We start from the raw sequence: 72,089 nt of genomic DNA, 5'->3' as shown, positions 1-72,089 counted from the left end.
TGTACCATTGAGAATAAACATCCCTCCTCTGTGGGGGTGGCTGGGCGTGAAATCAAGCTTTGAGCATCACTAGAAGCTTAGGCCCTAATTTCTGCCATGCAAGATGTTCTAAATTCTCAAGTCTATTAATGAGCTTCAATATCCCGGAATCTTTTTGAAATTGTATATAAAAGGAAAATATATGATTATGGGGTGTGTGTCTGTGTGTGTGTGTGTGTGTGTGTGTGTGTGTGTGTTTATTTAAGGAGATGTTTTATAGTCTTCCTCAGATTATCAAAGTAAAAACTTGAACTCAAAAAATAATACAAATGACTGAGCCAAGAGAAAGCAGACTGAAACCAGGAAGCATACTAATTAGGTTGTCTGACTCAGAAAACTAATTCCATGCTTTAAAAACCTCTGAGATTGACTCAGCAGGTAGGCCTCTTTGCCGCCGCCTGACTCTATCCCCAGCCCTGCTGAGTGAGTGCCGATCAGAAAGGTGCAAAGATCTGCAGGGACCACGCACCCTGTGGTGCCAGCGCATGACCCAGCAGATAGGCCTCGCCGCCAACACCCAACTCCATCCCTAGTCTCACCAAGTGTGAGCTGATCAAAGAGGTGCTCAGCTGGAGAAGCCCGAGATCTGCGGAGAACATGAGCTCTGCGGTACCAGTGTGTGACCCAGCAGGTAGGCCTCACTGCTGCCACCTGACTCCATCCCAGTCCCACCGAGTGCACACTGATCAGAGAGGCATATATCCTCGAACACTACCTGCCCTATGGTGCCAGCATGCAACCCAGCAGGTAGGCCTTGACACCACTGCCCAAGTCCATCTCAAGCCTGGCCGAGTGAGTGCCGACCAAAGAGGCACCTCCCCTAAGAGGCCTAAGATATGAGGTGGCCATGCACCCAAGGAATTAGTGGACAACCGAGCAGACACTGAAGCAGCCATACAAAATTGGCAGCCCCAGCAGCATCCTAGCCAGACAATAGTGTCAAACCAGTGGACTGTGAAATCCACTGCCACAATGACTAAACATCAAAGGAAAGATACCAGAAATATGAAAAATCAAGAAAGTACACGACCAAAGGGTAATAATTCTCAAGATCTAGATCCTATAGTACAAGAAGCCCTTGAAATGTCTGACAAGGAATTTCGAGTGATAATTCTAAGGAAACTGAATGAGATACAAGAAAACTCAGCCAGACAACACAATGAAATGAGGGAAAGTATACAGGACCTCAAAGAAGAAATGTACAAGGAAATCAATGCCCTGAAAAAGAAAGTAGCAGAGCTTGCTGAGCTGAAGAATTCATTCAACCAAATAAAAACACAACAGAGAGTTTAGCCAGCAGGCTTGCAGAAGAGGAAGAGAGAACTTCTGACCTTGAAGATGGGCTGTGTGAAATAACACAGGCAGACAAAAAAAAAAAAGAATAAAGAATAAAAACATTGAAGAAAATCTAAGAGAGATATCAGACAACCTTAAACACTCAAATATCTGAATCATGGGTATTCCAGAAAGGGAGGAAAAAGGAGGTTCCATTGAAAGCATATTCAACAAAATAGTGGCAGAAAACTTCCCAGGTATAGGAAAAGACACAGATCTTCAGATTCAGGAAGCTCAAAGATCACCAAACATATTCAACCCAAAAAGGTCTTCTCGAAGACATGTTATAGTCAAATTGGCAAAACTCAAAGACAAAGAGAGAATCTTAAAAGCTGCAAGAGTGAAGCATCAAATCACCTATAAGGGAGCCCCAATCAGACTAACAAAAGACTTTTCATCACAAACCTTAAAAGCCAGAAAGGAATCAGATGATCCAAGAATACTCTGCCATGCAAGGCTATACTTCTAAAATGAAGGGTAAATAGTATATTTCTCAAACAAACAAAAACTGTGGGAGTTCACTACCACACAACCACCCTTACAGGAAATTCTCAAGGGAGTACTGAGTTTGGTACCTGAAAAATAACTACCACTGCTATAAAAATTCAAGAAAAATCAAAACCCACTAGTAAAATAAAAATGGCAACAATGAAGAGGAAGAAAAAGTTTATCTACAACCCAAGAAACCAACAAATACAGAAGACAAATAGTAGTATATCAGAAAAAAAGGAACAAAAGACACTTAAGATGTACAAACAAAAATCAATAAAATGCTAGGAGTAAATCAACACTTTTCAATAACATCTCTTAATGTAAAAGTATTAAATTCCCCAATCAAAAGACACAGACTGACTGACTGGATTAAAAAGGAGGACACAACTACATTCTGCCTTCAAGAGACCCACCTCACCTAAAAGACTCACATAGACTAAGAATGAAAGAATGGAAAAAGATTTAGCATGCAAGCAGAAATGAAAAATGAGCTGGAGTAGCTGTTCTTATATCTGATGAAATAGACTTTAAACTAAAAACCATAAAAAGAGATAATGAGGGCCACTACATAATGATAAAAGGATTGATCCAGCAAGAAGATATAACAATCATAAATATATATGCACCCAATGTTGGAGCAGCCAGATTTATAAAATAAACGCTATTAGACCTAAAGAAGGAAATAGACACTAGTACCATAATAGCAGGGGATCTGAACACCCCACTGTCAATATTGGACAGATCATTTAGGCAAAGAATCAGCAGAGAAACACAAGATCTAAACAATACTCTAGACCAATAGGACTTGGCAGATATCTACAGAACATTCCATCCAACAACCACAGAATACTCATTCTTCTCATCAGCACATGGAACATTCTCCAGGATAGATCACATATTGGGTCACAAATCAAGTCTCAACAAGTTCAAAAAAATTGGAATTATGTCATGTATTTTCTCAGACCACAATGGATTAAAATTAGAAATCAATAACAAATGAAATTCTGGAAACTATACAAACACATGGAAATTAACCAGCATTCTACTTAATGACATATGGGCCTAAGAAGAAATCAAATACGAAATCAAAAAATTTATTGAAACTAATGAAAATAATGATACATCATACCAAAACCTGTGGGATACTGCAAAAGCAGTACTAAGCGGGAAATTTATTGCGTTAAATGCTCACTTCAGAAGAATGGAAAGATGGCAAGTGAACAACCTAACACTTCACCCTAAAGAACTAGAAAAACAAGAACAATCCAAACCCAAAGTTAGCAGATGGAAAGAAATCATTAAGATCAGAGCAGAACTTAATGAATTTGAAACCAAAAAACAATGCAAAAGATCAATGAATCAAAAAGTTGTTTTTTGGGAAAGATAAATAAAATTGACAAACCATTAGTACATCTAACTAAAAAAAGAAGAGAGAAGATACAAATAACAAAAATTAGAAATGAAAAAGGCAATATTATAACTGATACATCTCAAAAACAAGGAATCATTTGAGACTACTATAAACAACTATATGCCAATAAATTTGAAAATCTGGAGGAAATGGATAAATTTCTGGACACACACAAACTACTAAAACTGAACCAAGAAGATGTAGAAAATCTGAACAGACCAATAACAATAAAAGAGATTGAAGCTGTTATCAGAAGGCTCCCAACAAAGAAAAGCCCAGGACCAGATGGATTCACAGCAGAATTTTATCAAAAATTCAGAGGAATTGACACCACTTCTCTACAAACTATTCCAAAAGATTGAAACAGAGGCAAATCTCCCAAACTCATTCTATGAAGCAAACATCACCCTGGTACCAAAACCAGGTAAAGATACAATTAAACAAGAAAACTACAGGCCAATATCCTTGATGAATATAGATGCAAAAATCCTCAATAAAATACTAGCTAACAGAATACAGCAACACATATGCAAAATTATACACCATGATCAAGTGGGATTCATCCCAGGGATGCAAGGTTGGTTCAACATACACAAATCAATGAATGTGATACACCATATCAATAAAATCAAACACAAGGACCATATCATCATCTCTATAGATGCTGAAAAAGCATTTGATAAAATTCAACACTCATTCATGATAAAGACTCTTCTATAAGTTAAGTATATATGGAAAATATCTCAACATAATTAAAGCCATATATGATAAACCCACCACCAATATCATCTTGAATGGGGAAAAGCTGAAAGCTTTTCCTTTAAGAACAGGAACTAGACAAGGATGCCCACTCTCCCCACTCCTATTTAACATAGTGCTGGAAGTACTAGCCAGAGCAATCAGAGAAGAGAAGGAAATAAAGGGCATCCACATTGGAAAAGATGAAATCAAACTGTCCCTCTTTGCGGATAGCATGATCCTATATATCAAACAGCCTAAAGCCTCTACAAAAAAACTCTTAGAGTTCATAAATGATTTCAGCAAAGTAGCAGGATACAAAATCAACACACAAAAATCAGTAGCATTTCTATTCTGTAATAGAGAACATGCAGAAAGAGAAACCAAGAAAGCTGGCCCATTTACAATAGCCACCAAAAAAATAAAATACTGATAAATAAAATTAACCAAGGATGTGAAAAATCTCTACAGAGAGAACTACAAACCACTGCTGAGAGAAATTAAAGAGGACACAAGAAGATGGAAAGATATCCCATGCTCTTGGATTGGAAGAATCAACATTGTGAAATGTCCATACTACCCAAAGTGATCTACAAATTCAATGCAATCCCCATCAAAACTCCAATGACATTTTTCTCAGAAATAGAAAAAACTACTATAACAGTTATATGAAATAACAAAAGACCATAAATAGCCAAAGTAATTCTGAGCAAAAATAAATAAATAAATAAAGCTGGATACATAACACTACCTGACTTTAAACTGTACTACAAAGCTATAATACCAAAACAGCATGGTACTGGCACAAGAACAGACACACTGATCAATGGAATAGAATAGAGAATCCAGAAATCAACCCACACACCTACAGCCATCTGATCTTTGACAAAGACACCAAGCCTATGCACTGGGGAAGAGACTGCCTCTTCAGCAAATGGTGCTGGGATTACTGGATATCCATATGCAGGAGAATGAAACTAGACCCATACCTCTCACCATATACTAAAATCAAGTCAAAATGGATTTAAGAATTAAATATATACCCTGAAACAATAAAACTTTGTAAAAAAAAAAACCATAGGCGAAACACTTCAGGAAGTAGGACTGGGCACAGACTTCATGAATATGACACCCAAAGCATGGGCAACTAAAGGAAAAACAAACAAATGGGATTATATCAAACTAAAAAGCTTCTGCACAGCAAAAGTAACAAATAACAGAGTTAAAAGACATCCAACAGAGTGGGAGAAAATATTTGAAAATATACATCTGACAAAGACTAAATATCCAGAATATACAAGGAACTGAAACAACTTTATAACATGTAACCCACTTAAAAAATGGGCAAAAGAGCTAAATAGGCATTTCTCAAAGGAAGATATACAAATGGCCAAAAGACACATGAAAAAATGCTCAACATCACTCAGCACTAGGGAAATACAAATCAAAACCACACCGATATACCATCTCACCCCAGTTACGATGGCTAATATCCAAATGACCGTGAATGATAAATGTTAGCGAGGTTGTGGAGAAAAAGGAACTCTCATACATTGTTGGTGGGACTGCAAAATGGTGCAGCCTCTATGGAAAATGGTATGGAGGTTCCTCAAACAATTGCAGATAGATCTACCATATGACCCAGCTACATATAGTACCCTGCATTTCCTCCTCCATGTCTACCTCACATACTCCCATGCCCACCATCTGACAAAGAGGAAGGAAAAACTATGCATGCACACATGCACTCACACACACAAAGGCTCAAGTATAAAGTCTTTGACATCAAGGTTACCATTGCATCATCAGTTAATTACTCCTGGGACTATCCATCTGTAGGAGACAACAAGCAAATCATATCACTAACTTACAGTTGATCATAACAAAGATAAGAATCACTTTGTTATACATGAAATGGAAATAGAATTTAGTGTTGAGATTCTCATTTGCCTTACAAGTATGTTTTTGAATAACATATTAATGAGGACAAATCTTTAAAAATCAAAAATCTTAACTATGTTAAAATACTTTTATCACAGCTCTGTTTACAATAGCCAAGACATGGAATCAATCTAAATGTCCATCTATGGATGATTGGATAAGGAAACTGTGGTATATATATAGCTTCGAATACTACTTTTCCGTAAAAAAGAATGAAATTCTCCCATTTTCAACAACATGGATGAGCCTGGAGAAACTCATGTTGAGTGAAATAAGCAAACACAGAGGGATAAATACCACATGCGCTCACGCATATTTTGGAGCTAAGAGAGAAAGAAGGAAGGAAAGGAAGACCACAGTAGTGCATTGGACTTGCAGAGGGAGAGAACAGTCCTTGAGCTACAAAGTGGAGTGGAGGGGAAAGGGGGAGGGAGAGGGAGGTTGGGGTAATTGGATGGGGGACACGGGGTACAAATGCAATTTGTGGTAATGGTAATGTTTCCAGTATGAATCTGGCCTTCCCATCATGGGCATGAGGGATGACAATCAGCTTTGTATCTCATGAATATTCATAACCAACAGAAAAGATAGAAAAAAATACTTTTAACGCACTGTTTCTACATATGTGCTTATTAAAAGAAGATTGAGTTTTTTCTACTAAATTACTTAAAAGATTTTTTAAATATTAAATATTTCGTACAAACATTCATTAAGTGTAGAATTGTAGAACCATTCTAGTTATTCTTGCTGTTTATCTTTCCCTACTGGGATGAGGAAAATCTATGCATAGATTTTTGAACCATTTATTAATTGTTTAGGGGGGAGTGGATTAGGGGCAGGAAGAAGGAAGTAAAATATTAACCCAAAAATAGTGCTCCCATTTTTTAAGCTCTATTCCAGTACAATTATAGCTTATAAAGCCCTCATTTCAGAAGAGTTAGATACTCTGCAGGGATAACAAATAAAAATGATTTCAAGACAGGCACAGTCCCCATAATGTTTACATTGCATAAAAATGAAAAATACTAAACTTGAAGAAAATGAGACCTAGAAAAATGGGACACAGAACAAATGAGTACAACAGCCTACAGAGAGGGACAGAAAGGAAAAGAGATAGAGACAGAGACAAAGTGAAAAAGACAGAGGTTTTTCAATATGTGCCTTGAGATTTTCAAATACAGTCATGTGTCATTTATGATGGGGATATGGCCTGAGAATGCATCACTAGGTGATTTTGTCTTTGTGCAAACATCATAGAGAGTATACTTACCCAAATCTAGATGGTACAGCCTCCTATGTAATAGGTATATGGGTATAGCCATTATAATCTTATAGGACCACCATTGTATATGTGGTCCATCCGTCGCTGCCTGAAACGTCTTTATGCACTAATGACTATACAGTGCATTATAACATAAATTGGATTGAGAACTTGGTTTGGAAGGCAAAAAGAGGATAAATAGCTCAGATAATCCACCTCTTTACCCTCACCAATACCCAGCCACACCCTGCCCTCATTATCCCTTTATTGGGATAAAGATTCTTCTACTTTTTTAGGGTAGACAGCATAATATGGAATTAAATTTTAGCACAGCTCTCCACTAACTAGCTGATAATTATCAAACATGCATTGTTGTACAACTTCTATATGCCAGGACTCTGGAAGGAATTAGAGCAACACAGTCAGGGTCCCTATTCTATGAAATCTCACAGTGCATTTATTTAAGAAATACTTACGTACACCCTCATCATAGCAGTCTCCCAGGTACGTAAATATATAATGGCCAATAAGGTAGACATTGCCTCTGATCCCATGCAGATAACTTTTTAATCCAGAATACAGACTTTAAGAAACTTACTACACACTTGCTTGTTACAAATGTGCTGAAATTCAGCACACATACTGACTACCCTGATCTCATTTGGAAAATTAAAAGTTTTGTTTTTCTTTTTATTGTAACACAGTTGATTGTACATTTCTGTGGCATACAGAGTTGAATATCGTTACTTGTGTGCAATACGTGGTGCTCAAATCAGGATAGTTAGCATATTCAACATTATACAATGTGATTGATTTTCATGGCCTGTTATCAATTCCTCCCTTACCCCCATCCTTCTCCCCCTTTCCCACATCTGGTAACCTCAGTTCAATTCTCTCCTTTTGAAAGTTCAACATATTATTGTGACTGTTGTATCTTTCTTTCCTTTTTTCTTTCTTTTTAAACATTTATTCATTTATTTTTTAGTTCCCACTTAATGAGTGAGGACATGTAATATTTCTCTTTCTGTGCCTAGCTTATTTCACTTAACATGATTTTCTCTAAGTTCATACATGTTGCTGTGAATGGCAGAATTTCATTCTTTTTAATAGCAGAGTAGTATTTCATTGTGTATATATACCATTTTTTCCCTATCATCCAGTCATCTGACAATGGACATTTAGGTTGGTTCCACTCTTGGCTGTTGTAAATAGAGTTGTGATAAACACAGGGGTGCAGATATCCCTTCGACATGATGATTTCCACTCTTTTGAGTATATACCAGCAGTGGCATTGCTGGATCTTATGACAGTTCTATCTGTAGTTGTTTGAGGAAACTCCATGCTATTTTCTATAATGACTGCACTGATTTACAGTCCCAATAGCATAGGAAAGTTTCCCTTTCTCTGCATTATCTCCAGCATTTGTTATTCTAAGTCTTTTTGATAATAGGCAGCATAATTAGAGTGAGATGATACCTCAATGTGATTTCAATTTGCATTTCCCTGATGCTGAATGATGTCAAGCATTTTTTCATGTGTCTGTTGGCCATTTGTATATCTTCCTTTAAGAAATGCCTATTCAGTTCCTTTGCCTATTTTTTATTTGGATTATTGGTTTTGTACGGTTAAGATGCTTGATATCCTTGTATATTCTGAATATTAATCCTTTGTCAGTTGCATAGTTTGCAAATATTTTCTCTCACACTGTAGGTTGGCGTTTCACTCTGTTAATTTTTTTCTTTTGTTGTGCAGAAACTTTTTAGCTTGATATAATCCCATTTGTTCATTTTTCATTTTGTTGCCTGTGCTTTGGGGGTCTTATTCATAAAGTCTTTACCCAGTCTTACTTCCTGAAGTGTTTCCTCTATGTTTCCTTTTAGGAGTTTTATACTTTAAGGTCCTATATTTAAGTTTTTAAACCATTTTGAATTATTTTAGGTATATGGCAAGAGGTATGGGTCTAGTCTCATTCTTCTACATATGGATGTCGTTTTCCCAGCATAATTTTTTGAAAGGGCAGTCTTTTCCTCAATGTATGTTCTTGGTGCCTTTGTCAAAGATTAGTAGGCTGTAAGTACCTGGGTTGATTTCCAGATTCTCTATTCTGTTCCATTGATCTGAGTGTCTGTTTTTCTTTCACAGTATCATGCTGTTTTAGGTTACGATAGCTTTGTAGTATAATTTGAAGTCAGGTACTACTGAGCCTCCAGCTTTATTTATTTATTTATTTCCTAAGAATTGTTTTAGCTATTTTGGGGTCTTTTATTTTTCCATACAAATGTTAGGATTATTTGTTCTATTTCTATGAAGAATGTGAAAGTTGTTGGTATTTTCATGGGGATTGCATTGAATCTTAGATCTATTTGTGTAGTATGGATATTTTCACAGTGTTAATTCTTCCAACTGAAGAACATAGAATGTCTTTCCATCTCATTGTGTCCTCCTTAATTTATTTCAACAGTGATTTGTCATTCTCATTGTAGAGATTGTTCATCTCCTTGGTTAGATTGATTCCTAGGTATTTTATTTTGGGGGGCGACTATTGTAAATGGATTAGCTTTCTTAATTTCTTTTTCTGCTAGTTAATTGTTGGAGTATAAAAACGCTACTGATTTTTGCACATTGATATTGTTTCCTTCAACTTTACTGAAATCATTTACCAGCTCTAAGAGATTTTTTTATAGAGTCTTCTATATATAGGATGATGTCATATACAAACAGGGACATTTTGACTTCATCTTTTCCAATCTGGATGCCCTTTATTTCTTTCTCTTTCCTGATTACTCTGGCCAGTACTTCCAATACCATGTTAATAGGAGTGTTGAAAGTGGGCATCCTTGTCTCGTTCCAGTTCTTAAAGGAAAGGTTTCAGCTTTTCCCCATTCAGGATAATACTGGCAGTGGGTTTGTTGTATGTGGCTTTTATTGTGTTGAAATACTTTCCTTCTATACCTAATTTGCTGAGAGTCTTTATCATGAAGGGATATCGAATTTTGTTAAATGTGTTTTCTGCATGTACTAACATAATCATATGATTTTTGTCCTTGTTTTTTTGATGTGGTTTACTGACTTGCATATGTTAAACCATCCTTTCATCCTTGGGATGAGTCCCATTTGATCATGGTGCATCATTTTTTTTTTTTTTTTGATGTGCTGCTGTATTCTGTTTGCTAATATTATATGGAGGATTTTTGTGTGTATGTTCATCAGTGATATTGGCCTATAGGTGACTTTTTTTGTTATATCTTTGTCTGGTTTTGGTATCAGGGTGAGACTGGCCTTATAGGATGAGTTTGGGAGGGTGGCCTCTGTTTCAATTTTCTGGAATAGTTTGAAAAGAATTGGTATCAATTCCTCTTTGATGGTTTGTAGAATTCAGCAGTAAAGTCATATGGCGCTGGGCTTTTCTTTGTTGGGAGACTGCTATTTAATGCTTCAACCTCATTGCTTGTTATTTGTCTGTTGAGGTTTTCTATTTCTTCTTGGTTCAGTTTAGTAGTTTGTATGTGTCCATATATATATTCATTTCCTCCAGGTTTTAAAATTTGTTGGCATACATTTGTTTTTAATAGTCTCTAATGATTCTTTGTATTTCTGTGGTATTATTTATAAACGTCTACTTTTTCATTTCTAATTTTGGTTTCTTGGGCCTTCTCTCTTCTTTTTCTAGTTAGCCCAGCTGATGGTTTGTCTATTTTGTTTATCTTCTCAAAAAATCACTTTTTGTTTCATTGATCTTTTGTATCAGTTTTGGGGTTTCTATTTCATTTAGTTCTGCTCTGATCTTAATTATTTCTTTATATCTACTATTTGGGATTGGACTGTTCTTGTTTTTCTGGTTCTTTGAGGAGTAGCATTAGGTTGTTTATTTGAGATCTTTCTATTCTTTTGATGTAAGCACTTATTGCAATAAACTTCCCTCTTAGAACTGCTTTTGCAGCATCCCACAGGCTTTGGTGAGATATGTCTTTATTTTCATTAGTTTAAAGAATTTTTTTTTTTTCTGTTTAATTTCTCCTTATGACCCATATGTCAGTTGGGGGCTTGTTGTTTAATTTCCAGAGTTTCATTTGTTATTGATTTCTATAGTGTTTGTATAGTTTCCAGAGTTTCACTTGTTTTTGATTTCTAGTTTTAATCTGTTGTGGTCTGAAATGATAACTGAAGTGATTTCAAAATTTTTAAATTTGTTGAAGCTTGTTTGTGACTTGACATGTGGTTTATCCTGGAGAATGTTCCATGCATTGATGAGAAGAATGAACATTCTGCAGTTGTTGGATGAAATGTTTTGTCAAAATCTTCCAAGTCCAATTGGTCTAAAGCATGATTTAAATCTTGTGTTTCTCTGGTGATTTGTTGCCTAGATAATCTTTTAAATGCTGAGAGAGGTGTGTTCAGGTCCCCAACTAATATTTTATTGGTGTCTATCTCTTTCTTTAGGTCTAATAGTGTTTGCTTTATGTATCTGGGTACTCCAGTATTGGGCTCATATATATTTATGATTGTTATATCTTCTTGCTGAATAGATCCCTTTTCATTATATAATGGCTTTCTTTGTCTCTTTTTAAGGTTTTTGGTTTAAAATCCACTTTATCCAATATAAGAACAGCTACTCCTACTCATTTCTGATTTCCATTTGTGTGGTGTATCTTTTTCCATTGCTTCATTCTTAGACTGTGTGTCTTTACAGGTGAGGTGAGTGTCTTGTAGACAGCTTATAGTTGGGTCTAGCTTTTTAATCCAATCAGTCAATCTGTGTCTGTTGAGTGGAGAATTTAATCCATTTACATTTAGGGTTGTTATTAAAAGGTATTGTCTTACTTCTGACACTTTATCAATTTTCATTTGGATGTTTTAAGTATCTTTTGTTTCTTTCTTTCTCTTTTATTGTTTGTCCTCAGTGTTTTTTTGGTTTTTGGAGGTGGTAAGATACAGTTTCTTTCTCTTTCTTGTTTGTGTTTTTGTTCTACCAGTGGGTTTTGTTCTTCTGTATTCATGGTAATAATTATTGTTTTTTGAATTCCAGATGTAGGCCTCCCTTTAGGATTTCTTTCAGGGCTGGTCATGTGGTGGGGAATCCCAAAGTTTTCATTTGTCTGGGAAATACACCATTTCTCCTTCATTTCTGAGGTATAGGCTTGCTAGGTACAGTATTCCTGGCTGGCAGGTTTTTTTTTTTTTAGTATTTTGAATGTATCATCCCATTCACTTCTGAACTGTAGAGTTTTTGTTGAGAAGTCTGCTGTTAGTCTAATGGAGACTCCCTCATAGGTGACTTGAGGCTTTTCTCTTGCTGTTTTTAGGAGTCTCTCTTTGTCTTTGAGTTTTGCCATTTTGATTATACTGTGCCTCACAGAGGACCTTTCTAGATTGAATCTGTTGGGGATCTTTGAGCCTCCTGAATCTAAAGGTTTTTGTCTCTGTCTATACCCAGGAAGTTTTCTGCTATTATTTCTTTGAATATGTTCTCAATGCCTTTTCCTTTCTTCTTTTCAGGAATGCCCATGATTTGGATGTTTGTGCATTTAAGGTTGTCTGCTATCTCTCTTAGATTTTCTTCATTTTTTATAATTCTTTTCTCATTTTTCTTTTTGTCTGCTGATTTATTTCAAACAAACTGTCTTCAAGATCAGAAAACTCTTTATTCTGCTTGCTTTAGTCTGCTGCTTAAGCTCTCACCTGTTTTGCTGAATAAATCCTTCAGTTCCATGAGTTCTGTTACTTTCTTTTTAAAGTATTAATTGCTCTGTAACTTTCTTCCTTCATATCCAAGGTAGTTTTGCTCAATTCATTGTGTTGTTGAACTGCATCTTCTTGTTACTCACTGTTTTTGCAAGATGTTATTCAGAATTCCCTTTAGGTCATATCAAGGGTTTCCTGGTCTATGGGGTCTGGTACTTAAGAGTTATTGTATACCTTTGGTGGACTCATATTTTCTTGGTATTTCCTTCCCCCCCCACACTTATTGATAGTACCTCTTTGTTGATGTCTGGTCATCTCATAGAGCAGTTGCTTCTTCCATTACTCTCCTTCCCTGGGCTCCACTGGTGACTCTCCTTGAGCCAATGCAGTCTAGTTGTTGGTGGTTTGCCTGCACAGTGGCAGTGGCTGCTGCAGCTGCTGCTGTGGTTGCAGGCTGTCCTTGCAGTGCTTGTCGTGGTAGAAGTGGCTTTGGCAGGCTGCCCACATGACAGTGGTCACTCCCATATCAGTAGGCAGCTCACATGATAATGGTTGGCTGCCTGGAAGCACCAGTGGTGACAACAACTGTAGCAGTAGTGGTTGCAGCAGCTGTCCACTTGTCCGCAGTATCCACAGTGACAGCCAATGCAGCTACAGTGTCTGTAGCAGCAGCAGCAACAGCAGGGTTATCCCACTGCATTGGCAGCAGTATCAGTAACTGCAACTGTCTTCCTGGCATCTGTGGTATTGGCAGCAGCTGTGGGGTTACCTAGTGGGGGCAGCAGGTGTGCTGGTGTTGCAACTGCCTTCCTCACATCTGGGGTGTCTGCAGTGGCAGCAGTGTTACCTAGTAAGGGCAATAGCTGCAGTGGCGCCACCAGATGCACTCATGTGCCTCACATCTACAATGTCCTTGGTATCAGTGGGGTTAACTTGCAGCAGCGGCAATGGCAATGGTGGTTGTAACTGCCTCCCTCACATCTGCAGAGTCTGCAGTTGCAGTGACAGACAACTCACAGGACTGTTGCTCTGCAGGGAACTGCTCTGTGATGGGCAATGGTTCTGGGACTGAACAATGGCTCCATTGACTATGGTGGCAGTGGTTGTGGGCCACTATTTTGTTTCTTAATAATAGTCTAAACTTTAGAGGTTTTCTCCACCTCCAAGCTCAAATCTAATCTCTAATTATTCTAGCCTTATAACCTTGAACAATTCATTTAACTTCTGTAACTCCTCTGAATACCTCGATTTCTTAACTGGAGGAACAAAGATAATAATAGAACATTATTTGTAGGCTTATGGTGAGACTTAAATAAGTTAATATATGTAAAGTGCTTAGGACAGTGTCTAGCACATAATAAAGCTCAGAAAAATGTTAGCCGTGATTACATTTATCAAAAAGATGTGGAGTAAGGGAGAAGAATGGGAAAAGAAAGGAGGAGAAGAATGGGTAATTTCATACAACAGGAAAAACACATGCAAAGAAAACATAGTACATTTGAGAAACTAAGGAAATTAAAAAGGAAAATAGTGCAGGATTGGCCAAGAGAGGTAGGCAGGGCCCAGATCTAACAAGTCCTTGAAGGACCTCAAAGGTTGTAGACATTAATATAATTGGATGTTGTTAAGGTTAAGTTTTAAGTGTGGGAGTGACATGGTTATATTTTTATTTCAAATAAAACAATATTTAATACAAAGAATCTAGTATAAGGAAAAAATAAAAGAGGAAACTTAAGGGGCTAAACTTCAATTGCAATGAAATATGATGGTGGCTTAGCTTTGAGAGCCATTGGTGGAGATGAAGATGTATTTAGAATGAAGAGGCAACAAATGGATGAAGATAAAATGAATGCTGTAATATGTGCATTTTGAGGGAGTGAAGAAGTATATTTAGTAAATTCCACTTATATTTTCCCTGGGACAATGGCGAGAAGTTATTCACTGGGTGGAGAAGATCAAAGAAAAGAAGAAGGGCTCAGGAACTTGAGAAACGTGGCACAGCTAGGTATGGATAAAGGATCAATGGGCAGGTCTGAGGGCCTAGCTCAAAGTGAAACCCTAAATCCTTACTGCCCCTATCTACACAGCATTTTCTGCAGCAAAATTTGTTGATCACTACAAATACAAAGGTAACTAGGGCACAGTTCCCTCTGGTCACTTACTCAGTTGGAGGAAACAGCAAGTAAATAACTTTTGCAGCTCAATGTCCTTTAGGAGAGTGATGAACAAGGTGCTGTGTATGAACAACTAACTTTGGATGTTAGAGAAAGATTCACAGAGGGCATGACACTTTATTTAGGATTTGAAGGGGAAAGTTTTCTAAGGGGACAGGAAAGGAAAATTTCTAATTACAGATACTGTGTATGGAAATCATGGAATTATAAAAAGACTTGGCGATTTCAGGATATGGTGCAAAACTTATGTGGTTTCATGACAAGGTGAGGAGGGGAAAGGTTAGAAATTGTTCCCGAAAGGTAAAACTAGAGGTTGCAGTATATTATTTCTCAGTTTTCTAATAGTTTTTCTTTAATGGTTTTGTGATTTTAGTTATGTAGGAGTGCCATAGGAAAAGAGGACTTGCTGTTATCATGAAATACTATAAATTTTTAATCCAATAGTAGAACACATTCAAAGGGAAAGGTAGAAAAGAGGCACTCTACCATTGCATTGCCTATAGTCAACTCTTCAGGACACATCAATAGCTAGATGGCTGATACAGATGGAAAGATAGGTAGATAGATATTGATACATATACTTCCTAACCTGAAACTTCTGTCATTTCTTTGTTTCCTCTTTGGAAATCACAGTTAAGACCATATTGCAGAGTCATCAGTTGAAAAGAAAAAGAAAATATTTCCTTTGGCTAAACATGGGAAGATATTTATGTTGATCCAGAAGAGACTCATTTGCAGATAATGGCACACCAGATGGCAGCAAGTAGTCTGCACGATAATCTATCATTGTTTGATACCCATGAAGTGTTACAGTGATGCTTCTTCCATGGTGCATCATTGGAGTGAAAAAATGAAAAGAGACTGTCTGAGAACACTATGCTGAAAAAAAATGCAAGAATGGATTTCAGCCTTATAGATTTAGAGATATAAAATATTCAAGAAAAGAGATCTCTGAACCCCCTCTGTTAATCTGTCAAGGTTCTAATTAAGGCTTCACCCTCTGGGAGTTGCACTGTAATCCTAATCTGAACAACCCCTTCTGCAACATCAGTTTATTTTATTCTACTCTATCAAGAAAAAGTACCTTGCCACCTCTACACTTGTTTTCTTTCTTTCTTTTTTTTTTTTTTACTTCAGATATGTGGACAAGTTTCCTAGATCACCATTTTGATTTACAAAAATGAAACTAGCTAATCTCAGGTCTCATGCTTTCTTATTTTGAATTCTCACAGCAGATATTCCCAGACTAAATGCAGAATTTATTTTAACAGTCTATCAGTTACAAATGCTATAAAAAAAAAAAAATCCGCCAAAACTTAGTGCTTAAAATGACCATCTTATTTAGTTCAACAAGGATTCTGTGCCTAGAAAATTTGGGAAGCATACAACATCTCTGGCTCCTCTGTGCTCCACTATAACTGGTGTGTCAGCTGGAAAGAACCGAATGACTAGGACTGGCTAGAGAGCTTGGGGTGGAGTCAACTAGAAGTGTCTTCTCCCACACATCTGAGGGCTGGGCTGGAGCTGTTGACAGGAGCACAGCCTCTCCTTTCGGCCTGGGATTCCTCACAACATGGCAGTCTCAGTGTACTCAGACTTTTTATATGTGAGCATGTCTTTTTACGACCTAGCTTTCTAAGTCACACAGCATCACGTCCACTAAATTCTATTAGTTACAACTGATTCACTAAGGCCAGCCCAACTTCTCCATGAGAGGAATGTCAAAGAATCTGCCAACATATTTTTAATCACCACAAATAGCAAGTAAATAATTAAGCTCATAATTTAAACTGAACTCTTCAAAATAAAGAAAAATATTTGCAATACAAAAAACATTTTAAGCTTTTTTTAAGGCAATCTGAGCATTACATATAAAATTCTTATTTATTCTGAATAAACAGGCAGTGATGTTCTGAATTTATTTGAATGTCAATTAAACATTCTCAAAGAATTCACATGTAATAAAATGTATTCAACACTACATATAAAACAAAATCTACAGTTGTATTTATTGAAAAAACATTAAGAAAAAAAAATTAGGACAATGTCCATAGTGTCATTGAGAGTTGTTCATATAGTAGTATAATGTTAGGAATTCCTTTAAGAATTTAGTATCAATGGAAAGTTTGTGTGCTTTATAGAATTTGTACGCATCCTCCGTTTTGATGAGTTGTGTAAGTGCTTTTCATTGACAACTTGAATGCAAGATTTATGTTAATGTGTAGAATTTAACATATGAAATTCCTTCATTTCATCATTTTCTGATTTTTCTGAATTCCATTTGTTCTTATTTTATTCATGTTAAGGTATATGCCCTATTATTATAAGGCACTTCAATTTTAAAAAAAAAGAAAGAAATAGGATGTACTAAAATTGAGTGTACATACTTATCATTAAAGTTATTCTGAACATAATGTAATATTTCAATGATAACTCTAAAGATTTTAACAGCTTATAATATCTTGGGGTCAGTGCAATGAGTATCTATTTTCTTTTAAAGTAGGTTAAAAGGCTGGAAGGGCTTAGGCTAAATCTGTACTAACCGTATGACTTACCTTGAATGTTGCTTCTTTTTAAAAGTTCCTTATATCTGTTATGCATTTTTCAACTGTTTTTCTCATAAAAACAATTAGAAGGCTGGAAACCTGAGATCTAGTCTCTTTACCACCATTCATCAGACAAAAACACTGATGAATTTACTTCTCTGGACCTCAGTTATTGCCGTGAGCCATCCTTCTATAGGGAACGGCATGGGAGCCTGAGGGATACCCCTTGTTCTACAGGCTACAAGGGGGTTCCATGTGTGTGGTACGGCTCCATGGAAGTCCTTGTTTGTTCACCTTTGGTTGCTTGACAAGGCTTCCCGGAATTAAACAGCCTAACCTTTTGACTTAGTATGGCTTTGGGAAATTCCCTGGAGTTTCTCAAAGGACATGTTAAAATACATCAAAATTAATTGGTTTATTTAAAAAGGCATTGTCAGTACTAAAGGTGTTTTTGATGCATGTTCCTGGTATGAGTTGGCTCCATTTAATTTTGTTATTAATCTTCCTTGTTAGTGATATGTGCATGGACCCATTGTGTCGTGGTCATGCTCTTGTACGTGTGGAATGAAGTTACTATGCTAGATTTCTATCTACATTCCCCCAGGGAGACGGTGGGTCTGGGTGCAGTAATGTTTATAACTAATTGATCATCAACCAGTTACAGATTTCTTTGTTTCTCCCCACTCCCACAGTTTCACTTGATTTACCAAGAACGTTTTTTCCTTAGTAATAATAAGAATGATATAGTGTGTTTTTGTTAGTTTGAGTTGGATCATTTAACTTTTCACTTTGTCCCCTGTGCTGTTCCTGGAGTCTATTGGCAGGGAAATAAAAGGAATAAACATTGTGATTTTGATTATAAATTAAAATGATCAATATAGGGTATAAGCAATATTAACTGGTTAACCACAACTAATCAATGTTATTAAAATTAAGACTAGTAAGTATAAGTAAGATTAAAAAAAGGTTAAATTTTAAGTTAAGAAGGTTAAGAATTATAGTTTAAACTAAAAGTCTGACGCTCTTTAATGCCAAGCATGCTGCTATTGTATAGTTTCCTGGCCACAAGCCACAGGCTTTGGGGTGAGCTAATGAGGCATGAGTGGGTGCTTTTATCACAACATAATTGCTTTGGAACATTCTGTTTTTTCTTTTTCTATTGAGATGAAATAATAAATGTTTTGATTAAAAGCTAAATCATCATGTAAAAGGTTAAGTAAAAAATATAAATAAAGCAAGATTTTTGTGGTTGTTGTCCACACTTGCACTAGACATCTGTGGTCCGTCTCTTCCTTTTCACCGAATCCACACCATCTGTTCAGGTCCAACGAATCCTGTGGAGCTGGTCTCTGGCAAGTTATCTCATTTGTGAAGACAGAAAGTGGAAAGGAAAATTAGGGACTATTCTAATCTTTAAATCTTTTGGATTTCAGATAAGTGAGATGGTGGGGTAAAAGGAGGCATTGATTGACAATGTGAAGGAGTGTTTTAACCTTATCTTCGACTCCACAAACAAATTAATACTTTAAGGAAAGAAAATAGGATTAGTCTTTCTAAATGATGAAGAAACACCGTATTTAAACATATACTTTGTGAATTATAGTTTTTAGAATTGAATTCAATTATTAGTGCTTAGTTAAAAATACAAGGTTTATATTTCTTTATCATTTTGGGTTATTTTATACGTAGACATTTCAAAAACTCTCATATGCTTGCTTTCTATACAATTGACTAATTAGATTAAAATATCAAAGTGAATTTTAAAATTTTTAGTATTTTAAAATAGATGGATTTTCCTTAATCTATATCAAACTAAGTCAGGTGATTATTTTATAATTTTAATGACCATTCAGCAATATGAAATGTGTAGGTTTTTTTTATTTATGTGTATATTATAGGTACATGAATATATTTCCATCTGTATTCTCTTTTACATATAATAGAATAAGAATAGTAGTAATATTCTTGCTTTGGGAGAAGCCCTGTTCTATTTTACATACACACATTAACTCATCTAATTTTGGGAGGGATGATTTAGCATTTATATACATACTGTTCCCTTTTAGGGAAGCAGAATTTTGCTAATGTCCCCCTTGTGACTCAGAAATCTAGAAGACTTATTTCCTGAGCTTTGTTACTCTACGACAGTACTTATAAATATGGTTTTGGGGGTTATATATGCTTAAATCTCAATATTTATGCATTTTCCACCCATCCAGCAGATTCACAAGTATATATGTTTTATGATTTATATTTGTACATGGGACATTGATCCAAATAAAGCAAGCAAAGAGTGAGTTATTTTTGCTTTCTCTGCTAAAAAACATTCCAGTCTTTTCTATGCTAGTTTTAACAGACATATAGAGACTCCTGAAATCATTTTAGCCAAAAAGTTTTCTAAAACATCTGGAATTGTCTTCCAGGTCTCTTGTTCCCTCCTTAAGTGTTGCAATGTAAAATATACTGAACATAATAAGCAATTATGAACCCAAAATCCATTTCATTGTTGAAGCATTGAGCAAACAAATCCAGCAATTCTTATTCAACCAGTCATAAAATCAATATCAGACCTTTGGGAAACTACCAAGGATGGTAAACCTTGCTTATTAGCTGTCAGAGCAAAGTCTACCGTTGCTATCAAATATATTTGTAGTCTATGCTGGAATGCAGTGATGAAGAACACAAGTTCTGATTAGACACAGACAGGCCTAGAGCAAATCCTGGCTCTGCCTCTGGGCATCTGGGTAGCCATGTACATGATATTTAGCCTCTGCTATCTTGGTTTATTACAGTGAAATGCAAAGGATAAACTCTACTTCATAGACTGGTTTTCAGGACCAAGTGAGAAAATGCATGAAAGTGCCTACAACAGTGTATGGCATATAGGATTGTGTTCCATACAGAATTTTTATACCTATCAACATGGCATAAAACTATTATACTATTTCTGCTTTCCTAATTCATATCTAATGTAAAAAAAGATCACGCCCATGGTATTGTACGGTGAAATCACTGAATGACACCAGCTGAACGGATTGACAACAAATGTCAGTTAATTTTTAAAGGCCTTAAAAGCCTTAAAGAGAAAAGAAATGCCATAACAGCCTTCACTCTCAGCTCTCTCTTCCTTTTTCTTAAATCATCTTACAGAGGAGATCTTTGAAATCTACTGGCATTTTAGTAGCATCACACTTGTTAAATAAGAAATATGTAACTCCTAAACTATCGCCTACTCCAAAATTCCAACAGCCATACGTCAAATACTGCAGGCTTAACAATTTTGGCCACAGTGGTCAATTACATCTTGAAACTTGGGGGCAAGCTCTGCTGAATTTCAGGGTAAGAACTATGTGATTTCAGGACCAACATGGAAGGGTCCCAGCCCCAAAGACTACCTACCTGACTCCTAATCTGCACAGATGCCTAAAATTCCTTGAACAGTAGCCAACATTGTTTTTTATAGTTAGCAATGAGACTTAGATTCCTTTTGAGAGGTAACATTTATGGAGCACTCACCATGTGACAACACTCTTGTGGATTTCATATTTTAACACATTTAACCAAAACCACAAACCTCTAAGGCAGAAGCTGCTATTATTTTATTTTCCACAGAAAAAAAAATGAGGCACAGAGAGACTAAGTTACAAACACAACATTACAACACTGTAAGTAGTAGATCTGGGATTTGAATCCAGACAATCTAGCTTGTGAATCTGCTTTTAACTACTATGCTAAATAAGGGGCAAAGATTGACAGAGAGGTTTTCCTCAGGTTTTATTGAAGTTGGGGGGGGGGACCTAAAATTTCTGAAACAAGGAACAGCAAATACTACGGAAAGGAGAAAATGACACAGTAAAAAGGCTGGAGGTACCAAGTCAACACCTCAATGACTTCACAGTTTCGTCAAGGGACTATACTAGACACAGGATCTTCTTGGAGCCATTTTGGTAGACTTCTACCCACTCCGCCTTCCCCCAGGGGGAAGTCCAAGTGTATGAAAAAGACCACCTGGCATCTCGCCTCAGGATTTCGTCCTCATCAGCAGAGCTAGCACTTCACTTAAAACTCATTTTAGGCTAACTACCATCCTTTCCTGATAATTTATTAGTCTGTAACATAATCCATTTTAGAAAGTGCTAAATAAATATAGTATAATCATTTTTTTATATAAATTTTCTGTTATCTCTGTTAAAGACTGTAGTTACGACTAATGAACATTTATTACATTCTGCTATCCTCACATATGTAAATTTTAAGTGCTACCTAAATGTCCTATTTTTTCCTAAGGTAAATGCCAGTTTGTTGACAAATGCTTTATTAGAAATAAGCTATACATGGAATCCAAGAATGTTTTACTTTCTCTTCAACTAAGAGGAGCTATTTCAAGCTGGATTCTAATGAGCAGTGTGGCTTTCCTAAGTGGTTTACAAATCTTGGAGCTGCATAAATCAACACCAGAAACTCACTAGGCTACATATCCCACGACTTAAGAGCCTCCTTTATTAAAAAAAAGAGGCATATTATCCAGAAGGAGACCAGGAGTCAACTACATCTTTGACAGATGTTCAGTCCCAGTAAAGATCAACACAGGGCATGCTGGTCTCAAATCATGATATGAGCCAGTGTCAATGACAGCCTTATTATTACCCTTCATTGATAATGTTTTCTATAACCAGACGAGGTGACCAGAAGTAAAAAAACATGCTATTAACAGTCTCAGCCATCTTACCAATTTTGAGTTCACTTATCAGTGACTGGTTGATTGAGTAGAGAATGGTGAATGTAATGCCAAGCCCATGAGCTGTATACATTTATGGGTCAATTTTCTTACTTCCCAAACTTACACTATACTGAAACCCTAATCAAACCACTTTGGTGTTTTCCTTTGGTGACAGTGAAACCCAGACAAAAGTTGTTGTTATGATTGTTTCCTATGATTCCATCTTACACACATTCTACCAATTCTAAATTAGAAGCAGTGTTATGGTTATATGACAAGAGCATCATTTCTTAATCATGCATTCACTCAACATTATCTAATTAATGCAAGGCACAGTTCTATGTTATATAAGGAAATGAGCAGGATAAACTCCCTGCCTTCATCAGTTTTATATTTTAGAAGGAGGAGGCAGACAGCAATCATATACACACAAATGATATAACTTCAGAGGAAAACAAAATAGGGTCATAAGAAAATGCTGAAAGCTGCTGCTACTTTAAGTAGGCTTGCCAAAGAGGCCTCTCTAAGGAGGCAACAGTGTGAGATTTAAATGGTAAAATAGTCTAACACATCAGGGAGAAGAGAATTCCAGGTAGAGAAAACTGCAAGTATAGAGAAAGAAACGTACATGTTTGGTCTGTGGAGAGCAGTGAGATGGATGGTAAAGTTGGCATAGAATTAGAGAAGGAAAGAGCCTTTGGAAATGCTTCCTCCATGTAGAGCTTAGAGGGACAGGGTAAAAATCTGGGATTATGAAAATAAGAAGACTTGGAAGTGTTTTCAAAAAGGAATGATATGAGTTGGTGTACGTTGTAAGAAAATCCCTTTGGCTGCTGATTGGGGAATGGCCTTGAGGTTTGGGGGATGGGTGGGGACAAGTGTGGCAGCTGAAAAATCAGTCAGGAGACTTCTGCTGTAGTAAAAGTGAGAGATGATGGTGACTTCACCAGTGCAGTAAAGGCGCTGAGATGTAATCAGATTGGGGAAGTCATTCAAGACAGCACTAATAAGATTACTTGATATGTGAGATGTTAGAGAAAATGCATCACACAGCATTAGCACCTGCTCTAAGCTAGAAAACTCTCACTGAGTTGGTCTCTAAGCTACTTCTAGAATGGAGAAAAACCTTAACTTTCAGTAAGAAAAAGCTACATAACCAAGAATGTAATACAAGAATATAGTGTTGTAAGTTTCATTTTTGTTTTGTATTGCTAAGGGTTAAGAAAAATTATACTTAGAGATCTCTAAATGAGTTGAGTGTAGGTTATCTCTTTAAGAAATTGCTTTCAAACTGTTCTAAAATGAAATTTATTGGAAGGTTTCATCTGCTTATTCCTATGACATTAAATGAAAATGCAAAACTCCGAGAACATATGTGGTGACATATTGGATTCTCAATGTCTAACTCTTCACTAGTTTCATCATAAAACCTATTCTCTAGAATCTTACCAATTAAAATATTCTGTCTTTGTTTTCTCTTGAGCTCTTTGCTCTAGCAGTTGAATTCCCCATTCTTCTTTGTATACAATGCATACAAATGTTAAAAATGAATTTTAAAATTGGCCATTTTCAGCGAAGCATTTGACTTACATCAGGATATGAGAAGGTCAAAGCTTATCAAACATGCCAACTACTGTTAAAATTTTATTGATTCTAGTGATAATCATTTTAAACTGTGCTAAACTTATATCTTACTGTATTTCCTAAATCCAGACAGATGAGTTGAGAGTAGAGTACCCTCATCCTGATTCCCAACAGAATTATTTTCACTTTATTACACTTTGGTGTATGCAAATCAGTCCATATTGAAGGTGATTAAAAGGAATAGGCCTCTGAAATTCATAGTTACATCCATTTTCAGGATTTGTAGAAGAAATTTGTTTACTGCATCACAAGCAGACCTTCATATGAAGTAGTCCCCAGGAGATATTGCTGTCTAATCAGAATATTAAAACTCACTGCTAATTGTACTTTTCCTAAATAAATGATTTTTTTGTTGACTGCTATAAATTGCATGACTTCATTTTCCTTTTCATAAGCTCCTAAAAAAATTATTTTGGGTTCCACAGGCAACACTTAAGAAATCTCTATAGTAAGTATATTAACATTATTAATTTTTTTTTGCCCTACGTTTTATAGATTCCTTTTTATATTTATTTTATATATATTTTTAGACTTCTTGCAAGACAAAATTGGACAAATTATTTGACCTCTCTGGACCTCAGTTTCCTCATTCTAAAACTTGAGAGTTGGATTGCAAAGCCTCCAAGAATCAGTCGTTCTATAATTGTGAATACTCAGATAGATGAAATATGTACTTCAGCGTCAGAGATATGAAAAGAATTTTAGTACCTCTCAAATCCCAATACAGAAGCAGCTGCTTACTCTGCCTACATATAAAACCAGCTCTGCCTTTAGGAAATGGAAAATCCAATTCCTATTCTATCCTGTTAAGTTGCAAAGTCACACTCAATTAGAACAGTACTCTTCAAGCAACATCTTTGAGTTCTTGGAAATAAGGTAGTTATTTTAGGTGACTATAGCTCTCTAGCAGTTTGTAACCTACACCTAAGTAGTTCAGTTGATAATCAAACCAAAATAAATGGATAAAGAAAAAAAATGTATCAGTGATAAATTTCGGGGGAGTGTTTTATTTTGGCTTGAACTATTGCCAATTGCCTCTATTTTCTACTTTGTGAAGCCAGAAAATTATATCATGCCAAGCTACTACATACACAAAAACAAACAAGGAAATGTTAATGTACAAAAAATTTGAAAGAAATATTAATCTTTAAATCATCAAAAAGCTATAAAGTAATGCAATATTTTTTAAAGCTACTTTATACAGTTCCTTTGCCAAGAGCTTGAATAGCGGCTGGCTCCAAGTACTAACTATATTTCAGCACCGTATATCTCCCACTTGGGGTTTTATAGTGATTTGCAGACTGAAAAATGTTGGGAACTACTGCTTTTGTCTCCCATAGTACTGCAGAGTAGGTACTGAGAAACTGTGGGCCAACAGCCTCCAGGAGTGCGTCTTCTACTCATGGTCTTTTCTGGAAACTAATTATTGTTTTACACACCCCTAGGTTTTTTACCTGCACCCTGTGTGAAGAGAACCTGCTAAATTTTATGCCTTGGGATTTCTGCCAGCTTGTGAACTATGCCATTAAACCAAATCCTCTTTTCTTTGACTACTTTTGTCCAACTCCCTGCTTCCGTAAAAGTAAGGCATTCACTTAAAAGTGAATGCCACAGTGATTAGTAAGAGATAAAAACTGTTCTTTTCCATGGGATATTAATAAAATAGACTTAGGTAAAATTTTAACTTTTGCTTTATAGTCTTTGTTTGCCATCCCTTCTAGCAATTTTTTTCCATATTCAAGTCAGTGTTTTCAATTCTTTCATTACAATAAAACAGCAAAAGCATTGCCAAGTAGCAAATCGAATACTATAGCACAAATGCCTATTCATTGACTCTACACTACTTTCTTTTAATTGGCACTTCTTTGGTTAGATTCTCACATAGAAACTAATAGACGGGGATTTTCCACATGATTATTTTTAGTAGATTGGGTTCATAAGGCCTGCAAGTGTGAGTTGATTGTGTGTGTGTGTACTTGTGGGCACAAGTTCATGTTTATGTGGAAGATAGCTTATTAATTTTGACTTGTGGAAATGTTCATATTTTCAAATTAGATTAAAAATAAAGCAGTTTCCCATCAATTATTCCTGCGTAAGAAACTTGGTGGAGTGGGGGGAGCCTACAAAATACCTAGGCTCCACTAAACTAAATCTAGAAAGTTTGATTTTAAACATCGCTGTCTGAACCTTCAGAGTTTCCATCACAAAGCGTGATATTTAGAATAGTGATATTTTATATCACTAATAAATATGTAATGAATAAAGTATAAGTTTACAAATCGAGCAAGTCATTATTACTGTGAATAACTCAGGATTTTTAAAAATCTGCTTTCATTGAGCTTACAAAATGTCCCCAAATAATTTTACTGGTGAGCTTGGGTTACTTTTTATTTTCTAATTTTGAGATAATTTGGAGATATAAGACAAATTATTTCAAATTGCATGTCACATAGTTTTATCACCCAAAGTTACTCTGAAGATTCTTCTTTTCTTCCATTTTGCCTTCTTCTAAAGAATTAAAATTTGAGGATTTACATTTCAAATTCACTTGGTAGCCATTTCTATTTAATTTACCTTAGAAATCAAGTACCTATCTCAAATGTTAAATCAGAATTATCAAGGAAGTTTTATTTCTTTAATACAGATTTATAAAACTAACTCCAAAGACTATGATTTAGTAGGTCTGAGAATGGTGCAAGATTCTATTCTGTTTTGTTTTTTAAGAAAATTCCAAGATATTTTTGACTCATTTGCCAATAGTACTGGCTACCAATAAACAACGTGAGATCTCTAATTTATTCACAGAAAACTTAAGTTTCCTGTCAAAAATAAAAAATTAGATGCTTACAGACAAAGAAGGTAGAGGAAAAAGAAGTCTTAAGTTTAATTTAAATTAAAAGAGAAAGGTTTGGAGAAATTTTTGAAATGATGAAATAGTTTGTATTGGACAAATTCTTCCAGATGAAACAATATAAACTCTGGTAAACAAACAAGAAATCAAATAGCATAAGTCAGCAGAGAATTGCAAAATAGAAGAAAAACAACAATAACAACAAAAGAGAAAGAATTTGGGCAGGAGTCAATGAATGAAAGATGAGGAAAAGCACTGAGTTTCCCATTCATGTGGCTCTTTATCCAAGGGTAAGCCCCTTTCAACTCCACATAGGTGGCTGAAAATTGGTGAAAAACACAGTCTTACCAACCTGAAGAACCAGAGGAAAAAGCTCAGGGTAAATGGCAGTGGAAAAGAGTGGTGGAAAATTCCAGATAAAAAGAGATCCATAAACCTGTAAGATTTCAAGGCTCTTATATTTTACAAAAGGCAGTATACAAACTCTACGTAGACTGTGAACAATAAATATGTTTACAATAATTCCTGGAGCAACCCCTAAAAATAATGCAAAGAAATATATTACAAGCCAATAGATGAAAGAGAATTTTAAAAAGTATTGATGGAGTTTGGATGTGTTGTCCCTGCAAAACTCAGGCAGAAATCTGATCCCCAATGTGGCAGTGTTGGAAACTGACTGAGTCATGGGGGCAGATCCCTCATGAATGGATATTAATCTCCCTGGTGGAGGGGGGATTAATGAGTGAGTTCTCGCTCTTTTAGTTCTCACAAGAGCTGGTTGCTTAAAAGACCCTGACACCTCCTTGCTCTCTCTTGCTTCCTCTTGCCATGTGATCTGCTTGTAACTGCCAGCTGCCTGCCACTTTCTGCCATGAGTAGAAGCAGCCTGAGGCCCATGCCAGATGCAGCTGTCCCAGAATCATAAGCCAAATAAATCTCTGTTATTTGTAAATTACCCAGTTTCAGGTATTTCTGTTATAGCAACACAAAATAGACGAATACAAGTATTTATTCAATATTTTTTTAAAAAGAAGAAAAGGAGAAACAGGGGAAAAAAATATATGGGACAAAATTGAAATAGTAGACTTAAACCCAAGTATATCAATAATTACCATAATTGTAAATGGATTAAACTCTCCAGTAAAAGGTCAGAGATTGTCAGCATAGATTTAAAAAGCAAGACACACTATACACACTTTAAAAATAAAGACAAAGATAGACTGAAGGTACATAAATGGAAAAATTACTTTAAAAATTGTTTTAAATAAAATAATTTATTAATATAATATCAATATATATTAATGTTGTATATAATATATCAATATAAGATAAACTTTAAAACAAAGAGTATTGACAGGGATAATTTATACATAATGATATAATAATGACAAAATGGTCATTTTATATCAAAGCTGTAACAGTTAGAAATATGTATGCACCTAATCAGAGAGTTTCAAAATATATGAAGCAAAAATTAACAATTAAAGAGAGAAACAGACAATGCTATGTGGTTGGAAGTTTTAATACTCCTCTCTCAGGAACTGATAGAATAAATACTAAAAATCATCAAAGCATAAAACTGTTCTGTGATAAAAATCAGTGTTAAACTGATTATTTATAAAACATTACACCCAACAACTGCAGGATACACTTTCTTTTCAAGTGCACATAGCATGTTCAACAAGATAGAAAATACTGTAGGCCAAAAATGTGCCAATAAACTTAAAAAAAAAATTGAACTCACATAGCATGTGTTCACACAATGGAATTATATTAAAAATAAATAACAATAAAATATCTAGAAAACTCCTATAGTTTGGAAAAAACACATAATTTTAAATAATCCAAGAGTCATAATTTTAAATAATTCAAAGAAAATTAGAAAATATTTCTAACTGCATGATAATAAAAATATTAGCATTAAATTTTAAGGGTAAATGAAAATAGTACTTACAGAGAAGCATATAGCTTCTAATGCTTGTATTAGAAAAAAGAAAGGTATAAAATCAATAACTTACAGTTCTACCTCAAGAATCAGGAGAAAGAAGTTCAAAGAAAACCCAAAGCAAGCATAAAACGATGAACCAGAAAGCAGGCAAACAAAAAAAGGTAACAAAATCAAAATTTTGTTCTTCAAAAAGATCAACAAAATTGATAGACCTCTAGGTATAATTAAGAGGAAAAAGAAGAGAAAGAACACAAATCATATTTATGCATGTTTGCGGATCCCATAGGTTTCCACCATAACTAATCAACATAACAATTTCACTAATACAAAGTGTGCATGTTATTGGGATTTACCAGTTATCTTTTCAAATTCACTTTTTAATAAGTAAGCATTCTGGACAACTTGAAGTAAAACATTTCCTCATAAGCCTCAAATTTTAAAAATACTATCAGTCAGCTAAAATATAGCCACATGTATTTTTGCTTGAGAGTTGTTTCAATAATTAATTGATTGTAAAAGCTGCTAATTTCATGTATAAAACAGTTATTAAGAACTTCCAAATAGTTAAACAGTGAAATGGAATGACAGTTGATACAAATATTGAGTTCACTTGCTAGACAACTTTAAAAGTCATTATATTCTTTTGAGCCAAAAAATATATAAGAAAATTAGATACTTATGCAAAGCAGAAAAATAGAGATTAGACTATATCTAATTTATTGTAGAATTGTTGGTTGTGTTAAATTGTGTAATTGTTGTAATAAAATAACATGTAAGAACTGAATTTGATATTTAGTTGTTTAATTCAATTTGTGCTATAAGTATTTCAAGAAAAAGTCCTATTAGAAAATTATTTGCATCTCCTGAGAACAAACTCAAAGTAGAGCTTGCTCCCTCAAAATTTTCTGGAGGGAAAATCTCTCCAAAATCATGCATAAGAACATTCATGATAAATTCCTTAAATCATGTATAATAAAGAATGTAAGTGGTATAAAGAGAGAAAAAGAAAGAACTCCAAATATATTCATTAATTAAACTTCAAAACAACAGACTTTACCATGATGATTTAAGAAGCCATTCCTGAAAGTACTGAATGCTTGAAATCTCTATCAACATTTTACACAATTCTTTATAGCAGATACTTATAGATTGTTATCTATTTTCAAAAAATGAAGACAAAGATTTTTGAGACGTACTAAAGTAATAAATTCCTCTTGCAAATGTGTTATTTCCCAGGTGGAGCTAAGTCAGGGCAAACCCCCTGAACCCCTCAAACTATTAGCCCCTAAAACTTAGAGCACAGGGAAGGCAAGAGAGAGAAAGAGAGGTGCTAAGCTGCACATGTCTAGTTTCTCCTTTCAAACCACCTTCACTCCCAAGAGATGAAGCTTGTAAAAGGACAGAGAGAGGCCAGGAGCGTTGGGACAATTGATGTCTTCCTCTGCAGAAGGAAACACAAGGCCTGGGGAAGAAGCATTCCTCCAAAGTGGTCGTAAGGCCTCCTTTGTGACCAAGCCTATCCTGGGTAGTGAGAATATGAAGAATCAGCTGAGGTCCCTGCCTGGGAGGACACACGATGCAGTAAAAAAGGGAATCCTCTCAACAGAGACATCTAAACTCTCTAGCTTTATTTCCTTACTTCTTCCCTCCTCTAGCTACTGCAACTGAGTTCTGCCTTAACCATTGATACATGTTGTATAAATCCAATACGCATTATTCTTCCCTTTCTGTCCTCCTCTCCTGGTTTTGTGAAGCCGAATATTTATGAGTTTTCTTCCACCTTTCTGGCCATTCCTTTCGGGAATTTTTTACAGAATCATCGTTCTCTGCTTTTTCTTGCTAAGTGTTGGTGATTCTGAGGGCTTTCTCCTCTGCCCTCTTGCTGGATGATACCATCAGCTCTCATAGTTTCATCCACATTATCTTCATGTGCAGCCCAATAAGAGAGAATTATTCCAAGATCAAGAATGAAGGGATAATATAGATTGGATTAGGTCTTTAACTTAAACATTACTGACTCCAACAAAATATATGCACTCATTCGAATATAATTTACACTTGCAGATATGAGTCTTTCTCATTTACTATCAAGCATCATTCAGGTTTTAATCAGTATCAATTCAGTATTCAAATTTGGAAAAGCAGACTCCTATTATTCATATGGATATAGAAGACCTCAGTGTGAGTTGTTTTTGTTTTGTTTTTATAAGAGAATTAATCAATTAACAACAGCTGAATTATTATGACAGGATCTCTTTCATCAGTTTGGGTAAACCATGGCAAGGTCTCTGTGACTGGCTGTGTGTTTTCCACACATCTGCAGCATGTATTTGTTGGCACGCTGGATCTCCAATTTCTAATTTTTGGTTATCTAAAGATGATTTTTCTGAAAATCTGGAACAGCAGGATTTTATAAACCCCAACCCAAAGTAACTTCTATGTAGTTAGATAAGAGGTAGGGTAAACACAGCTCTGAGTTCATAGTATAGCTAGGTCTACATATTGATGGAACTTAATTAAAATTTCCAGTTCTTGGAGAAGAAAGCAGAGCAGCATCTGATAATGGGTCCTGCAGTTTCATGAGGCATACTTTACATGTGACCTCCTCTCTGTCTTCAAGCTAGCAATGTCACGCTGAATTCCTTTCATGTTTCAAATCCCTCACCCTCTCTGCCTCTCTCTTCCAGAGACAGATTTAAAGGACTTGTGTGATTAGGCCAGGCGCACGTGGATAATCTCTATATCTTAAGGTCAACTGGTTTGGGAACTTAACTACAACTACAAAAAAATTGTTTGCTATATGATATATGTAATCATGGGAATGATAGCCATCATATTCATTTTTTAATTTTTTAAAATTTTTATTTATTTATTTTATTTTATTTTTGGTCACAAAACAAGTTGATCCTTTTTTTAAAAAAAACTAAGATATTAGAAAATCTGTCTTCTGACAAAAATAACAGAAAGAAATTTAGAAAATTCACAAATGTGTGGGAATTAAACAACACTCTTAAATAAACAGTAGGTAAAAAGAAAAATCAGAGGGAAATAAGAGAGTACTTTGAGATAAAAATCAAAGTGCAACATATCAAAATTTGTAGGATGCAGTGGTCATGCAGTGCTTAGAGGAAAATTTATACCTGTAAATCCCTATATTAGAGATAAGAAAAATCTCAAATCAGTAAAGTAAATTTCTACCATAAGAAAACAGAAAAAGAAGAGCAAACTAAACCAAAAGCAAATATAAGTATGAAATAACAAAGATTACAACAGAAATATATGAAATAGGGAACTAAAATAACATAGAGAAAATCAACAAAACCAAAAGTTGGTTCTTTAAAAAAAGATCAACAAAATTTGCAAAACTTTATCTAGACTGACCAAAGAAAAAAAGAGAGAGAAGACCAAAATTATCAAAATCAGAAACAAAGCAGGTACATTATTGCATTATCATTATGGTTTTGTGTGGTGGTAAGATTTAATTTCTTTCTCTTTATTTTCATTTTGTTTTGTTTCAGTGTTTTTGTTCTTTCTTGTGTATTCAGGGTAGTGATTATTGTTTTTTGGATTCTAGATGCAGGACTTCTTTGAGGATTTCTTCTAGGGCTGGTTGTGTGGTGGTGAAGTCCTGCAGCTTTTGTTTGTCTGGAAAATGCACTATTTTCCCCTCATTTCTGAAAGACAGTCTTGCTAGATATAATATTCTTGGCTGGCAGTTTCTTTCTTTTAGTATTTTGAATATATCATCCATTTTCTTCTGGCCTGTAGAGTTTCTTTTGAGAAGTCTGCTGTTAATCTGATAGGGTCTCCCTTATAGGTAACTTGATGCTTTTCTCTTGCTTCTTTCAAGATTCTCTCTTTGTCTTTGAGGTTTGCCAGTTGGACTATAATGTGTCTTGAAGAGGTTCTTGTTGGGTTGAATCTGTTTGGGGATCTTTGAGCCTCCCAGATCTGAAGGTTGATGTCTCTCCCTATACCTGGGAAGTTTTCTGTTATTATTTCATTGAATGGGTTTTCTATGCCTTTTCCTTTCTCCTCTGGAGATTCTCCTCCATGATTCGAATGTTTGTGCACTTAAGGTTGTCTGCTAGCTGTCTTAGATTTTCTTCAGATTTTAAAATTAATTTTTCCTTTTTTTTGTCTGCCTGGGTTATTTAAAGATCAGATATTCTTTTTTCTGCTTTTTCTAGTCTGCTGCTTAAGCTATTGATTGTGGTTTTTATTTCATTGAGTGAATCTTTCAGTTCCATGAGGTCTGCTACGTTCTTCTTTAAGGTATTAATCTCTTTGTAAATTTCCTCATATTCTAGATTTTTTTTTCTAATTTCATTATGTTGTCTGAGTCTTCTTGTATCTCAGTGAGTTTCCGTAAGATTGTTGCTCAGAATTCCTTTTTGGTTATTTCAAGGGTTTCCTGTTCTATATGGTCTGGTATTTGAGAATTACTGTATTCTTTGGGTGTGTCATATTTTTTTGGGTTTTTGGATTTCTAATATCTCTATATTGATGTCTGATCATCTGGTAGAGCAGTTGCTTCTTCCATTACTCCAAGTAGGCTTTGAGGAGAGAGCCATCCTCTTCTTTTTCTGGTCTCCACTGGTAACTCTTCTTGTGTCAACACAGTTGAGTATCTGCCAGGTTGCCTTCACAGTGGCTATGGATACTACTGTGGCATCAAGCCACTTTTGCAGCAGCTATGACTATGGCAGAGGCTGTGGTGGGCCACCGCATGAAATAGGTGTTTTCAGCATGCTCTGTTGCCTGCTTTTGGATGGAAAGTGCTGCCCTTAGCTCCTGCCTAGCACCCCAGGCATTGCTCTCAACCATCATATTCATAATCCTGGGAATTATCCAGAATGTGTACATCAGAAAGCAGGGATCTTGGGGGCCATCTTAGAATTCACCCAGTCACACGTGCTAACAATATAGTGAATGTGACTGAATAATAAATTTATTGAATGAGAAATTATTAACAAAAATTGCATGCAATGTCATTGACAATGTGATGAAAGCTATGAGTGATTTAGAAACTACTTGAATGCATGCCTTGTTCATACTATTTGGTTGTGGTTCAAATATTCATTATAATAAATGACAATACAACAAAATTACTAGCTGTTTGCAAACAAATGTTGAGCCACTTTTATCACTCTTTTGCAGCCAAAGGCCAAAACTGAGACTTTGGGGAGATTTTGGAATTACAATGCAAACCAGATGGAGAAGCAACTGTCATATATTAAAATCTTCTTGAATGAAAGGAAGCCTTAATACTGTATGTTGCGGATAAAAACACCAATATAACAGATCTTACTTAACAACTAAGGACTGTTTGTAGAAAAAGTTATTCATATACTAGATCAGCCAAACTGTGTGCCTTGAGATTGCAGCCACGTCTTAAATCATAACCGCTGCTAAAAAGCAAAAAATCTTTTTATTATTCTAAAAGAAGAAAATCTTAAGATGAGAGTGCAGATGGTAAAAGCTGGGTGTAGACAGAAATTCAGACAAGATTTTACTAACTTAAAACCAATCATATTACTCCATTGCTGCATTTTTAACTCCAAGGTTTAAGAAGATAATATGAAGTAGCAAGTGCCTGAAAATATATTGGAAAAAATATAAGAAGCAGTAATAAGCCTGCTTCAGAAAATATTTACAAAGTGGTTCTTCCAGCAAAGCAAGAAGCTTCTGTGTACTAGATTGCACTCCTGGGAAAGCAACAACAGCACTGATCAAATACAGGTGTTGAGAAAAAGCTAACCCTTCACTGCAGTCAGCTATCACTAGAGAAGAAGAAAAGCTTGAGAACTTGGTGGTAACATCACAACCGAAAAGTACTCTATTCTAGACAAGATTGCCAAGACAGATCTTGCCCCACCATTAACATTCCTCAGTTAAAAATGAGTATTTGTGCTGAAAAGTTATGAATCCTGGATATTATTGTTGAACTTTTTAAATAGATCAAGCAAAAATTTTAATAATAAAATTTTAATAATGATAAGCATTTTTATAGAATTTCCGATTTAATTTTGAATTCTCTTTGGCCACAGGCCTATTTGGTTCAACTCTAGTTACAAATTTCATATTTTTGATTATCCAACACTTTATTCTTCAGTTTTCAAAAAAAAGTCTAAGTTAGCCATATCATTGTAGACTTCTGATCATGAGCCCAACTAGTAAAAAATTGTACTGGTTTACCTCCTTACTTAATGAATGAGAATTATTTGGGACAAGCAACAGTTTCAATGTCTGCATTCATCCTAAATACCTAAGATAAAGCAACATTGCCTTGGATTCTTAAAACTTATAAAACAGTTGAATTTATATCTACTATTAACATTTCGTGTCTAGAAACATAAAAAAATGGTGTTTGTCTAAATCTATTTTGCATTAGACTTTGCCCATGAAATTAAAAAAAGTAACTTTAGAAGCCAAAGAATGATGTCTTTCAGGAAGAAATTTATTGCGGGCAACAGAGTCATGGACAGATTAATAAAAAAAAAATGTTCATGTATTTACAAAATGGCCATAAATGTTAAGGACTTGGAGGAACAACTATTTCCCTTCAAAACTGGATTGAACTAATTAGACATTTATGTTTACATTAGGGTTTATTATTAAATTGAACTTATAGGTTTCAAAAATCCCTTGTAATACACATTGCAAACATATAATTTTACTTTATATTACATCACACATACATTAAGAAACAGGTAAAATTTGTCAGAAAAAGATAAAATTACTCAAAAACTTTTAGAAAATTCATCTTGATTTTAATCGATTCACTCTTTTCCCTTGAGTCTATTTAACAATGGTAAAGAAAATTAGAAAATAATTAATGAATCAAATAAATGTGTAAGGATATTACGCAGTATTCTATTTAGATAAGTAAACTTGTAGGATTCTAAAATAGTCTCAGCTCTCCCTTACCGTAATGGGCATAATTTTTCTAATTGCTACCCTCTAACTTTAAAATTGCACACTTTGCTGCTTTTTACCTCAGTTGGACTGCCAACTATTTTAAAAGGCTATTCAGAAAAATAAGCTTTTCAAATATTTTAACAGTTTCACATCTATTTAAATGATTTGGCTGGAATAGGCACGAGTCTTTAAAATAGACTCAGACCTAAATTTCAAAGAGTCAATGACCTTTTCTCTTCCTAAATAAGCACGTGAAAATGGCAGATTCGTTAAAACAGCTCCAGAACTAATAGATAGTGGTTTCAGTCGGAATTCCAAAGAAGTTCTACATTTTTATGTTACTTTATTTAATTTATTTATTTTTGCTTAGAGAACAAGTGTGGGAGGTGCATACGAAGACAATTCGAAACTGGATTATCGGAATTTCTGAAATGATCCCCCTATGAACTGTCAAAAGACAAAATTATTACAAACAATCTAAAGATCATAATTGGCTTTAATCTGTGATTCTAGATTTAGGTAATACCTCATTCTATAAAATAGAATGAGTATTCCAATGAGCAGAGCAGAGGAGTTTGGGTATATAGATAGAAAAGTCTGGGGAAAGCAGCAACAGAGAACATAAAGCAGATTGGTCATTTCAAAGTTATTTTCCTTGCAAAGGTTAAAGCAGAGAGGAGCTCCCCACCATGCTGACTAAAACTGGCCTGCTTGGGGATTTAGTGCTCTCTCTCTTCCTGATTTCCCGCAAGGTCAAATAAACAGCTTACTTTCAGCTTGGCAGCATGGAACTTCAGCACGAGTGACTCCAGTTTGGTTTGGTCTGTTGGGCCTAGCATAGGAGCTTAGTTCAAACCAACGGCCTCCTGCAAATTTTATTTAACAATAATGAAGCCAGCTGAGTTTAAGAAGGAAGTTGTTAAATCACGTGAAATGATGTTGATAGACATCACCTGCACCAGCATTCTTCCTAGTCACGTGCATACATATATTGTTAGTTAGACCAAAATTCCTCTCAGAGCAGATTCTTTCTGGAGGGGCTCTGTCCTCACAGGCCTGCTCCCTTCCAGCTATCCCTCATCCCCAACACATCCATATTTTCTTTTCTGGTACATTTGACATTACTGTAGTTTAGTTAGTCTTTAATCATATTTTCTACCATAAGACCCCCGTTATGATGACTTGGAACACAGCCTTGTGCCTCTGATATTTATGGTTTTCATTTAGCTCTGCCTTTCCGGGAGAATCACAGCTTTAAATATTCTGCCCTATTGTCCTCATAAATGCACTCACACTTATCAAACCATCTGTCCTGGATTTTGATTTCTAGAATAATGTCTTGGCACTCTTCGTTGGAATTTAAAAGGCTTTTTTTCTTATGGAAATAATATCATAAACGTTGGTGAGACTCCTAGGCAAGGCCCAAAGCTCATTTAACTTATAGGTGAAAAAATACAGATTAATATTAATGAATTATTTCTCAATTAATCCACAAGCCTTCACATATTTCATACTGGGCAAAGAGAGAGCATCTCAGAATTGTGGGCTAAAGTGGTGATAGATTAACACCAAATCAGAGCAGGGCACATGTGGAGAGCAGTGAATGCCAGAGAAAATACAAATAACTGGTACTAGTTGTACATATGTGAGTTACAGTTTTTCAGATTGTAAGGAAAAAAGATGTAACTGGTTTCCTCAAATAATGGATGTTTATAATACAGATTATTGTGGAAGTAAGCAAGAACAGAAAAGAATCTCAGTCAGCAGAGAGCTGAAGTCATGGAAAAAAATCTGGAATGAATCTGAGAATAGAATATGGGTGGCTTTCCAGACACAGCAACAGCTGCAGAGCTCTGGTCATCTCGTTATGCCTTCCGTGGCATTGCTGTGCTATTAGGTGACTCAGCTACTCTCTGTTTCACCTCTTTCAACTTCTCATCCCTACTTGACTCTCAAACTGTTTTGCACTAAAAATGCCCCAGTGAGAGAATATTACTGCTTTAGACAATCCCCATCTAATGCACAGAGGGCTACATCATGGGCTGCTGTCCACTTAACAGGCAATTGCTTTTGGGGAATGCCACCAATCTTTGATCCAGTCAGTTGCAGCGAGGGTGCCAAATTAGGGTGGCCAAATGTCCTGGTTTGTCCTGGTTTGTCCCAGCCCACATCTTTTATCCTGATGTCATTAATAGCACCCCCTCTCATTCTCAAAACTGTTTGGTTTGTATTACAAATTATATGGTTGCTTTATGCAGAATCACACTGAACCAAAGCATGAGATTTGTAAGTTGGAAAATGCCTGCAGGAAGGCAAGTACTGGCATTTGCTCGAACCATCTGTCCAGTTCAGTAGGCTATCACCTCAGCAAACATCTATTCATTAAATTGCTAGATTATAGGACAAGTTGTTACCAATAACATGCAACTTATCAGCACTAGATTACATTCCACTTCAAATTTTCTATGCCTATTTTACATTCATGCATTCAGTACATTTTTTATGGAGTGTCTATTCCAGGTACTATTCTAAGCACTGTAGATACAGCAGTGAACAAAACATAAAAAAACTCTATCCTTGTGGTGTTTACATACTAGTACCATAATTTCCTAATCATGGCAAATATTTACTGAATATTTCTATGTGCCACTTCTATATGCTGGGCACTGTTGTCATCATATTAAATATATTATTTCATTGTGTCCTCAAAATAACTTCATTTAGTGGGTCCTGTTGTCATCATCAGCATCAAGGACTGAGCCAGATAGAAGTTTAGATACATATCAACATCAGACAGCAGATGACTGATGGACCTAGGACTTGCACCCAAACAGTTTAGTTTGAGTCCCTGGTGATGACCACTATATTATACCACTTCTCTGTTTGCAAGAAATAAAGTCTTCCAGCTGAGGACTTCCAGGAATTTTAGAAGAATCCTCGGATTATACAAGTCCAAAGGAGGCCAGCCCCACTTAAAATGCCAAAGAAAATTTGAAGTGGAACCTGGACAAGCTACTACAACCCTGCCTTCTCCTGTCAATTTTCAATACTATTGTCACATAGTTGGGCAGATTTTTGTCTATTCCATGGAGGAGCTTTGCAGAGTAGTTGCCTCTTAGCACTACATGTTTGAAGGCTACCTTTTACTTAGATCACACCCATGTGCTTAGTCGTCGTTCCCCAAGTTGATACCCCATCAGCATAGCTGAGTTCTGAGGCATTTCTAGACTTAGCCACACTTCGCTAAATTCAACTTTCCAGTTGTGTAAACACTCAGGCTCCTGTCTTCCAACCAGGTCACCAGTCTAGATGCTACCTTTCCTAGGAAAATTAATTTAAAATATACATATATATGTACATATCCTTATTTATCTTCCCCAATGTAATTGTTGATTATCTACAAGAATATCATACCCAAAACTGGAGGGCTTTATGCTGAGAATGCAAGATTAGGTTAATATTTGAAAACTGATTGGTACAACCCATCACATTAATATATTTAAGGAGAAAAATTTAGTGATCCCTTTAATAATTACAGAAAAAGCAACTGATAAAATTTAACATGCACAATAAAAATCTCAGTAAACTAGGAATAGAAGGAACTGCCTCAATTTGATAAAAGCACTCATAAAAAACCTTTACCTAACTTCTGCAATGATAAATTAATAACTTTGTGTGCCCCAATATTAGAAAAAAGTTAAGAACGACTGCCTTTACCCCTTCTTTTCAACATTCTAGTGGAGGTCCTACCAGTGCGAGAAGGCAAGAGAAAGAAATAGGTATAACAACTGGAAAGAAAGAAGTAAAAATGCCTCTGCTTTAAGACAATATGATGGTGCAGGAAGTCCTAAAGAATCTATAAAATCATTGTAATTAATTTTAAAATTTAACATAATTGTAGGATACCAGTTCAGTATAAAAATAAAACACCAAGTCAATATAAAAAATTCAATTGTATTTATTTCTCTAAACTAGCAATCAAAATTAGGAAATAACATTACAAAACAATTACATTTACAATAGCAAAAAAAAAAAAAAGCATAAAATACTTAGGAATTTTTATTAATGTATAAGAACACATTGATTACTGTTTTTAAAGCACGAAGAGAAATTAAGTAAGACTTAAATAAATGAAAAGGTAAACTACATTAATAGATTGGAAGACTTAATATTGTTAAAATATCAATTATCTCTGCACTACTAGTGGCAGATAGGCAAGGTTCAGTTGCTAAGGCTCACAGGACCCAGACTGGCAATGGTAACAGATCTACAGAATATTGCAGGAAAAGTATATAACATAGTAGCCTTTTAAAAGACTTTCATCCACTTTAAGTCTCCTAGAGAAGACAGATGCAAACTCCAATTGTCCTTTCTCTGTAAAGTTCACAGGGATATGTACTTTCTCTCTTGGATCAGGAATCACCAGAATGTTCAGGGAACACCTCCGAATCAGGGGGCATGAAACAGAATCTCAGCTGGGCTACTTGTACTCTGCTGATTACAAAGCAGTTCTGCTACGTTAGTAGCCCCAGCAGCAAAGCCCTCCAGAGGTCTCACTGAAACCTAAATTTTCTACCTATTATCAATAAACAAAGCTGAAAAGTACATGCAACCCAGAAATTTCCTCAGCCCATGACTACAAAGCAAAACTAATAATCAATGTGTTTTATGCCTTGACAGAGGTCAGTACAGGGCAGGTACTTTAGCAAAACAGCTCAGGCCAAATCCAGAGCTGCTAGATTTAAACTTCATGGCGTACTCTCTCAATAGAGCTAGAACTAGTACTATCTTTCTCAAAATCCTAGCAGACTTGTTGTTGAAACTAACACATATTCTAAAATCTATGTGGAAATTTCAAGAATCTAAAATAAAACAATATTTAAAAAAGAAAAATGAAGATGGAGGCTTCACACTACCTGATTTCAAGACTTACTATAAAACTAATCTAATCAAGACAGTATGGAGTTGACATAAGTATAGATGACTAGATCAGTAAAATGGAGTACAGAATATAGAAATAAACCCTCACAGATACAGCTAATTGATTCTTGACAAAGACACCAGGGTAATTCAATTAAGAAAGGATAGTCTTCAGGAATGATGCTGGAATGCCCAGATAAACATAGAAGAAAAATGGGACTTCTGGTTCCAGGACAAGATGGAGTACACAGATTTCTTCCTATTTCTCCCACTCAGTGCAACTAAAATCCCTAGACACAATATATCTAACACACACACACACACACACACACACACACACACACACACACACACACACACACACACACACACACACACACACACACACACACACACAGCCCAAAAGACAGCATATCAGTGAATTCCCTGGGTTTTCTTTTCATCTGATCCAAAATTAAAAGGAACAAACTACTAATACACACAACCTGAGTATATATCAAAAACATATTGAGCAAAAGAAGCCAGACACAAAGGAGCACACACTGTATAATTCCATTTATATGAAGTTCCAAAAAAAGGCAAAACTAATTTATGGGGATAGAAATCAGAAAAGCGGTGCCTCTTGGGAAGTGTAATTCACTGGACGGAAGTTGAGGGAGTTTGTTGGAGTGATGAAATATTCTGTACCTTAATTGAGTGGTGTTTTTAGGTATAGAGATTTGTCAAAACTTATCATATTGTACAATTAAAACGTGTACAGTATTTGATTGTATGTATATTTTACCCAATAAAAATTATAATAGTAAAACAAAACATATTATATAAAACTATGTAATTACATGAAAATAAGTTCAAGATACAGTGTGAAGTGTCAAACAACAGAGAATATTGCTATGTATGGAGGGGAGGAGTATGCTTACAAATGTTCATGAGAGAGAGAACTCACTAGAAAGAAATATACCAAAATATTAATAATTATTGTTCTGACTAGTGAAATTATGAGTGACTATTCTTTTTTATAAGTCATTTTTTATATTTTCTACAATGCACGTGTAACACTTTCATGTATAAAGAAAAAAATGAGTTCAAGAGATCTATTGTATGTCATAGTGACTACAGTTAACACTATATTGCACAGTACTTGAAAATTGCTTAAAGGGTAAATTTTAAGTGTTTTCACCAGAAAAAAAAAAAAAAGGTAAGTATATGAGGTAACACGTATGTTAATTACCTTTATTTAGCCATTTCACAATGTACATATATATATCAAAACAATATGTTGTACACCATGAATATAAAAAAGGAAAAATATTAAGTATTAATTTTTTAAAAAGAAGTAAAAGGTACAGTTTTCCTTCCTATTTACTATACCTTAATCACCAGGAACTTTTCAAAATCTCCTGCTCTCACAGTTTCAATAAGGGAATTAGTAGCATTTGCTAACATTTACCAAGTGCTTACTTAGTGTGACCCACTGTACTAAACATTTTTTCTATTTTGAGTATTCTTCAATCTTCAAAACAATCGTCTTTGTTACTATGATCATTTTCATTTCAGAGCTCAATAACTTATTCAATAGCTAGCAACTGGAAAATCCAGAATTGAAACTTTAGTAACCTAACTCTAAAGAGTGTACTGTAAATCCCACACTATTAAAATATGTGAACCAACATGTACCTTTCTTAATCTTTCAAATCTTTTAAAGTTAAATTTAAAAGGTTTTAGTTACACCTTTTAAAATCTTTCTATCCCTGGCACACAGTATCTGGGATATAATAGATTATTCACAAAACTTTCTGAGGTGCATCAAGCTAGTTACTAATAAATCAAAATGAAAACTTATTCAATATCTACTATGTGGTAGGCTCTGGGCTATCTTGATATATCGTATCCAGCCTAATCCTCAAAGGAGCATATGATGTAACCACTGTTATACCATTATCGCAATTGAGAAACTGGCCAAGTTAAGCAATGCATGTAAAAGCTACTCAACTAGTTGGTGGTGCTGATATTTATACACAATTATACACAATATAACAATAAGACTCAAGTATTTCCTTTCCACCCCACTAATATTTTCTGAGACATTAACAAATTGATAAAGTGTTTATATCCCCCCCAAAAACCTCTAATGTGCTTTTTCTTATTAAGTTGTCTGGAGTTGAGCTAGCACTAACAACATAAAGTATCCCTGGGTCTAATTTCTGTGAGGTCACCTATAACTGATGCTTACTCTTTAGTTCTAACATTGCCCAAGAGAAACTCTCAGGAATTGCCAGAAGTGCTTCTCCAATATCTGATTTTGTTATCCTCACCTGATCTGAAAGATGCTAAACTTTCAGATGTTCACTTCTGGCTGCCCTCTCAAGTACCCTGCTTCAACTAAATTTTCCTACTGAAAATAAAGCCACCACTGATATTCTGCTGGGAATTAAGAGATAAATCTCACTTTACCTCCCCAAAGCTAAGCCCTAGTGGAATAATTGTTCCTCTAACTGAGGTAATTTCCCCTAGTTAAGTGGGAAATTAAAGCTTGTCTCCTCTCATTTAATTTTCCTAACTCTAACTTGTTATTCATTAAAAACTAACCAGAAACTGCACTCATTTTAACTCTCTAGAGTCTTTTCCTCCTCTGTCTCAAAACAGAAAAAAAATAATGACCTTATATAACTAAAGGCCTTTTGTCCAGCAGTGTAAGTGGGAGATAGCTAGTCCCTCCATCATGTTTACTTTAGACCTATGCCTCATAAAAAGAAACAAAGCTGACAGATCTAGGATAAAAATCCAGCACCATCACTGATTCTTTTTAGGATGTTAGGCCAAATATTTACCAACATCTTTGAATCTCATTATCTTCATCTATAAAATGAAAATTATATCACTTAATGCTCACCTCAGAGGACTATGGTAGGGTTTGTATGATCTAATGTATGAGTGGTACTTAGCACAATTTTTGGCAGGAAAGGTCTATATTCAAAAATATTAGCACCTCTCCCCAATTCACTTTTTTATTCATTCAGAGTCAACATAAATTCCTTGTGTTTCTATTTCAAAGCTATCATTAATATGATATTGGCTAAAGCTTTTTTTTTCCATCAATACTCTTTTCTGGAAAACTTTAAACACTAATGCAATATTTAAACAAATATGGATTCTTTTAAAATACAAACCAACATTGACAGCATGGAAATTAAATTGGAGGAAAACATGAAACTACACAGAAAGATAATATGCTGTATGCTAGATTTAGGAACCAAAAAGAATTTCATCAAGCTCTAATTATGGGATGAATCCAACCAAAATTTAGCATGGGTAAATAAAACAACTAGAGCACAGGCCCAAAAATATAGCAGAACATTTTGAGGGAATAATTTTCTGCAAGATTCATAAGAATGAACAATCTGTCTGTCCTTCAATATACACTAAAAAGGACATATGTTCTACTTTAAGACATATGTTCTACTTTAGTTCATCTTCAAAATGTGGAGGTTGCCCAACATTATTCTACCTATCTGCCTCACTGGGTATAAAGTACTGGAACAAGAAAGATTATCCTATTTTACCTGAGCTAATCAAAACACACTCAGGTGTAGTTTTGGGAATCAGAATGAATGAGATTTTGGAACACCAGAATCAGTGCTGAGAAGAGCGTATGAGAAGTGAGAGATTCAGTGCATTGGGATATGAGCTGTGATATAAGTCCGTAAGGAGGGGAAGGCTTGTGTGGGGCATCATAATTGACTTCATATATTATGCTGAAGAGAAATTAGATTTTTTTCTGTGTGCCCTAAGGACCAGCACAAAGAACAATGAGTATAATTTTCTGGGATTCAGATTTCATTTCAATGTAAGGAAAAACTTCTTAACAATTATATCTATTATTACATTGAATAGACTGTCATTAAAACGTTCAAATCACTGGTGATTTTAAAACAAAAACATTAGGGTTTTCCTCTCATCAGAAAATGACCTCTAGCAAACCTTCCAAATAAGAGTTTTTCATTTTAGAATATGGAGATTTTTTTTCCAGTTTCATCATCATTTATTACCCAATACATAATAATAATATTAACAATGGCTAACGTGTAGTGAGTACTTACTATATCCTAGGCACAATGCAAATGTTCTTTATTGATTATCCCGTTTAGTCCTTATAACAACTCTAGTACTTTAACATACACATACTCCTAACTATATTCAGTGTTACTGCTATAGCCATTTTACAGATGAGGAAACAAAAACAATTAAGTAGCATAATTATTACACTCATTATTCTTTGTGCCGCTCCTTGGAGCACATAGAATAAAAGTCTAACGTCTCCTTTACAGACTGTATGAGGTCAGTAATGAGGCTCCATAATTCAGTAACATAAGCAATAGTTGGAAATATCAAGAGTCCCACTCAAGACATTCAAACTCGGAAGTCTAAACTCTTCATTTTTATATATTTTGGGTAAAAACACAAAGGCCTTGATGGAATCACCATTTTTTTTTCTGTTACTGGAAATTTAATAACAAAATTTTGACTTTCAAAGGAAAAGATAATTCTCCAACTAATCTTCAATGCATAATTTATTGATTTTATTTTCACAGATGTTAATGACCACTGAAAAATTTTGGTGGATAAGAAACAATTTTGCAACAAGATTAACTATTATTCATTGAAGACAGGTGTATTAGATTTCTTTGTAATTCACTGTTGATTTCTCATATAAAATATTAAACTACGTTAAAGGAAATTAATGATTTTTAGCCAATAAAGCTCCACAAGGGTATTCAATTCTATATACATCTCAATACTAAAATAACCTTCCAAGATTATTATTTTTAGGTTCAATTCAGGTTTGCATTTACTAAGTACTATTAAATGATAATATGTCCAAGACATTCACTTTAAAATGATAACTATGGCATTGTCCAAATCTGGAGGAGCCCAGAGTCTTTAGGGGTCACAGATATATAGTGAGATTATATCACCAAAATGAAGAAAGTGATAAGATAGGTAAGTCCAGGGTGCTATGGGGAGCACAAAAATGAAAATTGTCAGGCTCTCAATTACATGTAACAAATACGAAATAAAAATCTCCAAGTCGTAAAACCATTAAAGTTTGTAGGAGAGTATTAGAAGGATTCTGATGTAACAAACAGGATCAGAGAAGAGTACAGGACACAAAGCCATGCTGTGTACATTATGGACTGGAAAGGGAACTCAGTAATTGTCAGAACTCTATCTATTTCTGGTCCCTGCTTGTCTTTAATTTCTCCTAAATGCAAGGCGATGTTTTCATCTTAATTGGTCGATAGGTGACAGTATCTTCCTATCAGAATAACTTTGGTGAAGGACACTGCCACATCTCTTCTACTGTAGACAGAACTTCCATGTAGGAGAAGTGGGGAGAAGGGAAGTGTACCGGACAAATAAAAACTATTGCTACCATAGACAACCAGAGTCACTTTCCACAAAAGAGAAGTCCAGAAATTCTCAGAAAGGAAAACTGGGCCAAGTCTTTAAAAATTAGTAAGATTTAGGCAGTCAAAAACTGGTAAAAAGAGTAAGAAAGGATATTTCAGCAAGTGTCAATCTGATGTACATACCTAGGGTACACTTTGAGGTGGGGGTTATGGGAGATGAGGCTGGAATGTCAGATAAGGGTCAGATCATGGAGAGACCTGATGATGAGCTTGCATGAGCCAGAAATCTTACTTTTTACTCACCAATTCTGCCTGACTGAGTGAGCTAATGCACACTGTGTCCTCATAGGCAAAATTTCTTCTTACCAAAACCCACATCTCTCTTTCCTTCTTTTCCTCATCGTCCCCCTTCTCTTCCTTCATCATAACATTTGTCCCCTCCTGTAGCCTCAGCCTCATCAGCTGTGTCATACATTTGTACGGTAGCCAGCTCAGGGCTGCACAACAACAGTGGCAACTCAGAGACTTTTCTTCCTGGCAAGGTTTAGCTGCTTCAGTCAGTTTTCTTTCCACTGTCTCATTTTAGCTAAGGGCATAAAATTCACTGAATTAGCCAGTCTGTTTTGCATCCTCTCACTTGAAATATATTCATCATTTTGTCCAAAGAATTTCCTAGGAAGGAAGTCCTTTTTGAGGCATGTATAGAGCTAGGGCCTATTATAAAATAGATGGAATCAGTAGGGAAATTAATTTGTTTCAGCTGCATTAAAAAATTCACATTTGTGTTATGTGTATCCTTTCAAACTCAGCCTCTCCCACCTTATAATTAACAATCCAGAGTCTTGATCACAGTGTGTATACCCATCACAGGAAAACTGTGTTGTTCTTTCTTTTGATATTTTTTGTTCATATGCCAAACACTGCTGCACAGCCTTCTCAAGGGAATTCTATTTCAACTCCAGAAAGTTGTTAACATAAGGCTGAGCCTGTACTGTGACCTTATTATGACAGCTTGTTCAAAACTGCAAAAGACAAAGGACAGGGAAAAGTTTAAAAATTGTGTCTGTTACATACACACATAGTCCCCACAATATGCTAACTTTGGAAATGGTGGAGGCTACAGTCCAGGAAGAAAACCAAAAGCAGTCAACCATTCCTGATTCCTTTCAGCCATTTCAATAGTCAGTAGCTCTCCAGAATCCAAAATAAATCTGTTCAAATGCAGGGGTAGAAATTACTCAGACAAGAAAGATCTTGTAAAAATATTTAACCATTTGACTCAAATTCTACATTTTGGTGTAGAATACTCTCCACCTGGAAAGGTGAAAAAAACCTGTCTGTTCTGCCTCCTGAAATAGCTTGAAGCATTCAATGGCAGGCATAGAATACATACACAATGCAATAGCAAGATAAGAAAATAGAACCCTAAATAATATGAACACATTTCTTGAAACTACATAAAGTACTGTAAATGGGTTTGCTTTCTTGATTTCATTTTCGGCTTGTGTTATTGGAGTATAAAAATGCTATTGATTTTGGGGTGTTGATTTTGTATACTGCAACATTACTGAAATTGTTACTCAGCTGTAAGAGTTTTTGGTAGAGTCTACAGGTTTTTCTATAAATAAAATCATGTCATCAGCAAACAAGGACAGTTTGACTTCATCCTGTACAATCTGGATGCCCTTTATTTCTTTCTCTTGTCTGACTGCTCTGGCTAGTACTTCCAATACTATGTCAAATAAGAGTGGTGAGAGAAGGCATCCTTGTCTTGTTCCTGTTCTTAAGAGAAAAGCTTTCAGCTTTTTCCCATTGAGGATGATATTGGCAATTGGTTTGCCATAAATAAGTTTGATTGTATTGAGATAATTTCCTTCTCTCCCTGTCTTAATCATAAAGGGATGCTGAATTATGTCTGTTGCCTTTTCTGCATCTATTGAGATGATCATATGGTCTTTGTCCTTGATTTTGTTGATGTGGGGTATCACATTTATTGACTTCTGTATGTTGGACCAACCTTGAATCCCTGGGATGAATCTCACTTGTTCATGGTGTATAATTTTCTGATGTGTTGCTGTAATCTGATTGCTAGTATTTTGTTGAGGATTTTGCATCTATGTTCATCAAGGATATTGGCCTACAGTTTTCTTTTTTAGTAGTATCTTTATATGGTTTTGTTATTAGGGTGATGCTGCCCTCATAGAATGAGTTTGAGAGAATAGTTTCTGTTTCAATTTTTTGGAAAAGTTCAAAGAGAATTGGTATAATTCTTCTTTAAAGGTTTGATAAAATTCAGCTGTAAAGCCATCCAGTCCTAGGCTTTTCTCTGTTGGAAGATTTCTGATTACTGCTTCAATCTCATGGCTTGTTAGTGGTCTGGTCAGGTTTTCCATTTCTTCTTAATTCAGTCTTGGTAATTTGTATGTGCCCAGAAATTTATCCATTTCCTCCAGGCTTCCATATTTGCTGGTGTACAATTGCTCATAATAATCTCTAGTGATTCTTTATATTTCTGTGGTATCAGTTGCAGTGTCTCACTTTTCATTTCTGATTTTTATTTGGGTCTTCTTTTCTTTTTTTTTTCTTTTTTGTTAACTTAGCTAAAGGTTTGTGTATTTTATTTATCTTCTCAAAAAACAACTTTTTGTTTCATTGATCTTTTGTATTGGTGGGGCGGGTCTCCATATCATAAAATACCTAGGTATCAACTTAACCAAGGAGGAGAAAGATCTTTACAATGAGAACTATAAAACACTACTGAAAGAAATTAAAGAGGACACAAATAGTTGGAAAGACATACCATGCTTTTGGATAGGAAGAATTAACATCATGAAAATGTCCATTCTACCCAAAAAATCTACAGATTCAATGCAAGTCCCATTAAAATACCAATGACATTGTTCAGAGAAATAGAAAAAGCAATCCAAACATTCACATGGAACAACAAAGACCCCAAATAGCCAAAGCAATTCTAAGCAAAAAAAATAAAAATAAAAATAAAATAATAATAATAATAATAAAGCTGAAGACATAACACTACCCAACTTCAGATTATATTACAAAGCTGTTGTAACCAAAACAGCACAGTACTGGCATAAAAACAGACACTCAGCTCAATGAAACAGAATAGAAAACCCAGGAATCATTCCAGAAACTTACAGCCAACTGATCTTTGACAAAGGCAGCAAGAATATACATTGGGGAAAATTCTACCTCTTCAATAAATGGTGCTGGGAAAATTGGACATCCATATGCAGAAAAATGAAACTGGACCTGTGTCTTTCACCATATACCAAAATCAACTCAAAATGGATTAAAGACTTAAATATAAGACCTGAAGCCATAAAATTACTAAAGGAAAATATAGGGGAAATACACCACATAATAGGACTGGAGAAAGACTTTATGAATAAGACCCCAAAAGCATAAGCAACAAAAGAAAAAATAAATAAGTGGGATTATACCAAACTAAAAATCTTCTGAACAGCAAAGGAAACAATCAATAGATCAGTAAGACAACCTACAGAATGGGAGAAAATATTAGCATAGTATACATCCTACAAGGGATTAATATCCAGAATATACAAAGAACTCAAACAACTGTACAGTAAAAAAAAAAAAAAAATCAATTTTAAAAAATGGGCACAGGAGATGAATAGACACTTTTCAAAGGAAGACATAGAAATGGCCAGAATGTACAAGAAAAAATGTTCAGCATCACTAGTCGTAAGAGAAATGCAAATCAAAACTACATTGAGATATCATCTCATCCAAGTTAGACTGGCCATTATTAAAAATATTGAGAATAACAAATGCTGATGAGGATGCAGGGAAAAGGGCACTCTTCTAGACTGTTGGTGGGACTATAAATTAGCACAACAATTATGGAAAACACTATGGGTGTTTCTCATACAACTACAGATCGAGCTACCATATGATCCAGCAATCCAACTACTGGACATATATCCAAAGGAATGGAGATCGTTGTGCCAAAGGGATACCTGCACACCTATGTTCATTGCAGCTGTATTTACAATAGCCAAAATATGGAACCAACTTAAGTGTCCATCAATGGAAGACAGAAAATGTGGTATATATACACAATGGAATACTACTCAGCCATAAAAAAGAATGAAATCCTAGATTTGCAGCAACATGGATGAATCTGGGGAAAATCATGTTGAGGGAGTCCCACAGAGATTACACACCCCATAGCAACAGTGCATGATCAAGCAAGTAGGCCTCGCTGCCACCTGACCCCATCCCCAGCCTGGCTGAGTGCATGCTGACCAGAGAGACACTCCCTCTGGAGAGGCCCAAGTCCCATGGAGACTGCATGCCCTGTGGCACAAGTGCATGATCAAGCAGGTAGGCCTCACTGCCACAGGACCCCCGTCCCCAGCCTGGCCAAGTGTGTGATGAACAGAGAGGCAACCCCCCCAGAGAGGCCCAAGTCCTGTGGAGACCATGAGCCCCGTGGTGCCAGCACATGACCTAGTGGGAAGGCCTGGCCACTGCCAGACCCCATCCCCAGCCCGGCCGAGTACATACTGACCAGAGAGGCAGCCCACTGGAGAGGCCCAAGTCCCATGGAGACCACGCTCCCCATGGGGCAGCGTGCAACCAAGCAGGAAGGTCTCACCACCACCAGACCCCATCCACAGCCTGGCCAAGTGCATGCCGACCAGAGAGGCAACCCCCGGAGAGGCTCGAGTCCTGTGGAGATCATAGGCCTGAGTTACCAGCAGGCAACCAAGCAGACACTGAGGCAGCCATGCCAATAGGCAGCCCCAGGAGGATACTAGCCAGGCTACAGTGTCGAGCCAGTGGATTATGAAATCCCTTGCCACAATAACTAAACATCAAAGGAAAGAGAGCAGAAATATGAAAAATCAGGAAAGTACACCACCAAAGAGTAATAACTCTCAAGCTCTAGATCCTATGGAACAAGAAGCCCTTGAAATGTCTGACAAGGAATTTTGAGTGATAATTCTAAGGAAACTAAATAAGATAAAAGAACGCAGCAAGACAACACAATGAAATGAGGAAAAGAATACAGGACTTGAAAGAAGAAATGTACAAGGAAATCAATGCCCTGAAAAAGAATGTAGCAGAGATTGCCCAACTAAAGAATTCATTCAACAAAATAAAAAACACAATAGAGAGTTTAAATAGTAGGCTTGCAGAAGCAGAAGAGAGAACTTCTGACCTTGAAGACTGTCTGTTTGAAATAACACAGGTGGACAAAAAAAAAGAGAAGAAAAAAGAAATGAAAAAATTGAAGAAAATCTAAGAGAGATATCAGACTACCTTAAGCACTCAAATATCCAAGTCATGGGTATTCCAGAAGGGGAGGAAAAAGGAGAATGCATTGAAAGCATATTTAACAAAATAGTGGCAGAAAACTTCCCAGGTATAGGAAAAGACACAGATCTTCAGATTCATGAAGCTCAAAGATCCCCAAATGTAGTAAAAACAAAAACGTTTTCTTCAAGAAATATTATAGTCAAATTGGCAAAACTCAAAGACAAAGAGAGAATCTTAAAAGCTGCAAGAGAGAAATGTCAAATCACCTATAAGGGAGCCCCAATCAGACTAACATCAGACTTTTAATCACAAACCCTAAAAGCCAGAAAGGAATGGGATGATATATTCAAAATACTAAAAGACAGAAATTGCCAGCCAAGAGTACTCTACTGTGCAAGGCTATCCTTCCGAAATGAAAAGCAAATAGTATATTTCTCAGACAAAGAAAAACAGTGGGAGTTCACCACACACAACCACCCTTAAAGGAAATTCTCAAGGGAGTACTGGGTTTGGTACCTGAAAAATAGCTACCACTGCCATAAAAACTCAATAAAAACCAAAACCCACTAGTAAAATAAAAAAGCCAAAAATGAAGAGAAAAAAAAAAAGTTTATCTTCAACCCAAGAAACCAACAAATACAGAAGACAAACAGTAGTATATCAGAAAAAAAGGAACAAAAGACACTTAATATGTACAAACAAAAATCAATAAAATGCCAGGAGTAAATCAACACTTTTCAATAACAACTCTAAATGTAAAAGAATTAAATTCCCCAATCAAAAGACACAGACTGGCTGACTGGATGAGGACCCAACTATAGGCCTTCAAGAGAGCCAGCTCACCTACAAAGACTCACAAAGTCTAAGAGTGAAAGGATGGAAAAAGATTTACCATGCAAACAGAAATGAAAAACGAGCTGGAGTAGCTATTCTTATATCTGATAAAATAGACTTTAAACTAAAAACCATAAAAAGAGATAATGAGGGCCACTACATAATGATAAAAGGATTCATCCATCAAGAAGACATAACAATTATAAATATATACGCACCCAATGTTGGAGCAGCCAGATTTATAAAGCAAACTCTATTAGACCTAAAGAAGGAAATAGACACTAATAACACAATAGCAGGGGATCTGAACACCCCACTCTCAATATTGGGCAGATTATCTAGGCAAAGAATCAGCAGAGAAACACAAGATCTAAACAACACTTTAGACCAACTGGAATTGGCAGAGATCTACAGAACATTCCATCCAACAATCTCAGAATATTCATTCTTCTCATCAGCACAATGGATCATTCTCCAGGATAGATCACATGTTAGGTCATAAATCAAGTCTCAACAAATTAAAAAAAAAATTGGAAATATCCCATGTATTTTTTCAGATCACAATGGATTAAAATTAGAAATCAATAACAAATGAAATACTGGAAACTATACAAACACATGGAAATTAAACAGGATTCTACTTAATGACATATGGGTCCAAGAAGAAATCAAATAGGAAATCAAAAAATTTATTGAAACTAATGAAAACGATGATACATCATACCAAAACCTATGGGATACTGCAAAAGCTATTAGAAAGGGGAAATTTATCGCATTACATGCTTACTTCAGAAGAATGGAAAGATGGCAAGTGAACAACCTAATACTTCACCTTAAAGAACTAGAAAAACAAGAACAATCCAAACCCAAAGTTAGCAGATGGAAAGAAATCATTAAGATCAGAGCAGAATTTAATGAAATTGAAACCCAAAAAAATGATACAAAAGATAAATGAATCAAAAAGTTGGTTTTTTGAAAAATAAGTAAAATTGACAAAACATTCACACAGCTAACTAAAAAAAGAAGAGAGAAGACCCAAATAACAAAAATTAGAAATGAAAAAGGTGATATTACAACTGATACCTCTGAAATACAAGGAATCATTCGAGACTACTATAAACAACTACATGCAAACAAATTTGAACATATGGAGGAAATGGACAAATTTCTGGACACACACAAACTACGAAAACTGAGCCGAGAGGATGTAGAAAATCTGAACAGACCAATAACAATAAAAGAGATTGAAGCTGTTATCAGAAGGCTCCCAGCAAAGAAAAGCCCAGACCCAGATGGATTCACAGCATACATTTTTTACTAACTACATAAAATTCATTATATATACAAAATGTCCATAATATATAAATAAATTGCACAGAAAAAAGGTTTTAGATAGATGACAGATATTTTATTCTTCTTTTTTATTTTCCAATGTTTTCAGATATCCTTTAGTGAGTATGCATTTTTTATAATAAAAAAGTATAAAATATTGGTAAAAACATATTTGAAGAGCAATTCATCAAAATTTTTTAAAGGTGAAGATGCCCATGTCTTACAACACAATAACTCCATTTCTAAGTATGTACCAGCCAAAAGAAACCTTCACTTCTCTACACACGGATACAAGTGCCAAAATGTTTGTTGTAGCATTGACTAGCTGAAAAGAACAGAGAAGAAACTCTGTTCTTTTAGATAACATTAGACTCAATGAACCAGAGTTGCACGTATCATCACAGGTAAATCTTACAAACATAACATTGTCAAAAAATTTAAAAATCAAGTTACATAAAGTACATATATTATGACATTTTTATAAAGCTAAAAATATCCCTCCTACAACTCAACAATAAAAAAAAACAAGTAACCCAATTTAAAAATGAGAAAAGAACTTGAATAGAAATTTCTCCAAAGAAGACATACAAAGGGCCAATGGATATACGAAAACGTGTTCAACGGCATTAATCTTTAGGGAAATACAAATTAAAACCACAATGAGAGATCTTTTCACATCTGTTAGGATGACTATTATTTAAAAAACAAAGATAATAAGTGTTGGTGAGGACAGAGAGAAATTGGAACCCTGTTGGTAAGAATGTGAAATAGTGTAGCCACGATAATAATAATAATAAAAAAACCTGTACGGAGTTTCTTCAAAAACTTAAAAGTAGAACTACCATATAATCCAGCAATCCCACTATTCAGTATCCATCCAAAAAAAATAAAATCTGGATCACAAAGAGATATCTTTACGCCCATGTTTACCGTAGCATTATTCACAATAGTCAAGATATAGAAACAACCCATGTGTTCATTGAAAGAAGAGTGGATGTTTTTAAAATGTGGTATATAAATACAACAGAATATTATTTGGCATTAAACAGAAAGAAATTCTGCAATATGCAGCAACACAGATGAACCTGGAGGACATTACGCCGAATGAAATAAGCCAGTTACAAAAGAACAAATATTGCATAATTCCATTTATATGAGATACCTAAAATAGTCAAACTCATAGAAACAGAGTAGAATGGTGGTTGTCATAAGCTGTGGGGGGTTGGAGAAATGGGTAGCTAATCTTCAGTTATACCATATGAGTAAGTTCTAGAGATCTTCTGCACAACATTGTGCTTATATTTATTTTTTATTTTATTTTATTAATGTTATTTTTTTACATTCTATGATGTTGTTGCAGAGCAGTTGGGAGGGAGAAGGAGAGGGAAAAAGGGGAAAGAAATGTGATGGAAGAAGGGGGAAAGAGGAGGAGCAGGGTTGAGGCCTATGGCACTCCCCACATTCCCATAGGCCCTCACCTGCCACCACCCCAGCTCAGGAACCCAGGGCCCTCCTTCTGTGGCTCGGTGGTCATCGCTGGGGTGGTTGTGCCTGTCGGGGGAGTGTGGCCGAGGCCCAAGGCCCCCACCCTTGGGACTAGATGCGAGTGTCAGGGGGCACGGCTGAGGATCCCGGCCCTTCCCTCTTTCTGGCTTGGCAGCCCAGGGGATTTCCAGTCCTTCCAGGTGTTCTTTGGTGAAATGAGACCTTTACTAGTTAATATCAAACTTTGTCTCTGGTTGTGGGTACTTTGTTTTTTCCTTCAGTTCTGTGTTGGATTATTTTCTATTCCCACCACTTAAACTCTGTGCTGGAACTAATTTATTGTCCTCTGCTTACTTCTAAAATGGGGGAACTTCCTGTGGGGAAGTACTTGAGCCCTGTGGTTGAGCTAAATTGCTGCTTTGCTGCTGATTCCCCAGGGAAGGCTTGTTGTGCAGCTCAGGTTTTAATGGTTGACTTTATAGGTACTTCTGGGTCTGGTGAAATCTGGCGCTCCTGGGTTGTGTAGAAACCCTGGTCTGGGCCTGAGTCTTTTCATCAAACTGCACCCCATGCATTTCTATATTCCTGACCAGTCTCCTCTGAGTGGTTCTACGCTGATTGATCAGCTGTCTTTGCTGCACCCCAGTGTTTCCCTGGTGGGTCCATCACCCCCACCGCCTGTGCTCCTAACACTTCCCATGGGATGGACCATGCTCTGGTCCCTTGTGATGACTCACAAGTGGCTCCGTTTTTTCAGTTGTTCTGGCTCTTCACTCCTATGTGGGTCCACGGAAACCCTATAAGTGGTCTTGCTGGCCTGGGAGACACCAAGGCCCTCTTCTCCCCTCCACCCCCCAAGCAACTTCATCCAAAGGGTACAGCTGTAGCTTTTGCCAGCTCCTGCTCTGTGCACTCAGCAGCTCCAGCCTGGAAGCAGCCGGGGCTTGAAACGGTCAGAGTGTTTTTTGCTTTCTCTCATCATGGCTTCTCCTGCCTTCATGCACTCCATAGATTTTTTCTCCTCTTCCCCTGAGCTCTAGCAGCCCCTGCTTGGCTGTTATTGCTCTTTCATAATAGTAAATTGGTTGATTTCAAGTTTAAGAAGTGCTTGCATTTCTCTCGGTTGGGGCGTGCTGGGTAGCCACATCCAGGGCACCCGTGGCCAGGCAGGACTGGCCCAGGCAGCACAGTCACCCTGAGGGCTAGTTTGCCCACCCTTCGGTATGTCCAGTCCCCTCCGATTGCCCAGCGAGCACAACCTCGCTTCCTCTAAATGGAGACTGGGGACCCCAGCTCTGCCAGATGCCCCCACCAGGCACCACCCCTTCCTCAGCTGCCTCCCCCTCTTCACCCTTTACCCCTCCCCCATTGTGCTTATATTTAACAATACTTTCCACTTAAAGAGTTGATACCATAATACATTTTTTTTAATTAAAAAATAAAAAGTTGCTCTCTTAGCTCAGACTGCTATAACAAACATCATAGACTAGGTGGCTTAAACAACAAAACATTTATTTTTCACAAGTTCTGGAGGCTGGGAAGTCTAGGATCAAGGTGTCAGCTGATTCAGCACTGGCGAGGGCCTGTTCCTGGCTTGTAGACAGCTGCTTACTCTCTGTATTCTCATATGGCCCCAAAAGAGAGCTCTGGTCTCTTCATTTCTTTATAAGGGCATTAATCCCACCATGGTGTTCCATCTCATGACTTCGTCTAAAACTAACTACCTCCCAAAAGCCACATCTCCAAATATCGCATTGGGGATTAGAGCTTCAACATATGGATTTGGAGAAGAGGACACAAACTTTCAGTCCCTAGCAATCACAGTGAATACTATATATTGTTTATGCATGCTTTTATCTGTAGTAAAAGTGAGCAACTAAAGAAATGCATGAAAAGGGTTCATACCAAATTCAGGATGGCAGAAACCTCTCAGAAGAGAGGGTGGAGATTATTAGTAGATCAAGGAGACATATACATACTTCAACTACTGTTTTTGTTTCATTTGTAAGAAAAAGATTGAAAGTAAGGTAAAGATAAGATTTGGCAAAGCTAGGTGATAGAAACTTGGGCCTTACTAGATGCTTATCCTTTTTAATATGTTTGAAATATTTCAAAAAGACAAATAAAATTCTACTAAGTAGTAAATTTCCATATTATCGTACACATGATGAAGCTATTTTTATACACCAAAAGGTGTTGTGTACAAGAGGTTAAAAGTAATTTTGCTTAAAATATGTGGTTAAGTGGTTGGAAATTGGAGGAAACAGAAACACATTTGCACACAGATAGAAAACCACATATTAAGTTTCAGATTACTAAATGAAAAAGGTAAGAATCTAAGAAACCAGTAATCTGAGCAACTTTTTTAATCTGAGTAATGTTTAATTACACAGAAAGTCACATAGGTTGTGTTTATGAGTGTGGGTTCTATACTGCATTGATACCATGGGGAATTAAATCCTAGCTCAATCGTTTATCAGCTGTGCAATGTGGGGCAAGTTCATGTTCTAACTAGTTCTCCATGCTTTTATTTTCCCATTTATTAATTATAAAGAATATAAATAATTACTTCATAAGCAAAATGTGAGAAAAAATGAGTTAATACACATAAAATATTTGGAAATGTGCCTACCTCCTTTATCATTTAGATATTAGTTCAAAGTTCACTGCCTCAGAGAGGACTTCACTGAAAACCCAATCTAAACCCTCATTCGCTCTATATCTCATCACCATGTTATATCATATTTATAGCACTTAAAATTTTATCATATTAGTTTATGTACTGGTTTGTTTACTTGGTATTGCTTACCTCCCTGTAGTACATATGAACTCCATGAATGCAGGGCTCTTCCCTGTCTCCTTCGCCACTGTATTTCCAGGACCTAGGTCAGTGCCTGGCAAAAACATTTATTAAATGAGGAATAAAGGGCACATCTCTAGGAATGAGGGAGTCTTAATAAACTCGAATAGTTATTTTTGAATATTCTTCCAGATGTTTTGGAAAACAGATGTATGCAGTCAGATTTGGTCAAAAGGCTGACACACCCATAACTCATGTCAGAACGACTTCAAGAGAAACTGTATCCACCCACAGCCACTATTTAAGCAGCAGAACTAACCAGCCATGTTGTATCATGTAAACTTGCCTTCCAACCAAAGCTGAATTGACTAAGGGGTGAATTAAGGGGGCTCCACATATTAGCTATGCCTAGCCAATTCTATCCTCTCAAGAAAATTTGAACAAAAGGCACAGAGAGAGTTGTCAATTAATGGTGGTTTGTGAAGCTAAGAGCTCATGATATAATGGCAAAGTTGGAGGCCATGCTGAACCAGGTGTATTTGAGTAAGTAGAAAAGAGAGCAACAGAACACGAGGCAAAGCAGAGATGAGAAAGACCACATGGCTCCAAAGAGACAATAAGAATGAATTTACTTCCTGGTTTTCTGGTTTCAACTTTACTATAATACAAACTGTGAAATTGCCTTGGGATCATTAAGATCCCTCTGCATCTCATGATAAAATCTCCTACTTTGCCAGTGTAAAAGAGTGACCATTCTTTGCAGCCAAACAAACCTTGACTGGAACTCCACTGAAATTCATATATTTTCATTCAAGAGCAAAAGTGATACAAACTTACAGAAAAGAAGTGATCCCTAAAGAAACAGTCAGTGAATAGTAATCAAGTGTATAAGCCAAAGTCAATCAAAATGTAACACTTACATGATAAATATTCCCATGGGAGGAGGAATCAAGTGAGGGCAGGAGGCACTGAAATCCTTAGAAGCAGGTACCATGCCCTAAACTTCTCTAGACCCTTCACATAACTCAACAAAGTTCTGAGAACATCATGGTTACTCAATAAATGCTTTTAATTGATTTCAACACTAAATTTTTTCCATGTTTTATATTTTTCTTTTTTCTCTTACATTACTATTTTTCTATAGAAGACTGGATTTGTTTTTTGTTTTTTTTTAACTTCTCAATATACATTGTAGTTGATTTTCATGACCTTTTACCAGTTCCTCTTTCTCCCCTCCCTTTCTCTCCTCCCCCCCCACATCATATCTGTTCACTTGTCTTAACAAGTTCAAGGAATTGTTGTGATTGTTGTTTCTTCTCCCCCCTCTTTGTTTGTGTGTTTATTCATATTTATTTATTTATTTTTAGCTCCCAGAAATAAGTGAGAACATGTGGTATTTCCCTTTCTGTGCCTAACATTTTTCACTTAATATAATTTTCTCTAAGTCCATCCATGTTGTTGTGAATGGTAGTATTTCACTCGTTTTTACAGCACAGTAGAATTCCATTCTGCAGATGTACCACAGTTTCCTTATCCACTCATCTGATGATGGACATTTCAGCTGGTTCCAACTCTTGGCTATTGTAAAGAGTGCTGCGATGAACATTGGGGAACAGGTATACCTTCGGCATGATGATTGCCATTCCTCTGGGTATATTCCCAGCAGTGGAGTAGCTGGATCATATGGTAGATCTATCAATAATTGTTTGAGGATACTCCATACAATTTTCATTAAAGGCTGCACTGTTTTGCAGCCCCACCAACAGTGTATGAGAATTTCTTTTTCTCTGCAACCTCTCTATCATTTATCATTCCCAGTCTTTTGGATATTAGTCATCCTGACTGGAGTGAGATGGTATCTCAAAGTAGTTTTGATTTACATTTCCCAGATGCTGAGTGATGTTGAGCATTTTTTTCATGTGTCTGTTGGCCATTCATATATCTTCCTTTTAGAAATGCCTCTTCAGCTTCTTTGCCCATTTTTTAATTGGGTTATTTATTTATTTCCTGTAAAGTTGTTTGAGTTCCTCGTATATTCTGGATATTAAACCTTTGTCAGATGTATATTTTGCAAATATTATCTCCCACTCTGTTGGTTGTCTTTTCACTCTGATGATTGTTTCTTTTGCTGTGCAGAAGATTTTTAGTTTGATATAATCACATTTCTTTATTTTTCCATTAGTTGCCTGTGCTTTTGGGGTCATCACGAAGTCTGTACTCACTCCTACTTCCTGAAGTGTTTCCCCTATGTTTTCTTTAAGGAGTTTCATTGTTTCAGGATGTATATTTAATTCTTTAATTCATTTTGAGTTGATTTAGGTATATGGTGAGAGGTACGGGTATGGTTTCATTCTCCTACATATGAATATCCAGTTTTCCCAGCACCATTTGCTGAAGAGGCAGTCTCATTCCCAGTGTGTAGACTTGGTGCCTTTTTCAAAGATCAGATGGCTATAGGTGTATGGGTGGATTTCTGGATTCTCTATGCTATTCCTTTGAGCCATGTCTGTTTTTATGCCAGTACCATGCTGTTTTGGTTATTATAGCTTTGTAATATAGTTTAAAGTCAGGTAGTGTTATGCCTCCAGTTTTATTTTTTTTTTTGCTCAGGATTGTTTTGCTATGCATGGTCCTTTTTTATTCCATATAACTGTCTGGATAGTTTTCTCCATTTCTGAGAAAAATTTCATTGGGATTTTGATGGAGATTCCATTGAATCTGCAGATCACTTTGGGTAATATGGACATTTTCACAACATTAATTCTTCTAATCCAAGAGCATGGGATATCTTTCCATCTTCTTTTGTCCTTTTAAATTTCTCTCAACAGTGGTTTGTAGTTCTCTTCGTAGAGATTTTCCACATCCTTGGTTAATTTGATTCCTAAGTGTTTTATTTTTTTGGTGGCTATTCTAAATGGGCTAGCTTTCTAGATTTATTTTTCTGCATGTTCACTGCTGGAATATAGAAATGCTACTGATTTTTTTGTGTTGATTTTGTATCCTGCAACTTTGCTGAAATCATTTATCAAGTCTGAGTTTTTTTGTAGAGGATTTAGGCTGTTCAATATATAGGATCATATCATTTGCAAACAGAAACAGTTTGACTTCATCTTTCCAATCTGAATGTCCTTTATTTCCTTCCCATCTCTGATTTCCCCAGCTAGTACTTCCAACACTATGTTGAATAGGAGTGGTGAGAGTGGGCATCCTTGTCTAGTTCTTGGTCTTAGGGGAAAAGCTTTCAGCTTTTCCTATTAAGGATGATATTGGCAGTGGGCTTATCATATATGGCTTTAATTGTGTTGAGATACTTTCCATCTATACCTAGCTTGCAGAGAGTCTTTATCATGAATGAATGTTGAATTTTGTCAAATGCTTTTTCAGCATCTGTAGAGATGATCGTATGGTTTTTGTCTTTGCTTTTATTGATCTGGTGTATCACATTTATTGATTCATATATGTTGAACCAACCTTGCATCCCTGGGATGAATCCCAGTTGATCATGGTGGATAATTCTGTGTATATGTTGCTGTATTCTGTTAGCTAGTGTTTTATTGAGTATTTTTGCATCTATATTCATCAAGGACATTGGCCTGTAATTTTCTATTGTTGATGTATCTTTGTCTGGTTTTGGTATCAGTGTAATGTCTGCCTCATAGAATGAATTTGAGATAATGGCCTCTGTTCAATCTTTTGGAACAGTTTGTAGAGAACTGGTATCAGTTCCTCTTTGAAGAGTTGAAGGTTTTGTAGAACTCTGCAGTGAACCCATCCAGTCATAGGCTTTTCTCTTTTGGGAGCCTTCTTTTATTGTTATTTTTCTGTTCAGATTTTCTATATCATCTTGGCTCAGTTTTGGTAGTTTGTATGTGTCCAGAAATTTATCCATTTCCTCCAGATTTTCAAATTTGTTGGTATATAGTTGTTCATAGTAGTTTCTAATGATTCTTTGTATTTTGGGGGTATCAGTTGTAATATCACCTTTTTCATTTCTAAGTTTTGTTATTTGGGTCTTCTCTCTTCTTAGTTAGCCTTGCTAAAGGTTTGTCAATTTTATTTATCTTTTCGAAAAAACAACTTTTTGTTTCATTGATATTTTTGTATCATTTTTCGGGTTTCTATTTCATTTAGTTCTGCTCTGATCTTAATTATTTCTTTCCATCTACTAAATTTGAGTTTGGATTGTTCTTGTTTTCCTAGATCTTTACTGGCCTGGGCTGGGGGCCCCATGGTACCTGCCTGTTCCCACATGGCTGACTTGAGGCATGTGGGCCTGGTAGCTCTCGGGCCTCTCTAAGTGGTGGGGACTGACCTGGGCTAGAGATTCTGTGGCACCTGCCTTTTCCAGCATGGCTAACTTGGGGCATATGGGCCTGGCAGCTCTCAGGCCTCTCTGGGTGGTGGGCACTGGCCTATGCTGGGGGTCCCATGGCACACGGCTCCTGCCTGTTCTGCTGAGGCTCTCAGGCCTCCTGTTGTTGCCCTTTAATAGTTGCAAATTGGTTGATTTGTGGGAAACAGCAACTCTAGGAACCGTCTACTCCACCATCTTGACTGGAAGCCCACTGCTTTGATGTTTTTTTACAACACAACATCATAACAGCAAATGTCACTAGCACCACACAGCAATTACCATCCAAACTATTCTCAATACTAGTTTGTTTCACCCACCTAACAAAATATAGTCCCACCAAGTTGAATTCATTGAAGGAATTTAAGTTTTAAAACGCATCAACAAACATTTTGAATATAAAGTGTAAAAAAAGCCTGAAAAATTGCTTTCTTAGAAGCTGAGAAAGTAATTCCAAAAAGTCACAGTCTATTTTCCAAGACTGAGAAATAAGAAAAGCCATAGATTTAACATAAGGATGGAAATGGACTGCCAAAGGCTATTTATTTTAAAGATACAGAGTATTATGGAATAGTCAATAAAATGTGAATGCAAATTGTATGAGTTTTACTCTGAAACATGCCAATGAAAACTTAGTTGACTGAACATTATTTCCTATCATCTGGATGTAAAAAGGTGGAAGCAAATAATGAAATTTTGTTAAAATACAGAATCTTTCATGTAAATCTGGACTCTGACTTCCCAGGAGCATCAGAAGTATTCCACGACTCAGTTATCTCTGTGCCTCCCAGATCCACATTATTCAGAGAACAAAAATAATCACCCATTGTTAAGAAAGCAACATTTGCAGTAGAAAATGTATGGAGAAAATTATGTTAAGTGAAATAAACCAGGCACAGAAAGAAAAATACTGCATGCCCTCACTCATGAGTGGTGCTGAGTAAAGGAAGTAAGGAAGGAAGGAAGGAAGGAAGGAAGGAAGGAAGGAAGGAAGGAAGGAAGGAAGGATCACAATAAAACATCGAACTTTCAGAAGGAGAGAACAGACCTATAGTTACCAGAGAATGGAAAGGGAGAGGAGGAGGGAGGTCAGGGAGTGGAGTGATTGGGCAAGGGACATAGAGAGTAATTACTATTTGTAATGATGAACATGCTAATAATATTGATTTGATCACCACATACTGTACACAAATACTGATAGTTGGCTCTGTACCCCATATATAACTATAATCAAAAAATAAATATTTTAGAAGATAAATAAATAAATAAATAAATTTAAAATTTTTAAATGCTAAAAGTGCAAACATGCTAATAAAGTTTGTCCTTTGTTCCAAAAAGATTACTTTATTATAAAGTATAACTTCTAGAAACATGGCTCATTTGAATAAAAAAAAATGACATACCACCATATTATACTTGGGGATTTTTACTGGCTCTCCATGCCTATATTGATTAGGTTGATTAGGTACAAGGAACTGAAACTGTAGGTTGTGGATAGCTTTTCCTAGGATTCAAAATATATTCCTGGTTTCCTATAGCATAATGGGTTAAAAAGGCAAACATGCTTCATATATCATTACTTAAACCCTCAAAGAAATATATTTAAAACCCTCTAGAGAAGAGGTGTTAGGCAAATTTCAAATATCATTAGCATTTAAGTTTAGTAGAGTAGGAAGATTTTAAAGGTCTGTCTTTAATCAAATCTTTGCCCATAAACAGAAGCGGCTTTACTTGCCTCACAGAAGACAACCAAAGCAAAAGAAGCTTTTATTTAGATAGAGAATATAGTAGCTACAGCTTGCTTCAGCAAGTTTTAAAGACTTTTTTCTCCTTTCCATCAAATAACCCCTAAAGTGTCATATTCTTGTTAGTTTCCTGAGGAAAAGTAAGAAATACTCTATTAAAACTTTTATAGCTGAGTAAACCAAGTCCCAAAGCACAATAAAAAATACAGCCAAAGGAACAATAAGTTTTCACACTGTTATTTTATAAAATAAGTTTATTTCAGGTTATCGTCAATCTTTTTTTTTTAAATAAAAATTGATTTGTGACCAGAATTGACCCAAATTAGACTCTCAGTCTTTCTCCGCTCAAGCTATGACACTGCTTCATGGGTTGCTTTCAATAGAAAAGCGATAGTTATTCTTCTAAATGCTAAGACTTAATTAGACTTTCAAGGGTTTTTTTGTGTCTAATCAGAGCTATCAGATTCTTTTCCTGATAAAAATGTGAACTTATTGCATTTTTAATTCTTCCAGAACATCTTTAGATAGAGGTTGGGGTGAGGGAAAGATTCAACTCCTCAAGGGTAGTCTCCCAGGAACCAAATGAAGACTGGCACATTCATTTATGGTTCGTTCTGTATGTTGGCCTTTGTCCTAAACCAGTTGAACCAAATGACATAATTCCTCAATTAGAGAACACTATCAATTGTAAAAAGCACCATTTGCTTAATAAGAACCTTTTAAGTAATTTACACATCATAGAAGGTACACTTCATGTCAGAAATGGTAAAACATCTGCATTAGTGTCCAGAAGGAGATTTCAGTTCCTAGATTCTCTGTAGCAAAAATAGTGCCAAAAGAATGTTCTGAATTCAATGAACGTGTTGACGTCTGAATGATTTTTAAGTATAGACAATTTAAAGTATAGAAAACTAGGGGTATTGTAGAGTGCTGACTCCCTGAAAATATTGTCAAAGCAGATCTTGATAAGATAAAGCTGAATTTATTCTAACCACGGGAAGAGAAGGCATTACCTTAACAGAGGCTTAGTAGTATCTCAGAGCAGAGAGTGCAAAGTTGTAATATTTATGGGGTTTTAGATTCTGATTTAGATTTAACTTGAGTCTGCCAATTCACGAAGTTGGTTAGGTTTGGTAAGAATCATGCTAGTTTAATGTTGATGAACATAGCAAGGCAAGGATTTTCAGTGAAGAATAAATAGTCTTGGGAAGTAAACCATTGTTAGAAGCTATCTACTGAAGGATGAAATAGTTCTGTGTTCATTTAAATGGATCCTCCAGAAAATTTCTGCAATAAACAATAAAGTTATTTGCAATTTTTGTCTTTCTGGGCTAGAGTTTGCTGGAAACTGGAAACAATAGAGGAACAAAGTCATCTTAACGCAGTAAAGCCGCATCTGCATGGGTGCAGATGGTTCAGGTCTCAAGGCTCCTAAAAGCAATGACTGCACAATATATTATCCAAACTGAGATACCTTTGAGATTAAAAATCTATTAATAATTGCACTGAGACAACAGATATAAGCTGGGATACTCCTGACTAAAGCAGGTTGCATAGTTAACCTGTCTATGACAAGACTTCTTACTTTCCAGGTACATTGTCTACATTTCTTCTCCATTTCAAACAAGAAAAGAACGGCATAAATATTAATAAAGCTATTTCACTCCACAGATGAACCACCTTTTGAAAAGAAGATACATCATTGACTTTCAGCACACTAAGGTGAAGATCTAATGCAGTCGCATGTACCAAATCCATCACTGTAGCTAGCAATTTTGAGATTCTGTTCTTCTTTCTCAGGAGCACTTCCTACACAACTCCAGAAGTTTAAGGAAAAGGTGGTTGGTTATTTCATCTGTGTAATGGAATTTTTGCTTCTTTAACTTATTTCTGTTCAGGTCAGGTACAAAATGGTATAGTAAGCAGTTAAGAGAACACACTAGCTAGACTGTATGCAATCAAATCTTGGCTATGCTACTTACTAGCTAAGTGAATGTGAATGAGTTATTTAACCAACCTGTGTCTCAATTTCTTCATTGTAATGCGGGGATAATAGTAGTCACTATACAATAGGTTGTTATGAGAATAAAATGAGGTAATAAACATGAAGGAGTTTGAATAGTGCTGTGGCAAAGGGTCAGCAAGCTACAGCTTGAGCCCATTTTTTGCATAGTCCGCAAGCTAAGAATAGTGTTTTCACAGTTTAATAGTCAAAAAGAAATCAAAGCAAAAATAATATTTTGTAATGTGAAAAATATTTAAATTAAAATTTCAATGTTCATAGTAAAGTTTTATTAAGACACAGCCACACAGATTTGCTTATTTACTGTCTTCGGCTGCTTTTATGCTACAATGGCATAGTTGAGTAATTGCAACAGAGACAATGTGGCCTGGCCCTTTACAGAAAAAGTCTGCAGACTTTTGCTATAGCAGATATTGTCAATGCTCTACTCAGATTCCCTTTCTTTGCCAGTTCTGTGTGTCCAGTCTCTGGCTTTTGTGTACTTTTACTTGAATTACCTCACTGTGACTTTTTTCAAAGGACTCCCCTTGAGCTATTAGTACCACTTTGTCTGCAGACAGAGGGCTGGAAATACCTGGAGGTTACATGTCCCCCATCCCACCATGGCCCTCAGCCAATGACTAACTGGTATGGGAGTCTGAAAGCTGCTCCCTTGCCTTGAGTTGGGATAAATTCTAGAGGAATTTATACTTCATAGATACTTTTATACTTCAGACATTGTTCAGTGGAGAATGGCTTATCTTTCAGTCTGCTACTCAAGTTTTGTGCCATGCCATAGAGATGGCAAGGTTGTATGTTTTTTCCATGGATATTATCTTCTTCCTTTAAAAAAAAATTGTAAGAAAGTAATACTAAATTGAATGCAATCTTAAAAAAAAAATTCCATTGTTCTGAAACAAGGATGCTATACTATAAGTCCTCCTCTTTTTACTGCAGTTTCTCAGAATTTGCTACTTAACAATTCAATGCTAGTGGTTGGGTGATCTAGAGATGAGTTTAATTTCTCCAGATTGAGTTACTCAGTAGTTTTTGACTTTCCATGTAATACCAGGCCCTACGCTAATTGCTGAGAACACAGGTCATATAAGATGACCCAGGCCTTAAAAAATTCACAGTTTTGTGAAGTACTCACGATTTCATATGCAACTAGAGTAGGGACTGGATCTTCCATTATATTTCAAATTTTCAGAGTGCCAAGCACAGCGATGTGCTGAATAAATACTTGTTTAATGTAATTGTACCTCATCATTCTGAAGAATGGAAATCTATCCAGCCAGGGCAGCAGCTTAATTCCATACATAATTCCTAGTAAAGGAATTATTGACACATAAAGCAGAATAATATGTCACCAAGAACGGGCACCAGGCTGAGAACCTAAAGTCCTAATTCTTTGTTCCGTCTCTATTAATAATTACGTAGGTGACTCTAGACAATTATTTTCATTCTCTGAGCCTCAATTTCACCAGCTATAAAATTACAAAGCCAGACTAGGTTATCCATAAGGTTTATTTTACCTCTGAAATTCTGGCTCCTCTGCACTCTCCAGTTATTTAGCAATGCCTGACTTCCTCTTCGGGATCCTATCCAATACTACTACAAGAGTTGAACTACTGAATTTTTCAATGTGATAAACCTCACTTTTGAGGCAGAATCTATATATCCCATGATTTATTCTATCTAGAGCTCAGGCAGGAAAATAATAGTCCCCCAGTAAATAATTCTTAGATTTCAGTCTTTCATAAAAAGAAGTTTGCAATAGGTTCTGAAAATATTTACTAAGTATTTTCTGTCTTATATTTCTAGATAACACCAAGTTCCAATCAATGCTATCATTTTCTGTTCCAGAAAATTGGCTCATTTTATCATTTTGATTTATTTTCCAGATTTAAAAATTTTTAACACAAACTTGTTATCTTTTTTCTAACTATCTTCTCCTCTTTCTTAGGTTCCCAGCACTCTGTATAAGTCTTAAGACTAGCAGGGATAATGAACATTAGCAAGATGGAAGAATAGGAGTTTCCAATGCTCATCCCACCAGAAACATCAATTTGAACAACTACCTATGCATGAAAATACCTTTATAAGAGCTAAGAACTCAAGATGAGAGGTTACAACACCTGGGTGGGGCACAGAAGTAAGGAAAGACACACTGAAGATGGTAGAGAGAACAGTTTCACATTAGCCACATCATCCCTACCCCAAGCCCAGGCAGCACAGTGCAGAGGGAGATACCTTCCAAGTAGGGACAGAAGAGTGAAGTGAGCACCTAACTTCACCATGAACCCCACCTCAAGGTCCACCCCAACAACCAGGCTGGACCACCAGGTCGACCAGGCTGGACCACCTGTTCAACCAGGTTGGATCTTGTGACCCCAGACTGGCCCCTGTGGCCCCAGGCTCCAGGCTGGCTTCTGGGGACTCAGGTGCCAGGCCTGCCCTCCCACTGACCTAGGATGCAAGTCAGCCCACCTGAGGACACCAGCAGCAAGCCATTCATAGTCCCTACAAGATAGCTCACCAAGAATCTCTGGATCTCTGGATGGTGAAGGGAAAGCCAGTCTAACTTGTGAAATACATATATATATGGGGAAATATTATTCAATCTTAAAAAAAAATTAAGGAAACCCTATTATTTGCAGCAACATGTATAAACCTAGAGTAGATTATACTAAGTGAAATAAGCCAGGCATAGAAAGACAAATACTGCATGATCTCACTTACATGTGGAATCTAAAAGAGTGGAACAGAGAGTAGAATGGTGGTTTACAGGGGCTGGGAGATGGAAGAAATGGAAAGACGTTGATGAAAGGGTATAAGGTTTCAGTTATGCAGGATGAATAAGTTCTGCAGATCTAATGTAGATCATGGTGACTATAGTTAATAATACTATATTACATATGTGAAATTTGTTGAGAGAATAGATCTCAAATGTTCTCACCACACACACAAAAAATGTGATTATGTGAGGTGATTGTTATATTATTGGTTTGGTTGTGACAATCATTTCAAAATGTATATGTATATCAAAACACCACATTGTACATCATAAATATATACAATTTTATTTGTCAATTATGCCTCAAGAAATCTGGAAAAAAAAAAGACTTGTAGGAATTTAAATCTAAAGTGGCTCCCGTTCCAAATATAGTTTAAAACTTTGATATAGAAAGTAGAAGCAATTTGTATTTATTTTCATGCAAATAATTTATTATTTGGTCACTCAGACATGACTGTAGTTATGTAGTTGAGTATTTAACTTATTCCATTTTTTTACTGGAAATTTAGTTGTTAGGTGATTCTATATACAAATTCATACATATGAATTTTATATTTTTCATGTCTCCCTTCCTTCTAAAACTACGCCTCCCCCAAAGCCTTTCGCGAATGGAAAGGAAGAAGATTGTCTCACCACCAGTGCTGATCCCTGTATGATTTATCCACTGTGCCAACATTTATTGGAACCCTAGTGCTTGGCCTGATGCTAGACCTTGAGAATACAGAGAAAGAACACAGGAAAGATTTTCCCAGAAAAAGGTGTTAAATTGCATTTTGAAGAATGAGTGAAGTTATAAGAAAAAAGATGGAGGTTTGAAGATGAGAAAATACAGCATTTTCGAACTTTCAAGTACCCGAGGATGGTTGCAGCACAGTGTCCTCCATAAAGCACAGTAAGACTAATCAAATATCTGTCAAATGTGTACGATTTATCTATGTAACTATCACTGTTTTCTCTTCCTATGCTGGCTCTACTACAGAGCTGTTTACTGTCTGATGAAAGAAAATAAAAGCTCTTTTTTCTCCTTTTAAAATTTTCTCCATTATTCTTTTCCTTCTTTTCTTTCTTCACTGTTTTTAATTTATCACCCAATTCCATTATTCGGTTCTCCTGTCTCCTTGGCCCCTATTTCAGTTGTCACTGTGTAAGTAGGGACCAACTGCAAACCAGGCCCAAGGTCAATTCTTCCTTAAAATTCTGGAATTCAACGTCTATGGATTTACAAGACTAAAAACTACATTAAATATATGAAAAATTGGCTTTGAACTCAAATCTCACAATCAGTAGTGTGTTTTGGAGTCCTGGGTGTATAAATCCCTTAAGACCATCTTTAAAATAACACATATAAATTGAAAAAGAATTAAGAATGACTTTACACTCTCTGTAAAGAAAAAAGGAAACAGCACATTTGATACAAGAAAAGGTGAGGAAAAATTACTTTTTTATAAGCAGAGAATACCTGGCTTGTTCCTCACCCCCAAGAGGTCCTTAATGAGCCAAGAACAAATATAATTGTAAGTGGTAATCCCTCCACAGATACCCACATCCTAAATGTCATTACAAATACGTTTGCCTTCACACACACACATAAGCATGTGTGCTGCCCCAGATCTTTGCCTTCTGCTAGATGATCAAGCTCAAGACATGGAGTTGGGTTCAACAGTCAGACTTACCTTAGATGGGTGATCACTGACAGTTAAACTAAACAGATTGCCCACAGTTATCTCTCACCCAGTCCACAGGAGGGTGGCACTATCCACCTTTCCCACGCCTTTTCATTATGTATGCTCAATGCAGCATGGTTGTATTCCCTCTTTTCATATTTATGATTTGATTACTTAATCATCTGAATAAGAGCAGCTGTAGGCAAAATAAGTTCAGCTAATTGAATCCAAACTTTAGTGAAATACTTTCTGGTCTGGTTCTTTCTCCTTTCTCCCACTTCTGAACATCACATATTTTTAACTAACAGAGAATTTTAAACTTTTCATTGGCATCACCTTAGTAAATTAAAATTTATCCTATGTTCATAGATATTCACATGCCAAGTCACTCCCTTACTTGTGACAAAGATTCTGTCCTTGACCAAATTCTAGTCTGAACCCTCTTCTCAACCAGTCCTCAAGATTGACCTACTAAAACTTCAGAGTCTCAGCACAAAGGATCTCATCACTCCCCTACCCTCATACTAAGAGGCTTGAACAAACACTAATGTAGTTTCTAAAAGCTCAAGGCTGCACCCCTAGGGCAACTTTAGCTCCCCATTAAAGTGTCTGCCTGAGAAAGCTCAGTGCTGCCAGGAGAACGTATGGTTTGTCTCAGCCAAAATCTGGTAATAGACAAACAGATCTCTGAATCCTGTCTTAAAGCTATTACTTCAGAAAACTTGCAGTTGTACATCCTTTCTCTCTCCTTTCGAGATATAAATTTTCCACGACCTAGAACTTTCTTCTCAAGGACCTGAGAGATATTTCTTTGAAACGCAAGCATTCAGGGAAATACCTCCCACTCTCTCTCCCCACCAGATGGTGTCTTGCTCTACTTGTACTACCTTCTGGCATAAAGATATAGAAGCATACTTCTCCTCCCAATAAGCACCAACTAACAAATCTAGTCTCCGCTCAAGCCCCCACTTTTTCCACCCCTACCCCCCGAACACACACATACTCCCTTACTTTAAAATGCCCAGTCACCTCTGCACAAATTGAAGTTGAGTTCAGTTCACATTGGACCACCTTCCCCATGGCAATGTGAAGGGTAGCAGAATATGTCACCCCAAAATATGCTACTTTGGCATAAGGATTATTTTGAGGCAATTGAGAGGCAGCAGATACATAAAAAGCAATCCGTCTACCTCCTATTTGCCTAAAGGCAGGGCATAAATTTGTAAAGCTGTCTCCTCTCCCCCATCAACCAGGTAGGACAAAAGTTAATCACCACAGGTAAGTCTAGACTCTTATCAGCCTGGATGGTAACAAAGGAATCCACATAACAAACTTTACTAACTAACCCTTATCTTTCATTAGTATTCCCCCATATATTTACCTTTCCACAATTTGCTGCCTAGGAACTCCAAGTCCTTTTCCTTTGTCTTGTCACTAAAAATGTATTGTTCTTTTGTTAGGATGCTGTATAAGCCCAAGTTCTAACCACTTGGCTTAGCCCATTTATGCTGCTATAACAAAATACTACAAACTGGATAATTTATAAAAAACAGAAATTTATATTCTTACAGTTCTGGAGACTGGGAAGTCCAAGATCAAGGTGCCAGCAAGTTTGGTGTCTGGTGAACAACCAATCTCTGCTTCCAAGATGGCACCTTGAATATTGTGTCCTCTGGAGGGGTGAGTGCTGTGTCCTCACATGGCAGAAAGGCAGAAGAACAGAAGAACAAAAAGGGCC

The sequence above is a fragment of the Cynocephalus volans genome, chromosome 8 (genome assembly GCF_027409185.1).
Source record: "Cynocephalus volans isolate mCynVol1 chromosome 8, mCynVol1.pri, whole genome shotgun sequence".
Lineage (NCBI taxonomy): Eukaryota > Metazoa > Chordata > Mammalia > Dermoptera > Cynocephalidae > Cynocephalus > Cynocephalus volans.
The sequence above is the reverse complement of the archived record's forward strand: the minus strand, read 5'-3'. Positions refer to the sequence as shown.